At 36.6% G+C, this 72,089-nt stretch overlaps 1 protein-coding gene and 1 long non-coding RNA gene across 2 annotated transcripts; one reads left to right on the top strand and one right to left on the bottom strand.

The window, feature by feature from the left end:
* The first annotated feature begins 26,380 nt into the window (after positions 1-26,380).
* Positions 26,381-58,938, top strand: LOC110350769 (uncharacterized). Its single transcript, XR_002397624.2, has 4 exons — positions 26,381-26,456; positions 26,985-27,042; positions 47,741-47,821; positions 56,818-58,938. It is a non-coding gene; the product is annotated as an uncharacterized LOC110350769 (long non-coding RNA).
* A 96-nt stretch (positions 58,939-59,034) lies between these two features.
* On the bottom strand, positions 59,035-67,257 carry LOC147826718 (uncharacterized). Its single transcript, XM_087217009.1, has 2 exons — positions 66,840-67,257; positions 59,035-60,953 (listed from the first exon to the last, which is right to left on the bottom strand). Exon 2 carries the CDS (start codon positions 60,910-60,912, stop codon positions 59,701-59,703), a length of 1,212 nt encoding a protein of 403 aa, XP_087073135.1. The 5' UTR covers positions 60,913-60,953; positions 66,840-67,257; the 3' UTR covers positions 59,035-59,700.
* Between the last annotated feature and the right edge of the window lie 4,832 nt (positions 67,258-72,089).

The following is a 72,089-nucleotide window of genomic DNA, read 5'->3' as shown; positions in this document are numbered from 1 at the left end:
AAATTTTCACAAAAAAAAAATAGCATAATTGTTATGGTCTGAATATTTTCATCTCTTCAAAGTCCTCTGCTGATACCTGAACCACTGAAGTGATCATATTAGAATATATGGTTTGGGGGACATGAGCATGTCACAGTGGCTAAGCCCACATGAATGACATGGTGCTGCCATAAAAGAGGCCTTTTCTCTCCTGCCACATATGGATACATGAAAAAGAGCCATCTCTGAACCAGAAAGTAGGTTCTCACCGGGCACTGAACCTGGCAATGTCTTCACTTTACATAGTCCAGTCTCTGAAACTGTAAGAAATACATTTCTGTTATTTACAAACCTATCTTCTGTGTTATTTTGTTGCTGCCTAATTTGAATAGGACAATAGCACAATGAAAGTTCCTGTGTCAAACATAGAGCTTCAAAATGTATCAGTATTTCACAGATCCAGTTTTACTCATTCTCCTGTATTTCTTTTTCTAGAGCTTTTCAAACAAAATCATTTTCATGTCATTTCATTTATAACTACATCGATAATTTATTGTAATAAATAAAAGCAAACGTAACATCACTCATAAGGAAATTTTTATAGCAAATAAGATATATCAATAATCCATTAATACTAATCCATGTTCCACTGTACTTAATTATTTTAATGATTGCTTTTATAGTTTTGTTCATTGAACTGGCACCTGTCTTATTCTATTTTCTTCTGCTGTAACAGAATATCACAGACAGGCTAAAATATAAATGATAGAAATTCACTTAGTTAATGGTTGTAGAGGCTAGGCTGTCCGAGAGTAGAGTGCCAGCTTCTGGCTTGGGCCTCTGTGGTGCCTTATATGTAGCAAAAGGTCAAGCAAGTACATGAAACACAAGGAAAAAGAGCTGGCTGAATTGACCCTTTTAAGCAGGAACACACTCTCACCATAACTAACCCATGAACCCTGAAAATCTAACTGCCTCTCACTTCTGAATATGTTTAGTGGCAATTAAATTTCAACATGTGAATTGACATTTAACCTACAGAATAATATAAACAAAAACTCTATATTGCATTTAGTCATTAAGCCTTGTCTTAGTCACTTTATTCATTGTTGAGCAAAATACATTACACTCAAAGTTAAAGGGGAAAGTTTCTTTGGCTTACAATTCACAGAGGTATCAGACCATAGATGGCTGGCTCCAAGGCAGAGTGGCACATGGCAGAGGGGCATCATAGAGGAGAAACAGTTCCTTGCAAGCAGAACACAGCAAAAGCAAGCCACCTACTTAAGGCAGGTAGTACTCAGACCCTTAATCTAATGCCCTTGATCCTAGCATTATACCATGAAGCAATTCCACCATCACACATTCTAGATTCAGCCACTTCCAAAAAATGTCCCACCTATGACCACATGAGGCTTTGGGGAAAATCTAGACACAAACCATAACAAGACTTTTCAATCTTCTTATTCTTTAGCAACCCAATCCTTCTCTCTTTTTTTTAATGTCATGGATCTACTGCAGAAATCCAGTCATCTGCCTTGTAGAATGCCACACAATTGGAAGTTATCTGATTCCATCTTTGCAGTGTTGATAATGTTTTCCTTTGATTACTTTCATTTTTCTTTTTGGAAGTGTACAGACTAACCTTCCGATCTTGATATAGTGTCCCATGTGCAGAAACCAATGTGTTTGTGTTACACCATCAACAAATACACATGAGAACCCAGTTAACACTTGGAAAAAATAAAAGATCACATTCAGAAACATTCATTCAGTGAACAGTAGTAAGGTCCAAAGGATCTATTTGATGCAATAATAACTGTATTACTATATATCTAAATCTAATTACACAAAATGCTTAAAAATTAATGGACTTTTAACTTACTATTTTTAAGACAATGAACTCTTTTCCAATTAACTATGATTTCTAAGCCTTAAATCAATCTTCTCTATGCACTCTGAAAAGTTTCATTTGCAGCACAAATCTCTTATAGAGCAAAGCTTCTCATTTGTGAACCACTTAAAGTGTCTTCACTGCATGCATATGATATCCACTTTAAATAAATTGAGAAGCAGGATTAACACAAGCTTTTATATAGTAAAATTAATAAACATGTTTTAATTAATAGTATTGACTTTTGTGTCAATGTGATGTATAATATTATTTCAAAAATTTCACTTATTTATATTAGGCCTAATTAATAATGAATATTGTAAGTTATAGTCAGGTCCTATATCCAGTTTATTACTTCATTTACTCTTTATTACTACCAAATCATAAATTCTTATGTAACAAATTTAAGTCATCTTAAATGACCTTAAGTGTTTTGTTTTTCTGCCTTATAGTTCTGGATATTTAAATCAAACAGGAACCTAGAAAATATTAGGAGATTTCATATTAAATGCTATAACAGTGTGCTAAAAGCTGTTAAAACGATTAATGAAACACACTGAAAACCATTAAAATGACCAGGTAAAGACACTCTGGTGAACAGTTTTCCGATTTTCTATATTTAGTTATGAGAAGTATTTCCTCATGTTTGTTGCAGCATTTAATGTTTTCAATCTCTTAAAGAATGTGTCATTCATTTATTTATTTGACAAGTGAAGAAGAAATTTGAGAGCTGAAAAAGAATCACATTGTTGGCATTTGAGCTGTATGCTCCAATTTGGAGTTCTTAAGGAATCTTCTTGTCTTATCAATTTTAAAATCATGCTGCCAATAAAGTAATATATTTAGACTATTCAACTCACTGAATGCATTTTTGAGATATGTCACAAAGAAAAAGTGACTTAAGTCAGAGCAGTAAACCTTACTTTTACTAAATATATTTCTTGAAATATTTCACAAAGCAAAGGTGCCTGAAATCACAAGAATAGACCTTAATCTTTTATAGGTTTTTTGAATCTTTAATAAAAACAATTTTATCCCTCATTGGAAAATCTCCCAGAAACAATATCCTCCAGAAAACTACTGTAGTTCAGAGGAAAAAGTGAATCTCATTTTCATCTCTAGCCTATATCCTTCCATAGTAATCTGAGAAGTTATATTCAATGGTCATATTACTCAGAAGTTTACAATTTACATGATCACTCAATCAAGATAGAGAATACTGTGAATTATTGGCTGAATGAAAGCAATATTTGTTTGACATTTAATTGCATACTTCTTATTTTCATATCAAGACCCTACTTGTGACAAATATGGTGGTTGTTATTTGTTATTGATCCAAACACCTTTATCCAATCATGCTTTTTTTAAATGTATTATATATTTTTTCCATATACCAACTGTAGATATGGTATAAATGGATTCACATCAGAACATTCCTTACAAGTTAAGCAAAATATTTATCTTAACCTCATATAATTGTTCTTTTAAAATGTATAATATTCATACTTGTTATAGTTTGTAGCTAAGAAGTACCAAGGAAAGCTCATGTGTTCAGAAGTGGGGCTTTTGGAAGTGATTGGATCACAGAAGCTCCACATTCATCAGAGGATTAATTTATTGATGGATTCATAATTTCATGGTACTGTTAGGAGATGATAAAGATTTGAGAAATGAGGCCTAGTTGAATGGAGTGGGCTATATATATTGGGGCTATATCTTGTCCCTGGCCCCCTCCTGTCTGTCCCTTACTTTTTATCTGGTTCCCAGGTGCCAGGAGGTGGGCAGCTTCCCTCCATCATGCCCTTGTGCCATGATTATCTCATCACAGGCCTATGAGAAATTGGACTGGCTGATTATGGACTGAAATATCTGAAACTAAGAGACAAAATAAGTCTTTCCTCCTTTAAATTGCTTATATCAGCATCTACTCACAGTGACAAAAGCTGAATAATACAAAAAATTGGTACCAAGTGGGGTCGTTGGCTATGACAATACCTGAAAATGTGGTTCAGAACCTTTTGGAAATTGTATACAGGAGGAATTTGGAAAGACTTGGAGATATAGGCTAAAGAAGCCAGAAAATGTTGCAAGCAGAATTTGATTGGCAATTCAAATGTAAACTCCAGTGACCACAAGGCTGATAGGCATGCAGACAGTAAAGATTGTGCTCAGAAGGTTTAGGATGAGAATAATCACTCTGTTGTGAATGGAATTAGAGGTCATTCATGTTACGTTCTGAAAAAGAACTTGGCTACATTTTGTCCATACCCTAAGACTTTCTGTGAGGCTGAATTTGAAGGTGATAGACTAATTAATCTGGTGGAGGAAATTTCAAGACTCCAGAGTATTCAGGTGGTAGCATGGATATTCCTGGCTACTTGTAGTCAGATTTATAGTGAGAATCGGGAGCAAACAGCAGAGCAGAAAAATTTGAAAAAGCTTGTAATTCAGCCAGGAAAAAAAAAAAACACATTTAAAGTTGAGTCAGAAAGAGGTGGTTGCTGAAGAGATTACTGCCAATAAAAAGAGGCTAATGTTTTGCCTTAGGATAATCAAAGATATGCCATATGGGAATCTCAGGAGTTGTCCAGCCACCACCCATGGCAAGCTTATGGGTATAAAAGTGTAAAATACTTTGAAACACTCTGTTTTAAAAAGAGAGACCCTGGGGCCCCTGCTCAAGCAGAAAACTTAGGGAATTGGCTTCCCATGTCTTATTTCATTGTCCTCAGACATCCAGGCACACTGAGAAGCTGACTGTAATTGTGGTTCCAGAAGGCCAGATTATTGTTCAAGTTAGTGGCATTCCTTGGCATTCTCTAAGTGATGCTGCTGGTTTTGTGTGCATGCAGAATACAAGTTGTGGGGTCATGGAGGTTTGTGTTAAGATTTCAAAGGAATGTCTGGGAAACTAGGTGGTATGTGCCAGGGCTGAGTTCCCTGCAGGCAGCACTTCAGAAAGCAATGCACAAAGTTGTGAGAGTAAAGCTGACGCTGCCTTTATTGTAGGAATTTACAGATGTAAGAAATAGAGAATGCCTTCTCATAAGGAAAGCTGTAAGCAGCAAGTATAGCCAGTTCAAGAGAGAGGCCATGTTGTCTGCAAACAACAAGGCCATTGATGTAGGGAAGTCCAAGTCCTTTTGAACTCATGTTTACCCAGAACCTACCCAAGATGCCAGGCATGGAGGTACACAACGTAAGTCTACCCTGCTCTGTTCTGGTCTTGCTTGGTCTCATTCCTCTTTTCTATACTCTCATGTTCCCTTTTAGAATGGAATTTTTTATTCTCTGCCATTGTATCTTCTGGCTATTTTTTAACAGGGGCTCCCAGATTGCCTTGAATCTCTAAGGAGCCTTTATACTTGGACTTCTATGCAATGCTGGAATTATTGAGACTTTGGGGAATCTTGGAGACAGACTAGATGCATTTTAATACTTACATAGACATGACCATTGAAGGCCAGAAACACAGAATGTTATAGGCTGGGGATTTAGCTCAGTGGCACAATGACTTCCTGCCAAGTGCAAGATCCTGAATTCTCTTCCAGTAACCAAACAAAACAAAACAAAACAAACACATAAACAAACAAAACAGAATGTTAAAATTTAGATCTATGACATTCCCCCCAAAATTCATATGTACAGAAGTGTGACTTATACAAGTCATTGGATCATGAGGATTCTAACTTCATTAATCAATCAATGAATTCATAATTTAATGAAATTATTGGGAGATAATGAAAACTTGGAAGGTGGGGTCTTAGCTGAAGACAGAAGATCATGGGCATGTTACTTTGAGAACTACATCTCGTCCTGGACCATTCTTCTCTGACTCTTTCCCTTTCTGTCTGTTTTCTGGGTACTGAGATGAGCAGCTTTCCTTTGTGATACCCCTCTGCTGTGGTGTTTCTGGCTTGCCACAGGCAAGCAATGGAGCTGGTCCATCAGAGACTGAAAGCACTAAAACTGTGAGCCAAAGCAAAGCCTTCTCCTTCAACTTGTTTATGTCAGGTATTTAGTCACATAGATGAAAAACTAACTAACAATATGTATCTGATGCTTTCTTCTCCTTCCACTGTTCCCCTTACATATTATGCTCCAGTCATACAAGTCTTATGAGTCATATGAATCTTTTACACAAAAAGGCCCAGGAACTTTACACAAGCTTGTCCTTCTTTCCCAACAAGAACAGGTGGTGCCACCTTACTTTATATGGCTGCTTCTTTCTCATCATTAAGATCTCACTTAAAAGCTTCTCAGTGAAATCTGTCCTGACTTCCCAACCTCTACTACTGTACTCATAGTGACTGACCATCTCATCCAGAATGGATATTAGAAATAATTTAATAATCTTTAAATCATGAGCATCCATCAGAAGGGAGATAGTTTGTATAGCACAAGCATAGATCTCCTCGCACATAGTTGCTGAGCATCTACCATGACATTAAGCCCTTCTCTCTTTAGAGTATTTAACACTATGTGAAATTAATCTTTACATGGTTATATATTGCTCTTCCTAGTAAAATATATGCTCCATGAAGCTGAGCTTTCTTCATCACTCTAACTTTGGTGCCTACATCTTTTGGCACATAAGAAATATGAAGTGTAGAAAGTGATATGTGCTAGTTTTGCTCAGAAGAGTACAACTTTCAATAATGTCCTACAGTTTTAGACTCATATGGGCCATTAGTAATAGCATGCAAGTATCTTACAAAGGAAAACATGTTGTTCCCATCCAAGAAAAGATCAATGAGTTTTCCAGGTAGATCACTTAATTTTATCTTAAAATGGAGGGTTCAAAATCATCAGTGGCACCCTGCCATTGCTTGACAGACAGCATGTGACACATTGCTAAATTCTGACTGGTCCATAAATGCCACGTATACCCACCATAGATTGCCAGTGGGCCATGTACCACGTGTTAATAAATACTTTTGGAGAATAAACTATAACTTCAAGTCAATAAATGTCTAAGTTCTGTCAATGTAAAATTAAAGGCTTTAAAGCTAAATTTTGTATTATTTCTCTCACATAAAAGATAAACAACATTTAGGTAAGTGATATTATCTCTTGAAACAATATGGAAAAGACAAATATTAACCAGAGGATTTGGAAATTTTTCTAGAAATTTTTATAATGATTATGACAGTTTAAACTCAAACTACACATAAAAAATGTACTCACAAAATTTAGTAGGCATCTAAAAATGTTAAATAATTTTCTGAATTTTCTTCATCTGAGAAACAAGGATAATTATACTTATTCTAGAGGTTATTGGTTTTTTGTTGTTTTTTTATTCAATTCTTTTATTGGTACATTGTAGGTATACAACACAACTACATTCTCATTGGGAATTGTACCTTTACATAATGCATCGTGGTTCTTATTTTTTCCCCATTGCTAGCCCTCCCTTCACGTCCTCCACCCTTCCCTATTTACAAAGACTTTATTTCCATTTTTTCCATTTCTCAGCATTTTTCCTTTCCCTTCTTTCCTTTCCCCTGCCCCTCCCATTACCCCTACCCCTTTGGACCTTTCCTTCCTATTTTACATTATCGATTATTCATTCTAATCATTGGTACATTTTAGGTATACAATATAATGACATTCATCATTGGAAATTTGCAACTTTAGGTAGTCTCTATTGGTTCTTATTTTTCACCCTGGCCCAGCCCTCCCTTCAACCCCTCCAGTCCACCCTATTTACAAAGATTTTGTTCCGACTTTTCCATTTTCTCATATTAAACGCACTTCCTTCTATCCTTTCCCCTAGCCCTCCCACTTCCTTCCCCTTTGCCCCTTTTCTTCCTATTTCACATTACCTACTATACATTTAGTCCTTATTTACACTTTCAGTTTCTCACACCAGAGAAACTATTCAGTATTTACACATGTGTGTCCTATTTATTTCACTTAAGAGTATGGCCTCAATGTGCATCCACTTAGCTATAAATGTCTCTAATTTCTCATTTTTTATGGCTGAGTAGTACTCCATTTTATTAAAAAAACCCACATTTTCTTTATCCAGTCTCCAGTTGATGGGCACTTGGGCTCTTTCCAAGTTTTAGCTATTACAAACTGTGCTGCTATGAACATGGGTGCACATATATCACTGTGGTATGATTCTTTTAATCTTTGGGGAAGATCCCCAGCAGTGGAATAGCAGGGTCCAATGGGACTTCCAGTCCTAGTCCTTTGAGGTATCTCCATACTGATTTTCACAGTGGTGGCAACAGTCTACACTTCCACCAGCAGTGGAGCAGGCTTCCTCTTTCCCCACAGCCCTGCCAGCATTTGTTATTGGATTTCATGATAGCAGCCATTCTTTTTGGAGTGAAGTGGAATCTCAGTGTTGTTTTCATTTGCATCTCTCGAATAACCAGAGATGTTGAACATTTTTTCATATATTTATTTGCTATTTCTACTTCTTGGTCTGAGAAATGTCTGTTCATTGCAGATGCCCATGTTTGGATTGACTCTTTAAATTTGGGAGGTCTGAACTTTTTAAGTTCTTTATACATTCGAGATAGTTGACCTTTGTCTGAGGAAAAGCAGATGAAGATTTTTTCTCACATTGTGGGTAGTCTGTTCACACTGCTGGTGGTTTCTCTTGCTGTGCAGAAACTTTTTAATAAGAAGAGATCCCATTTGTTGATTGTGCTATTGCATGGGCAACTGAGGTTTTGTTCATAAAATCTTTTCCTACACCGATGTCTTCAAGGGTTCTACCTAACCTCTGTTCCAACTGGTTCAGAGTTTCTATTTTAATATTAAGATCTTTAATTCATTTTGATTTTAGTTTAGTGCACAGAAAGAGATATAGGTCTAGTTTTAATCTTTGGCAAGTTGAAGCCCAATTTTTCCAGCACCATTTATTAAAGAGGCTATCTTTCCTCCAGTGAGAGTGTTTGGCTCCTTTGTCATAAATGAGATGGATGAGTGTGTCTGGTGTTGTTTCTGCATCTTCTAATCTGTTCCACTGGTCCTCAAGCCTGTTTCTTTGCCAGTACTGTGCTGTTTTTATCACAGTAGCTTTGTAGTATAGTTGCAGGTTGGAGACTGTGATACCCCTTGCCATGTCTCTGTTACCTAGAATTGCTTTTGCTATTCTGGGTCTCTTCTTGTTCCAAATGAATTTTTGGATTGTTTTCTCAAGGTCTATGAAGTATGCTGCTGGGATCTCAAGTGGAATTGCATTAAATCTATATAGCAGTTTTGGAAGTATGGCCATTTTCACCATGTTATCTCTCCTAATGAGGAGTAGGGGATGTTTTTCCATTTTCTGATATCATCTTCAGTCTCTCTTTTCAAAGTGCTATAGTTTTCATTAAGAGGTCTTTAAATTCTGTCATTATGTTGATTTTTGCATCTATGTTCATCAGTGAGATTAGTCTATAGTTCTCTTTTTCAGTTGGGTCTTTCTCTGCTTTGGGATCAAGGTGATGCTTGCTTCCAGGAATAAATTTGGGAGTATTGCTTCCCTTTCAATTTCATTGAAGAGTTTAAACAGTAGTGGCAGCAGTTCCTCTCTAAATGTCTTGTAGAATTCAGCAGTGAAGCCATCAGGGCCCGGGATTTTCTTAGTTGATAAGTTTTTAATTACATTTTCAATTTCATTGGTTGATATGGGGTTATTCAGAATTTTTAGGTCTTCTTCATTCAACTTTGGTAATTCATATGTATCTAGGAATCTGTCCATTTCTTCTGGGTTGTCCATCTTATTGGCATATAGGTTCTGGAAGTAGGTATTGATGATCCTCTGGATTTCTGCTGGGTCTGTTGTAGTTTCACCCTTTTCATTCCTAATTGCATGGATTTGGGCCTTTTCTTTCCTTTTTCTGACAAGGTTGGCTAAGGGTTTGTCAATTTTGTTGATTCTTTCGAAGAACCAACTCTTGGCTTCATTCATTTTTTGTATCATTCTCTTAGTCTCCATTGCATTGATTTCTCCTCTGATCTTTATAATTTCTTCCCTTGTATGAGCTTTGGGGTTGTCCTGCTCTTCTTTTTCTAGAAGCTTGAGGTTCAGCATCAGGTTCATTAATTGGGTTCGTTCTGTTTTCCTAATATGCGTATTCACTGCTATGTATTTCCCTCATAAGACTGCTTTCATTGTGTCCCATAGATTCCAATATGTTGTATTGTCATTGTCATTTAATTGAAGGAACTGTCTGATTTCTTCTTTAATTTCCTCTGTGACCCATTGGTTATTCAGAAGTGTGTTGTTCAATTTCCACGTGTTTATGAAATTTTTTGAGTTTCTTTTGCTATGGATCTCCAATTTCATCGCACTATGGTCTGATAATATACAGGGGATAACTTCAATTCCTTTGCACTTACTTAAACATGTTCTATGTGTGAGTATGTGGTCTATTTTGGAGAATGACCCATGTGCAGCTGAGAAGAATGTGTATTCTGATTTTGTGGGGTGGAAGACTCTGTAAACATCTGTTAAGTTCATTTGTTCAAGAGTTCGATTGAGTTCTAGTTTTTCATTACTTATTTTTAGTCTAGTTGATCTATCTATTTGTGACAGTGGGGTGTTGAGGTCCCCCGTTACAATTGTATTGGTGCATATATGACTTTTCATGTCCGTTAGTATTTGTTTTATATAGTTGGGTGCACTAGTGTTTGGTGCATAGATATTTATGATTGTCATCTCTTCCTCTTGGATTCTTCCCTTGACAAGGATGTAGTGTCCTTCTCCGTCTCTCTTAATCAGTGTTGGTTTGAAATCTACTTGATCTGCCAAGAGGATAGCTACTCCTGCTTTTTTGGGGGGTCCTGTCAAATGAAGTATTGTTTTCCACCCTTTAACTTTCAGTCTATGAGTTTCCTTTTGAATTAAGCGTGTTTCTTGTATGCAGCATATTGTTGGATTTTGTTTCTTGACCCATTCTGCCAGTTTATTTCTTTTGATTGGTGAATTGAGACCATTAACATTGATGGTTATAACTGAAATGTATTGACTTGTCATTGCCATGACTTTTTCTTTTTGTTGGGTTCTCCCCCTTTCCCTTTAATTTCTTGTCATGCCAGATGGGTTCATTCTGCTTTGCTTCCTGAGGTTGTGATCCTCAATGTCTGTTCCTAGGCTATTGTGTAAAATTCTTTGGAGTGCTGGTTTGGTATTCACAAGGTTCCTAAGGTGCTCTTTGTCATGAAAGTATCTTATTTCTCCATCCATTTTGAAAGATAGTTTTGCAGGGTACATCAATCTGGGTTGGAGGCTGTTTTCTTTTCGGGCTTGGAATATGTCACTCCAAGCTCTTCTTGCCTTGATGGTTTGTGTTGAGAAGTCTGCTGTGATTCTGATGGGCTTTCCTTTGTATGTGATTTGTTTCTTTTCTCTGACTGCTTGGAGAACTTTGTTCTTCTGTTGTGTTTCTGGAATCTTAACAATTATATGCCTATGTGAAGATTTTTTTTTGATCAAAGCTATTTGGAGTCCTATATGCCTCACTTATCTGTGTGTCAAGCTCTTTTCCCCTGCTTGGGAAGTTTTCTGCCATTATTTCTGTGAAGAGATTTTTTTATGCCATCTCCACTCTCTCCTGTTTCTTCATTGAGCCCAATAAGTCTTATTTTATTCTTCTTTGCATCATCTAGCAGTTGCTGTATTGATTTCTCATGTTCCCTTATAATTTTGAAGCAATTTTTCTTTCCCTGGTCACTAATTGCAATCTTATCTTCTATATCTGAAATTCGGTCCTCACATTAGCTCATTCAGCTGTGTAGACTTTCAATGGAGCTTTTCATGTCCTGGATATCTATTTGCATCTGTTTTATGGATTCCATTTGTTTCTTGTGTTGGGATTCCATCATGTTCCTCAGCTCCTCTCTAGATTTATTAATTATGTCTTGCACTAGGGACACAATTTCTCCTGTTATCTAAGAAATTATTTCTGATTTCATTTTTTCCAGATCCCCTTTTGTTGCCAGTTCGGTGGGTCCAGGTGGTTGAGTATCAGAGTGTTCCATCTCATTTCCTTTTGGGGTTGCTGTAGGTGGTCTGGAAGTCTGGTTTTAAGACTTATTTACATATTTTCTCATTTTGACTGGGGCGGGGGGCTGTTAGCACCGGCACGGTTTACCTCCTCTGAGCTGGGTGAGGTGGGACAGGGGCTAGGAGCAGCAGTAGGGATGGTGCCCCAAATGCCCTTTCCTGTGTGCTGGGAGTAGCGGGAGGGATGGTGACTGGGAAGACCCTTCCTCTGGACCAGGAGCGGTGGGACGGCAGCTCAGAAGCCCCTCCCTCTGGGCTGAGAGTGGTGGGAGGTATGGTGGCCCAGAAGCCCTTTCCTCTGGGCCAGGAGCAATGGGACAGATGGTGGCCCAAAAGCCCTTTCCTCTGGGCTGGGAGCAGCGGGAGGGATGGTGACTGGGAAGCCCCTTCCTCTGGACCAGGAGCAGTGGGATGGCAGCTCAGAAGCCCCTACCTCTGGGCTGGGAACAGCGGGACTCAGTACCTTGGTCTGGTGGTCTGGTGTCCTCTGCTTCTTTGTAGTGTGGAACCAGGTGGCTGCCTGTCTGCAGCAGGGTGATTCAGTATCTTCTGTGTGACTCAGGACCTCAGTAGGGTGTGCACAGACCTGCCTGTCTGCAGCAGGGTGATTCAGAGTCTTCTGTGGGACTCAGGACCTTGGTAGAGCATCTTAACAATATAATGATATTATTGTCATTTGTTATACTAGGCACTGTATTAAATTCTTCATATGTATCTTATTTGTTACAATAACCTCTAGAGTCCCTCCCGCTGCTCCCAGCCCAGAGGAAAGGGCTTTTGGGCCACCATCTGTGCTGCTGCTCCTGGCCCAGAGGAAAGGGCTTCTGGGCCACCATCCCTCCCACCGCTCCCAGCCCAGAGGGAGGGGCTTCTGAGCCACCATCCCACTGCTCCTGGTACAGAGAAAGGGGCTTCCCAGCCACCATACTTCCCACGGCTCTCAGCCCACAGGAAAGGGCTTTTGGGTCACCATGCCTACAGCTGCTCCAGGCCCCTGTCCCACCTCTCCCAGATCAGAGGAGGTAATCCATGCAGGCACTAACAACCCTCTGCCCCAGTCGAAATGAGAAAACACATAAATAAGTCTGAAAACCAGACTTCCAGATCACCTACAGCAACCTCAAAGGGAAATAAGATGGAACACTCTGATACTCAACCACCTGGACCCACCGAACTGGCAACAAAAGGGGATCTGGAAAAGATGAAATCAGAAATAATTTCTCAGATAACAGGAGAAACTGTGCCCCTAGTGCAAGACATGATTAATAAATCTAGAGAGGAGCTGAGGAACATGATGGAATCCCAACATAAGAAACAAATGGAATCCATAAAACAGATGCAAATAGATTTGCAGGACATGAAAAACTCCATTGAAAGTCTACACAGAAGAATGAGCTAATGTGAGGACAGAATTTCAGATATAGAAGATAAGATTGCAATTAGTGACCAGGGAAAGAAAAATTGCTTCAAAATTATAAGGGAACATGAGAAATCAATACAGCAACTGCTAGATGATGCAAAGAAGAATAAAATAAGACTTATTGGGCTCAATGAAGAAACAGGAGAGAGTGGAGATGGCATAAAAAAATCTCTTCACAGAAATAATGGCAGAAAACTTCCCAAGGAGGGGAAAAGAGCTTGACATACAGATAAGTGAGGCATATAGGACTCTAAATAGCCTTGATCAAATAAAAATCTACACATAGGCATGTAATTGTTAAGATTCCAGAAACACAACAGAAGAACAAAGTTCTCCAAGCAGTCAGAGAAAAGAAACAAATCACATACAAAGGAAAGCCCATCAGAATCACAGCAGACTTCTCAACACAAACCATCAAGGCAAGAAGAGCTTGGAGTGACATATTCCAAGCCCGAAAAGAAAACAGCCTCCAACCCAGATTGATGTACCCTGCAAAACTATCTTTCAAAATGGATGGAGAAATAAGATACTTTCATGACAAAGAGCACCTTAGGAACCTTGTGAATACCAAACCAGCACTCCAAAGAATTTTACACAATAGCCTAGGAACAGACATTGAGGATCACAACCCCAGGAAGCAAAGCAGAATGAACCCATCTGGCATGACAAGAAATTAAAGGGAAAGGGGGAGAACCCAACAAAAAGAAAAAGTCATGGCAATGACAAGTCAATACATTTCAGTTATAACCATCAATGTTAATGGTCTCAATTCACCAATCGAAAGAAATAAACTGGCAGAATGGGTCAAGAAGCAAAATCCAACAATATGCTGCATACAAGAAACATGCTTAATTCAAAAGGAAACTCATAGACTGAAAGTTAAAGGGTGGAAAACAATACTCCATTTGACAGGACCCCCCAAAAAAGCAGGAGTAGCTATCCTCTTGGCAGATCAAGTAGATTTCAAACCAACACTGATTAAGAGAGGCGGAGAAGGACACTACATCCTTGTCAAGGGAAGAATCCAAGAGGAAGAGATGACAATCATAAATATCTATGCACCAAACACTAGTGCAAACAACTATATAAAACAAATACTAATGGACATGAAAAGTCATATATGCACCAATACAATTGTAACGGGGGACCTCAACACCCCACTGTCACAAATAGATAGATCAACTAGACTAAAAATAAGTAATGAAAAACTAGAACTCAATCGAACTCTTGAACAAATGAACTTAACAGATGTTTACAGAGTCTTCCACCCCACAAAATCAGAATACACATTCTTCTCAGCTGCACATGGGTCATTCTCCAAAATAGACCACATACTCACACATAGAACATGTTTAAGTAAGTGCAAAGGAATTGAAGTTATCCCCTGTATATTATCAGACCATAGTGCGATGAAATTGGAGATCCATAGCAAAAGAAACTCAAAAAATTTCATAAACACGTGGAAATTGAACAACACACTTCTGAATAACCAATGGGTCACAGAGGAAATTAAAGAAGAAATCAGACAGTTCCTTCAATTAAATGACAATGACAATACAACATATTGGAATCTATGGGACACAATGAAAGCAGTCTTATGAGGGAAATACATAGCAGTGAATACGCATATTAGGAAAACAGAACGAACCCAATTAATGAACCTGATGCTGAACCTCAAGCTTCTAGAAAAAGAAGAGCAGGACAACCCCAAAGCTCATACAAGGGAAGAAATTATAAAGATCAGAGGAGAAATCAATGCAATGGAGACTAAGAGAATGACACAAAAAATGAATGAAGCCAAGAGTTGGTTCTTCAAAAGAATCAACAAAATTGACAAAGCTTTAGCCAACCTTGTCAGAAAAAGGAAAGAAAAGGCCCAAATCCATGCAATTAGGAATGAAAAGGGTGAAACTACAACAGACCCAGCAGAAATCCAGAGGATCATCAATACCTACTTCCAGAACCTATATGCCAATAAGATGGACAACCCAGAAGAAATGGACAGATTCCTGGATACATATGAATTACCAAAGTTGAACGAAGAAGACCTAAAAATTCTGAACAACCCCATATCAACCAATGAAATTGAAAATGTAATTAAAAACTTATCAACTAAGAAAATCCCGGGCCCTGATGGCTTCACTGCTGAATTCTACAAGACATTTAGAGAGGAACTGCTGCCACTACTGTTTAAACTCTTCAATGAAATTGAAAGGAAAGCAATACTCCCAAATTCATTCCTGGAAACAAGCATCATCTTGATCCCAAAGCAGAGAAAGACCCAACTGAAAAAGAGAACTATAGGCCAATCTCACTAATGAACATAGATGCAAAAATCCTTAATAAGATACTGGCAAATAGAATGCAGAAGATCACCAAGAAGACCATACACCGTGATCAAGTGAGATTCATCCCAGGGATGCAGGGATGGTTCAATACATGAAAATCAATCAATGTAATACACTATATCAATAGAGCCAAGGACAAAAGCCATATGATTATCTCCATAAATGCAGAAAAAGCATTTGACAAAATCCAACATGCATTTATGATAAAAACCCTACCAAAAATTGGAATAGATGGTCTCTACCTCAAACTGATAGAAGCCAGCTATGAAAAACCAACAGCCAATATCATGCGAAATGGTCAAAAACTGAAATCCTTCACACTAAAATCAGGAGCAAGACAAGGATGTCCACTATCACTACTCTTGTTCAATATAGTTTTGGAAACATTAGCCATGACAATTAGACAAGAGAAAGAAATAAAAGGAATAAAGATAGGAAATGAAGAAGTCAAATTGTCATTCTTTGCAGATGACATGATACTCTATATAGAAGACCCCAAGAACTCCACCAAAAGTCTTCTAGACTTAATGACCAAATTCAGTCAAGTAGCTAGTTATAAGGTCAACACACAAAAATCAATAGCTTTCCTCTACACAAATGACAGACTCACTGAGAGAGAAAGAGGGCAAATAATTCCTTTCACAATAGCATTCAAAAAACTGAAATACCTAGGAATTATCCTAATGAAAGAAATCAAAGACCTCTACTCTGAAAACTATGGCACTCTGAAAAGAGTGATTGAAGATGATATCAGAAAATGGACAGACATCCACTGCTCCTGGGTAGGAAGGATTAATATAGGGAAAATGGTCATACTTCCAAAACTGATATATAAATTTAATGCAATTCCAATTGAGATCCCAGAAGCATACTTCATAGGCCTTGAGAAAACAATCCAAAAATTCATTTGGAACAAGAAGAGACCCAGAATAGCAAAAGCAATTCTAGGTAACAGAGACATGGCAAGTGGTATCACAGTCTCCAACCTGCAACTACACTACAAAGCTACTGTGATAAAAAAAAAAAGCATGGTACTGGCAATGAAACAGACCTGAGGACCAGTGGAACAGATTAGAAGAGCAGAAACAACGCCAGACTCACTCAGCCATCTCATCTTTGATAAAGGAGCCAAACACCCTCACTGGAGGAAAAATAGCCTCTTTAATAAATGGTGCTGGAAAAATTGGGCTTCAACTTGCCAAAGATTAAAACTAGACCTATATCTCTCACCATGCACTAAACTAAAATCAAAATGGATTAAAGATCTAAATATTAAAATAGAAACTCTGAACCAGTTGGAACAGAGGTTAGGTAGAACCCTGAAGACATCGGTGTAGGAAAAGATTTTATGAACAAAACCTCAGTTGCCCGTGAACAAGCACAAACAATCAACAAATGGGATCTCTTCTTATTAAAAGGCTTCTGCACAGCAAGAGAAACCACCAGCAATGTGAAGAGACAAAATACAATGTGGGAAAAAATCTTCACCTGCTCTTCCTCAGACAAAGGTCTACTATCTCGAATCTATAAAGAATTTAAAAAGATCAGACCCCCCAAATTTAAAGACCCAATCAAAAAATGGGCATCTGCAATGAACAGATATTTCTCACACAAAGAAGTAGAAATAGCAAATAAATGCCTGAAGAAATGTTCAACATCACTGGTCATTCGAGAGATGCAAATGAAAACAACACTGAGATTCCACTTCACTCCAAAAAGAATGGCTGCTATCATGAAATCCACCAATAACAAATGCTGCCAGGGCTGTGGGGAAAGAGGAAGCCTGCTCCACTGCTGGTAGGAGTGTAGACTGGTGCAAGCACTGTGGAAACCAGTATGGAGATACCTCAAAGAACTAGGACTGGAAGTCCCATTGGACCCTGCTATTCCACTGCTGGGGATCTTCCCCAAAGAATTAAAAGAATCATACCACAGTGATATATGTGCACCCATGTTCATAGCAGCACAGTTTGTAAGAGCTAAAACTTGGAAACACCCCAAAGCCCATCAACTGGAGACTGGATAAAGAAAATGTAGTTTTTTTATAAAATGGAGCACTACTCAGCCATAAAAAAATGAGAAATTAGAGACATTTAGAGCTAAGTGGATGCACATTGAGGCCACACTCTTAAATGAAATAAATAGGACACACATGTGTAAATACTGAATAGTTTCTCTGGTGTGAGAAACTGAAAGTGTAAATAAGGACTAAATGTATAATAGGTAATGTGAAATAGGAAGAAAAGGGGCAAAGGGGAAGGAAGTGGAAGGGCTAAGGGAAAGGATAGAAGGGAATGGGTTTAATATGAGAAAATGGAAAATTAGGAACAAAATCTTTGTAAATAGGGAGGACTGGAGGATTTGAAGGGAGAGCTTGGCAAGGGTGAAAAATAAGAACCAATAGAGACTACCTAAAGTTGCAAATTTCCAATGATGAATGTCATTATATTGTATACCTAAAATGTACCAATGATTAGAATGAATAATCGATAATGTAAATAGGAAGAAAAGGTCCAAAGGGGTAGGGGTAGTGGGAGGGGCAGGGGAAAGGAAAGAAGGGAAAGGAAAAATGCTGAGAAATGGAAAAAATGGAAATAAAGTCTTTGTAAATAGGGAATGGTGGAGGGCATGAAGAGAGGGCTATGAATGGGGAAAAAAATAAGAACCAAGATGCATTATGCAAAAGTACAATTCTCAATGAGAAATGTAATTGTGTTATATACCTACAATGTACCAATAAAAGAATTTAATACAAAAAAATCATTATATTGTTATTAAAAACCATTTCAATAATCAAAAACATATGAAAGGCAATCAGATCTAGAAATTTGTGATACCATTATTCCAAGAGTGCCCTATAAATATCTTCTTACTCAAAAAATTGCATAGGAAATGTAGATGTAGCACCTTGTAATTAAGCATCAATTCTCTCCATTTTTCAATATCCTTTAAATTACAATCATCCATCTGTATTCCTGGGTAATTGATTTCAGCATCAAAAGTCAGTAAATATTCAAGCTCCTTATATAATATGGTCTAGATACACAAAGCCTGTGTACATACTCTTGCATAATTAAATTATCTCTAATTATTTATAATACCTAATGTAAGGTAAATGTTATGTATATATACATTACACTGTATACTATATTTAAGAAATAATGACAAGAAAAATTTCTATTTAAGGTTAGTATAGATGCCATTGTTTCTAACACTTTCAATCTACAGTTAGTTGGGCCAACTCTAATAACTTAGGAAAAATCTTTTATGAATGTTATAGCTAGTGGGAAGGTAAAGTAACACAACCATTATGTAAAACTGTATGGAGGGATCCCTCAAAAAACTAAAAATAGAAATTCCATTTGACTCAGCTATTCCTCTTTTAGACATCTTCCTGAAAGAGTTAAAGACATAATATTACAGTTACATTTATACCTATGTTTATAGCAGTGTTGCTAAATTATGTAATCAGCTTATATGTCTATCAACAGATGAATGGCTAAAAAAGTGTAGTATTAATATGAAATGGAACACTACACTGTCATAAAGAAAGATAAACTTGAGTCATTTGCTTGAAAGTGGATGTGCCTTGAGACCATAACATTAAGTGAAATCGACCAGGTACAAGCTTAAATATTGCATATGAGAAATCAAAATATAAATAAACAAGGTAAAAGATAGATAATAGGAGAAAGAGAGATAGATCTTTCATAAAAGGGAAGAAAACCAAGAAATGGAGAAAGAGGAAATGGGAGGGAGAGTGGGAGAGGAGAGGGGAAAAAAAGGATGAAAAAATTAAGATGTGTTATGTATATGTACCAACTCCACAAGGAATATAATCATGTACTACAAACATTTACTAATGCAAAAATAAAAATCAATTTTAAATTTCTTATGGGTGACTAGAATCTTCTAAACTCAAAACAAAACCCAAAATTCAAAAAATAAATTTTAAAAAATTTAAGGTAATAAAGCAAATAAAGGAGCATCACAGTGAAACTTAGCATTTCAGATAAATGAGGAAAGTGCACCTCAGAAGTTAAGGCATTAGCCAAAACTCATGCAGCTACTTTAAGTTTATCCAATGATATTTATTGAGCATTACTATGTGGATGGTACTTTATCTATTACTTCATTATTACAAGAAATAAAACAAAAGCATTAGTTCTGCCTCTACATAGATCATAATCATGGAGAAAACACCAATAACAAGAAATAATACAAATAATAAAAAATATTGCCAAAAAAGGAGAATACAGGTTGATAAAAGATATTGCTTCTGCTTGGATACAAAACAAAACAGTTAAGGATTTTTTAAATAAACCTGTAATTGAGATTTGAATATTAGATTCGTTTTCACCATGTTAAAATGAAAGAAAGGCTATTTTTCTAAGTAGACAGATCAATAGAAAGAAAGATGGAAGGAGGAAATTTTTGGCTATTCAGGGGCCAGAGAGTCTTTCAATGTGATTAGCACATTTGGTACAAAAATGATAAAACTCAGTATGAGTCTGTAAATGAAGTTTTGCCCTGTGGCCAGCCTTGAACAGCTTCAAGAAGAATTCAAATTCAATTCTGAAAGCAGCGGAGATACTGCAGGATCCTTATCAGGAGAATGACTTTCTATAAACTGTGGTTTGGGAAGAGAGATCTGTACATGCCATGAGGTATGATTTACATCAAGGAGAAACAAGAACCGGTTAGATGATTTCATTTTGTTATACAATAGGTCAGAAATACATACTTTAGCACATTGGAAATAGTCTTGGGTAGAAGAGGAAAGAAACAAAAGATACAGTGCTGTAAAGTTTACTGTGCCTCCCAAAATATTGAATTTAGAATTTAAAATGTAGAGAAATTTAAAGACAAAGGAAAAGGGTAGAGCTCTTAATAGAAGTAGAGAAAATCAAAAGCAACAAGGAAGTCCATCTGGCAGAAAATATTACAGGTTTAAATTTTAGCTTTACCCCAATGCATTGACAATGGAATTCACTAATATATGAATTTATACAGTATGAGATACTGAAATCAGAGAACTTGTGAAAGAGACTGAGGCTAAAAAGCTATATTTGGAGTGATCCACATGGAGAAAAAATAATTCTTTGGAGTAGAACCCTCCCACTCCCCACCAAAGATGGGGCAAAAGGAAGCTGATATCTGGACATTACATGTCAAAGAGTCTTTCCTTTATAATCTTTTAATAGTAAAAAGACAAGCTGTCAGAAAAGGAAAGATATGGTTTGTTTGGAGAAGCAGAAATAGATAATCTCTGGAATACAAGAGAAAGATCATTCTGAGGAGTAACTGGTAATACTTTGCTCTTCTCTTCCTCTCCATATAGTTGTTTCTTTCCCCCAGAACTGTATTCATGTACCCAGGGCTCAGACATTTTGTGAAGAGCATTAGAACAGTATACAAAGAACCAGAGAATGGGGAAGAAAAACATAAGTGAGACACCAAATAACTGGGATTGGAAAGGGTTTCCTGGTGTGGAAAAGGGCATGCTCTTGCAGACTATGAAGTGATGATTTGGAGGTAGCAGACAGAACTTGAGGTTACAGTCACTTCAAGGAGCATAATTAGAGATCAGAATTTCTTTTTCATTATTGTATTGTTCATTCTATGCAGGTTTGTGCAACAGGCCATCCAGAGTCTGATACTCATTCTTATGGCTTGTGCCTAAATGCTTCCCTTAAAGCTTCATGCAATCATAGGTGGGGCTTTTCAGAAGTGGTGGGATCTAGAGTGTGTGATACTGGTATTAAGGGTGTGTGATTACTAAATTAGTCCACTGATTGCTTTGGCATAGTTCTGGGTGTGGATAATGGGAAGGTACACCATGGCTATGAGTGCTACTTGTTCTAAGGTTGTGTAGCCTGGATAGAATATAAGAGACAGAAAGAGGGGTTCTCTCTTCACCTGGTGCTTGCTGCTTCACTACTTCTCATCTTGCTGCCTTATGGACTTCTGCCTACCATGAACTGTTTCTCCTATGGTTTGCTCCTCTGACATTCCATCTTGCCTTGAAGCCTGCCAACTATAAACTGAAACCTCTACAAACTGTGAACTACAATAAAGCTTTCCTCCTTTAACTTTGGATGTTAGGTATTTTGTTTCAGCAACCAGAAAAGTAACTAAGAAACTAAGAAACTCATTATTATTATTATTATTATTATTATTATTATTATAGTCCTTAATGACAGTAAATTTTCTTGATTCCAAATACAGTAGACACTTCACATTCAGATCATATAGAATCCTTAAAATAAGCCTGTGAAGTAAGCATTTCTATGTCAATTTCGTACATATGCAGCATGAAACAAGATCAAGGATAATGACAGAGGAACGCCAAATAAACCACTTAACAGTATACTTCAAGTTTCACTGGGGCTGTGTGTTTATTTGTTTACTATCCTGAGTATCATTCAGGCAGGTGTCATTTCAACAAATCAATTCTTGTATTGAATAACTGTGATAAAATTATCATTTTTATATTTCCTGTTAAATTATCTTATAAAAATTAAAGAAAAACATGCAACTTTCTGTCATCCTGTATTTAAATAATTGGATTGCTATGTCATTAATTTGCTCAGGAGACTGTTTCTGTCTATCTATGCAAGAGAAGTTTCAAAACAGCAGTGAGGACGGAAGAAAGATTACAAGGGTCTAAGCTCTCAAGGAAGTAAACAAGTGGAGGCAATAAAAGTAGTCAAATAATATACCTTGCCTGACAGGCAAAGCTGGGGCATATAATCATTGAAGACCACCAACTGTGGAATCAAACAGATGGGTACACATCACGATGCTGTTACTGGCTGTTGTCTCCATTTCAGTTTCTTTTAACATCAGTTTTTGCATGTGTACAGTGGGATCTTACTCAGTTCAGGCTGCTGTAACAAAAACAGTGGGTAGGTTTCTTGGGGGGATTGTTTTTATAGGAAGAATTTATTTTTTAATGAATTAATTTTATTAGTACAATTTAGATATACATAATGATTACATTCATCATAGGAAATTTGTATGTGTACATGATGTATCTTGATTCCTCTTTTTTTCCATTTCCCTCTTCCTCTCTTCCCCTCCTGATTCACAAGAGCTTTGTTTCCATTTTTTGCTTTTTTTCTCTTTTTTTCTATACCCTTCCTTCCTTCCTTTCCCCCTCCCCTCTCCCTGATTCCTCATTCTCATTTGAACATTTTCTTCTTATTTCACAATATCTATTATACTTTTTGGTCCTTATTTACACTTTTGGTTTATCACACCAGAGAATCCCTGGAATATTTGAATATGTATGTCCAATTTTGTTCACTTAAGAATATGGTCTCAAGGTACAGTGCATGTTTTGCAAATGACAGAACTATATTTCTCATAGTTCTGAATGCTGGAAGTCCAAGATTCAGGTAAAAACAGAATTAGCTGCAGTGAAGCTCTTCCTCACCAGATCACCATCTTGTTTCAGATTGCCATCTTCCTGTGACGTTTTCACATGGGGTAAGAGAGCCAGGGAGCTGTCTGGTCCTTTTCATAAGGGACTAATCCCATTATGATGGCACTGTCCTCATTACCTTGTGTATACTTTATTGCCTCCCAAAGTCCCCTCCTCCTAATACCATCACATTGGGGGTTTGAATTTTAACATATGAATTTTAAGGAAGCACGAGCACTCAGTCAATAACAAACAAAAACAAAAATAGTAACTATCTTATCAATGAATGTAGGTTTAAATACATAAACATATGTAGGATATTTGGCACAAAGCTTCAGGTAAAGGAGCTCAACAAATTTTAGTTATTACTAATAATAAGATAAAGCATTTATACAAAGCCCAGAATTGAATATCCATTCAACATTATTAAAAGTTTAAAACTATATACCAATCTCACAGCATTTTTATGAATCAATATGCAGTAGACAAAGTCGTTTGAAAACTGAATGACACATGCTTATTAAATGCTAGATGAAAAATGTTATAAACTATCTTGAGGTGAGGATATCAAAATAATTTTATAGCATTAGATATATCAAATAACATTGAGAAAGAGTAGTAGAAAATATTTGTAAAATGTTACTTAAGGATGCAGTGTTAGAGTGTGAGGATATCTTTTCAGAAAAATATTTCTCTTTTCTATTCCAGCCCCACACCTTGCCTTGAGCAGAGTGAGGAAGTAAAATATTCCATTCCAACTCTATTTCTTTGCCATATTTCAGGTTGGTCATTCAGAGAAATCAAAGACTTACCCAGACACAGAAATGGCTCTGAAAAGCTGTTCTATTGTAAAAAGAAATTTACATCTCTCTGCATATCTACCAGTGAATTCAGGCAAAGCTTATGGGTCTGATGTCTTCCTTTCTGACTAGGAAAGATCTTTTTATGGGAATAGATAAGGGGTCTAACACTCTGGCCCAGCCAAGATTTGTACAGGTGATAGGCTTCATCTGCCATAACAAAACAATTCTTGCTGGCTGTGCACCTCAACCCCTTCACCACTTTCCATAGTCTGTGCCATTTCTTTTTCCCTACAGAAATGGAAGACCCTTGTGTTTGTTTGGCTCTCTTTAAGGCTCAGCCATCTCCTCCTGGAGTCTCACAGATGGTTTCTGTGCTTATACACATGAATAAATTTGAATGATTTTTCTCTGTTAATCTTTATTTTGTCAGTTCATTTCATACACCAAAACTATTGAAACTTTTGAGGGAAAAGAGTAAATCTACAACTGCCCTATACCAAGAAATATAGAGGTGATGGTAAGTATGCTTCGACATAAGGCTTATACAAAATCAGAAATCATTAGTTTTTGCCTATGCAAATAAAGTAGAAAAATATTCTAATTTCTGTTATAGCCAAATCTTGCCTATAGGTAAAATAAAAGTAAAGTATTAGGATAATGTTGTGATTTGTATCTAGGTGTCCTGCCAAAGCTTCATGCCATCATGAGTGGAGCTTTTTGGAGGTGGTTTGATCTAGTGTGTAATACTGGGATCAAGGATGTGATGCTGGGATTGATTCATAGTGTGATGCTAGGATTAAGGGTGTGAGTGCCACCCCACTCCGGCCGGGTAGCCTGGATAAGGATATAAGGAACAGAAAGACTGCTGTTTTTATCTGTCACTTGTGGCTTACTGATTGCTACATGTTGCCTTCTACCTGCCCTGCTTTGCCATGGTCTGTTTCTCCTCTCCCATGTCCCTCCGGCTTTCCACCCTCCCTTGGAGCCAGCCAAATATGGACTGAAACCTCTACAAACTGTGAGCCAAAATAAAATGTTCCTCCTTTAACTTTAGGTGTCAGGTATTTTGTCTCAGCAACAAGGGAAAAGTAACTAAGACAGTAACAAGTTTAAGAAGATAAATAAATCAAATCCAATCTCCATTTCACATTTCTCCTTAGCAAAAGAAATATCAATACAAAACTAGTCTTGCTCTAAAAGGGGTTAACAAAAGGAAGAAGCAAGAATGCAGAATGGCAAGGCAAGGAGTGAAGTGTGTGTGTGTGTGTGTGTGTGTGTGTTTGTCTATATCAGGGTATCTGTGTTCTATGTCTCCCATATACAAGCCAGAAGACCAGCAGCATGGTATGAGTCCAAAATGACTATTATATCTGCCACTACCATTTATTAATTTAATGAGAGCAAACTTGCACACTTTACTATTTTTTGTTTCCCTTTCTGTTCACCCTCAAGAAAGACATCTATTTTCCACAGAAGATGTAAATAAAGGATAATTTATGATATCAATGTTCTTTAAAATGTAGAAGTAAAATCAAAAAGATTTATTCTGGGGGGAGGCACTATGTTTTCACTTTCTCCTTAGACTCAAGTGACAAACCTTTCAATTCTAGTTAAAATTTAGTAAGTGCCTGTTACCCTATGTTCTGTGCACTGAAATTACAGATACAAATGAGAGAAGACATGTTTCCTTCCCTGGAGGAACTCATAATTTAGTAGAAGGAGGACTACATTCAATTAAGCACATGAAAATAATCACTTTACCAGACTCCACTGTCGTAGACCTCTGAACTGAGTGCTAAAGGATCAGAGATGATTGAGTCATCAATGACACCTTAGAAACAGAGGAAATGATTATGGAAACAAGGATATGACTAAACATGGATATGATTGGGACTAAAATAAAAACTAGGACTCTAACCAGAGAGCAACAGAAGAGGATTGATTCTGGGGTGACTTCAAAAGACCAGATTCCATTACTTCTGTGTGCAACCAATTAAAGAGAAACAAGCAGTGGTGAACCAAGAAAGAAATGTACTCAACATGGCCACAGTGGAAAAAAACAAGGATAAGAGCATCCTAAGCCCTTATTTCAGGGTACTGCCAGGAGATTCGGGATTATATAGGACAAGGACAAAAGCAGAGACCAAGAAGTCTGCATGTCAAGCAGTCTTGGTCAAACGGTGGTCATTATGTCTTTATCTCAGATGTGATTCTGTGATATTCTACTGGCTCCAGGGAAACCATTTGGTTTGAGGAAGCAACTCACTTTCTACCATGAGATCACTGCTTATACTTAAGATACAGTCTTGGTTCCATTGTGAGGTGACTTGCCTTTAAAACCTGATGTTCCTGAATTCTTGAAAATATATTAGTTACTTTTGTCTTGCTATCTTCAGTCTTGAGGCAGGCCATGAGAGGTTATGTAAATTTAAAACTAATCAGTCTTGCATTGCCAGGTTTTAGACAGACACTCCTTCAATGTTTAACATGTCTATGTGCAGAGTCGAGCAGTCACCTGAGCACAGGCAATAGCTACAGGCCCCAGTGAAGCATTAGCACAGTGAACAAAAGCAGCATGTAAGTTCTTGTTACAGAACATTGCTGAGTGGATGAATTGTTTAAGATTCTGAAAATAAGAGCAAAGTCACAGAGAAACAAAAAGAAAGAGGGACAGAGGGACAGAGGGACAGAGGGAGGGAGGGTGAGAGAAACAGGGAGGAGGAGGAGGGGGAGGAAAAAAGGAGTAGAATTAGAAGATGGTGAAGAAGGGAAGGGCAAAAGGAAGAAGGGAAAGAAGAAAGGAAAAAGGGAAGGATGGAAGGAAGGAAGAAAAGAAAGAAGGAAGGAGGGAAGGAAGGAAGGGAGGGAGGAGGGAGAAATGGTGTGACTACTGTGAAAGTTAATCTTGATTGTCAACTTCATTGGCTCAAGATATGCTTCCTAGGAGATTAGTAAAGGACACTTATGGGTGTTCATGGGTGAGTCATAAGGACATGATTATGGTGACTCTATCTGGTCCCTGGCCCCTTGTTTGGCTTTTTTCTGTTCTCTGTTTTCTGGCTGTTATGAATTGAGCAGCTTTCCTTTGTCATGCCCTTCTGCAAGATATTTCTTCCTGGGAACCAGTGGCCATGTACTGAAACCTCTGAAACTGTGAGACAAAGTAAGTATTTTTTCCTTTAAGTTACAATTTTGTCCCCATCATGAAAGCTGACCAACACTGGCAAAAAAAGGGAAGGAAGATGGTTGAAGGCTTGTACTCTAAAGCTTGTGTTCTCAGCAAAGAGGCAAATTTATATGAGAGATAGTCAGATTAAGGGAGTCTTGAAATGTGGGGTTTTTGGGGAATGGTAAGAGGTTAATAAGATATCAATATGAGATATGTGACTGGTAGTAAGGAGGTTAGACCTCATGAATTTGAAGAGAGATATAAAACATGGTGACATATTTCTTGCAGTTATCTCTGCCTAAAAATTAATTAAAACCACATCTCTTGACTTCTAGTGAATGTTTTCTCTATTAAAATATAAAATTTGCTAGAGAAACAATACTGCACGAGACATCAAATTTTTTCTGTGTCCTGGTAGATGTTGCAGTGCATAGAGATAATCTTAAGAGGCACTTGAGATAAAAATGGCCAGAGAATTGTTCTGCAATAAACTTTCCTTACAAAATAATTAGCTACAGTTTGAAATAATGAGACTGGGAAATTTTAAGCAAAGTGTCCTGCTGGAGCAAAACTTCATGTTGCAATAGTTACTTTTGTTACCATCATCCAGAATCACTGAAGTATAGAAGTATAGGGGCCAAAAAATCAAACAACTGAAGTTACCTAGTTTCCCCTCTCCCCTACACACACAGGCACTTGTGTACACACACACATACACACACATGTGTGCTCTAATACTTGCTAATAAGCTCTCCAATATATCTTTAAAATTTTAGTATAGAAAAGTGTTTTACTTTTTATGTTTGTATATTTTTATTAGTAAATGTGAATCTATGAGACAGAATAAAGGATACAGAAAGTTTTCAACATCTACAAAGTTAAGAGTGGTAACATAAGTACCCATATACCCATTACCTGGCCTTAATAATTGTAATATCATGACTAGTCTAGGCTGATACATATTAAGTATCTTTCACATTTTAAATGGGCTCAACTGAGGATGAAATCAGTAGTACGGGACTTACTTACCAGCAAGAGGCCATAGGTTCAATCCTGAGAACCAAAAAGTGAGGGCCTGAGGGAACTGAACAATATTATAAAAATATGACAAAAATATTCAAGAGAATGAAAGTTATTTTGTGCCTACACATCATACCTGTCTGCTTACCTATCCCAACCAAAGTTTCCAAAAGCCTCTTTCAAATATATTCATAGAATTAACCATAAAAAGAAAATGAAACATTTACCTGACATCCCCACAATAGACTTATAAAGTTATAGGAGTTTGAAAATGTCCCCAAGAGAGTCTAGATAAGCCCCAAATAACGTTTGACTTGCAGTATAATTTAACATTGAAATGATATTCTATGGAAATCTACTAATTTCCATGTGGGGTGGTCATTAAAAATATCATCAATATCAGGCCGGGGATTTAGCTCAGTGGTGCCGACACCTGCCTCACAAGCACAAGGTGCCAAGTTTGATCCCCAGTACCAAAAAAAAAAAAAAAAAAAAACAAAAAACATATATATATATATATATATATATATATATATACATACATACATACATACACACACACACACACACATATTCAACATTACATTCATTTATCTTTGGGGCACAGAGCTGACATATAAGTATCTTTCTATTTTATTCATTTATAGTGGACCCTGGAGTTACTACTGGGCTGACATATGAACAACTTGGGTTGTGACCAGAATTTTAGTTCTAATTTATGACCAAAGTCTTGAGTTACCACCAAAATACAAGCCGCTTGTGCTTCCAGATGATCTCAGATACAGATTTAACTCTTAAAGAGTTCTGAAAGGAACATTACAACTTCCTTTCCTGTGTGGTTGAGAAATCCTAGGCCAATGTCTTTCTAAGGACACTGAGATATGCCTGTATGTAGGAGAGAGACTTTGAAGGGTGTGTAGAGGAGCCTGACCCTTCAATTGATCAACTTGAGTTACAACCAGCCCTCACAAACAAATTGAGTTCATAAGTCAAGGGTCCACTGTATTTGTGTTTTAAGTCAAATTGCACTATGTAGAATTCTAGCAATTATACTGAATTCTAAATTATTTGATCACCTTTGTAATGAAGAAATATATATTTTTAATTTGATGTTCATCAGTTGTTAAGGTTTAGATGTAATTTGGAGTTATATTTTACCAGTTAAAAACACAAGTAATTTTGTTTATCTTTTTTTTTTTTGGTACCGGGGATTGAACTTGGGTCTTTGCACTTGCACAGCAGGCAGCGAAACCACTGAGCTAAATCCCCAGCCCTTATTTAGCATTTTTAATTTAACCAGGTTATGATATACACACACATAGCTAGCAATCCGATTGTTAAAACCATCTTTATAACTAGTTCATTTCCTTTGTTTCTGTACAAATGAAGGATAGATTATTCACTACTTTCTTTCCTAACTCCTCAGTGCCCTCCAGCTCTGCACAAAACTGAGATGCATATTAACTGGCCCAGGAGAATGACCTGATACCTTGACTCAGTATCACTTACCCATCTTCAAGAAACTTTCTTTAATTATCAATCACTCTCAGATTATCAAATGCCACTTTGTAGCAATTATACTAATACACATTGCGATAAATCTTTTCCTTCCACTTCTAAGTACTGTCCAATGACTTGAAAACGTTTGTTCCTTCCTTCTCTTCAGACATTTTGTAAATTAAAGGAATGAATTTTCCTCAGTTATGATTCATTGGGCTGGGGATTTAGCTCAGTGGTTCTGCCACCTGCCTTGCAAGCACAAGGACCCAAATTCGATCCCCGGTACCAAAAAAAAAAAAATATATATATATATATATATATATATATATGGTTCATAAATTTTACTGGAGTGGTGAATATCTAACTGTAATAAAGAAAAGGAAAGTCTTGAGTTTATAAACAAAATTATATCTGGCAATAAGAAGATACGTCAATCTCCAAAACCTTAACACTCTCCTGATGTTCACTTTAAAGTTACTTTGAAGTTATTTTCATCTTTCTTGACATTCTTTAATGATTAATCTATTATGCCTCAAGTGCTGGCATGTAAGACAGAATTGTAACTATTTATTCAAATAAGAAGGAACAGAGCTAGACTAGGGTTATGCAATGCAGAACAAAATCAGACATGACCCCTGACCTTATGGAGCTTAAAACTAATTCAGAAAAGATGTTAACCAAATAGTCCCACTAATGAATTCATAAGAAGAACTTAAAATGAATGTTATCAAGAAATAGAATAGGGATCTAAGAAACAATATAACCAAAGATACCTGACCTGAACTTCGGGAGGGGTCACATAAGTAAAGCTTATCATGAGATTGAGGAATAAGTAACTATTAACCAAGAAAAGAGAAGGTAGTAGGAAGAGAGAACAAAATGGACAAGCATAATGAAAAAAGAAGGCCAGGATGGCTGAAGTAAAAAGAGACTACCTAGAATCCTGCGGAAGTTGGTACCCAGCCATACAGGGAATTTAGGATATGGTAAGATTTTGATTTTAAACTTTAAAGCAATGAATATCCAACAAAGAGATTAAACTGTGAATATGTGTGAGTGTGTATGTGTGTGTGTGTGTGTGTGTGAGATATGTGTGTATAGGGGAGTGACATGATCTAATCTGCATGGCCAAAGCATCACGATGGTTGTAAGTGGAGAAATCTAAAACACAATTTATATTTGTACGTATCATCTCTATGTATCATCTCTATCATTACAACATATTCTTATTGCCAGTATGAAATTTTTGTCAATAGTAGTTGAAAAATTAGTTATTTGGACTTGTCTAAAAATTAAATAAATATTTGCACCATTATTTGCAAGACAGAGTATCATCCATGCACCAAATATCTTATAAAAGATTAGGAAAATCATTAATCTTGTAAGTGCAATTGTTGTTTTCTTAGGCTATTTTGTAGGCATTTGAATATTTCTCATTTTTCAGTCTCTTTAATGGGATGATTTGACTCCTGCATACAAAAGTATAAGCATTTGTTACTTTTTGAGAATCAGTATTTAATTGGTCCAAATAAAACTCTTCTAAAATGTACGAATAAAAAAAAACTTTTCCAAGGAGCTCATTCTAAGATTAAGACCAAAAAAGTAAGCATCTCACTAATTATATGTGAGAAAAAAATCAATTCTTGTTAATTACAACTAGTTATGGATATTCTGAGTACACAAATGAATATACAGTTAATTATTTTCTCTGATTATTAAAATTTCAAAGTCGTTTACATAGAAACTTGAAAACTTGGCATTGTAAACTCCTAGCAGAAAAGGATTCCATTTTATTTGTCTTACCATTTTAGTCTAACAAAGTGTTTAGAACACAGTCAAGTTTTAATTGACAGTTGTTGTTTTACTACAATAGTGTTTTTCAAAAGCTCATTTTAGTTACAACTTCAAATTTAATTGTTAAGTACAAAAAACAAGATTTTTCATTGAAAAGTTATTTGTTAAAAATTATTTGAAATAAATTTGATGGCTGCCAAATCAAATATTTTAAATTAACATACATTTAATATTCTTATTTATTTTTAAACAATCACATCTATTCAATTGCAATGAAGTAGGAAGCTTTAAATAATTTAATTACCTCATTTCAGAAATACTAATTATCCCAGCTTGCCTAGATCTGAGGCATTTCCAAGGAGGTTAAACTGTCATTGCTGAAACTGGGAGGGCCCAGGCAAAGTAGGATATCATTTACTAAAATATTACCATACATAACAGTTTACTGTCCACTGTTGGGAAAAAAATTAGGTAATAAACACAATTTAAAGGAGAAAAGTTTTATTTTGGCTCAGAATTTCAGATGTTTCAGTTCATGATCAGCTGATTTCAAGGCAGAAACATCATGGCAGAAGGGGGTGACCTATCAATAAAGCTACTAAGCTCATGGCAGACAAGAGGCAGAGTTCAGGGGAAGAACAAGAGTAAGGGGCCAGGGACCATATATAGTTCCCAAGGTCATGTGCCCATGACCCACACGGCACACCCAGAGTGTGCTTTACTAATCTCCTAGGTGTATGTCAAGCCAATCAAGTTGACATCAAGATTAATCATCACAAACATGTAAAGATCAATTGCCCTTTAGTTTTGAGATTCTTTGGTTGTCTTTTTTGTAATTATCTGTTTATTTAATTGTGAACTTCCTGAATAAAAGTGAAAAATTAGTACTGAATTTATGGCCTGTGGAATGGGAGCACTCATTCTTCGACATTACTATTTATTCAAACTGCAATTTGATACCAAGTTTTGCTTTTATCACCTGAATTATTCTTATTTTCTTCCCTGCTGTTTTCTTATAGTCATTGAAACAGTTGGAGAACTTGGAAATATGTATATTTGTACTCATCAAACAGATTTTAACAGAATGCAGTTAATAATTTACTGCTTAATGTGCTAGACACGTTTGCAATTTGATGTGGATCCATGGCTGAGTAGTTGTTGACACAAAGATATCTTATCAAGAAGCAAGCTAAGAATATGAAATTTTCACATCTTCTTAAACCACTTAAGAACAATGCATAAATGGAAAATATTAGTGATAAATGTGACTCTTAGAAGTACAATGGTCACTCAATGAAAAAGGTAGTAATAACAGGAATGCACTGAAATAAAACAGAAAAAGTGAACATATTTTCTAATCATTTTACTAAAATTAAGAAATGGAAATTTTTTAGCTTGTTTCAACAAAAGGTTGAAGCTTTGTATAAGCAGAGAAAAACATGTAATTAGAGGGAGAGAAAGGTTAAATGCATTTGGTCTCTTTAACAACTTTTTTTATAGAGCAATTTTATGGCCTTATAATTAAACAAGCAGTTGCAATACACTGAGGCAGCATTGGGTAAAGACTACTTAGACTTAAGTCATGAATGTCTTTTTGTTAAAGCAACATTTAGAGTATATTCCCATTTTATACAGATTCATTGAACATAATTAAAACAAATTGACTACTATATTTTCCAGGAACAATGAACATATAAAATAGATTAATTTATCTTTTCCTTTCTTGGATGAAAATTAACTGGAACAATTCAGATGCTCTCAAAGTAGTAGAAAGTTCAGGAACCTCTTACCTATGACAGCCATAGACAGTGGCAACAACAGTCACAAGGTAGACAGTCTCCTTTATGTCACTTTGTATATGTTATGTGAAGGAGTGTAGTGTCTACATTTATCATATTTAAATGCCAGATTGGTGTTGTCAAATGTGACTCAACTTTTCAACAAACCAGAGGGATACTGAGGAATTTAGAAAGCTCCAAATACGTGACTACAGAAGCTAATTATAAATAATACAATCTGTTTATGAAATACCAAAGAAACTTGTGTTAAATTAAAACACTGGCAACTTTAAAAGTTTATTTGTGTTTCTTAAACATTTTGTCCCACTGACATACTCCACAGGAATCTATTAAGCTTACATGAGGACATACTGATATTCAAAATGTCCCTTCAGAGAATTTAAACTATTAAAATGCTATCTGTTGATCCAAATAGATGCTCATTGGTATATAAAAGTTACATTTGCCAAAAACCATATAGTCTAGAAACCACAATGTATAACAATTTAAATTTTCAAGTTCATCTTCCAAATGTAAAAACTTATTCAATCAGTTCAATTAAAATAATAATTAAATTATAATTAAAGAAATGTAATTAAGATATTTTAATAAATACACCAGCATGGATATAATTCACTCAATATTCTAGAGGCAAAAATTTAAATAACATTTCAGGATATTTTTGATAATAGATAAAAAAATCAATACAAATAAAGTGTATAAAAAATCAAAAGGGCTGAGGAGGAGGCTTCCAGGCTGCCGTACCACCGCCCCAAGTGCTGAGGAGCAGAGCCCCCCAGTGCCTAAGAGGTGAGCCACATGGGTGCCAGTGGCACACACCCCTTCCCCCACCCCACCCCAACCGCTGAAATGAGAAGACATGTAAACAAGTCTCAAAACCAGACTTCCAGATTACCTAAAGCAACCTAAAGGGAAATGAGATGGAACAATCTGATACTCAACCACCTGGACTTCCTGAACTGGCAACAAAAGAGGATCTGGAAAAAATGAAATCAGAAATAATTTCTCAGATAACAGCAGAGATTGTGCCCATAGTGCAAGACATGATTAATAAATCTAGAAAGGACACAGATTAAAAATAAATGGAGGAGCTGAGGAACATGATGGAATCCCAACATAGGAAACAAATGGAATCCATAAAATGGATGCAAACATTTCCAGGAGATTCAAAACTCCACTGAAAGTCTAGGCAGCAGAATGAGCCAAAGTGAGAACAGAATTTCAGATATAGAAAATAAGATTGCAATTAGTGACCAGGAAAAGAAAAATTTCTTTAAAATTGTAAGGGATCATGAAAAAATCAATCCAGTAGCTGCTAGACAATGCAAAGAAGAACAACATAAGACTGATCAGAGTCAATGAAGAAACAGGAGAGAGTGCAGATGACATAAAAAATCTATTCACAGAAATGATGGCAGAAAACTTCCCAAGCAGGGAAAAAGAATTTGACATACAGACAAGTGATGCATATAGGACTCCAACTAGCTTGATCAAAAAAAATCTACACATAGAAACATAATAGTTAAGATTCTAGAAACCTAACAGAAGAACAAAATTCTAGAAACAAATCATATACAAAGGAAAGCCCATCAGAATCACAGCAGACTTCTAAACTCAAAACCTCAAGGCAAGAAGAGCTTGCAGTGACGTATTTCAAGCCCTAAAGGAAAACAGCCTCCAACCCAGATTGATGTACTCTGCAAAACTGTCTTTCAAAATTGATGGAGAAATAAGATACTTTCATGACAAAGAGCACCTTAGGAACTTCATGAATACCAAACCAGCACTCCAAAAAGTTTTAGACAATATCCTAGGAAAAGACAATGAGGATCACAACCCCAGGAAGCCCAGCAAAATGATTTTTAGTTATATTTAGAAGAAAGAATAAGTATACACAATTCTATCTTTCCAGAAATAGAAATCTTCACTTTATTACCTTTTCATTTATTAATTTTGTTTTTCCTTGTGTTAAAACAGTTTGCTTTCATATAAGAAGGGGGAAGAGTATAATATCATTATTGAATTTTAAATTTTGAATCTTTATTATTACCACATCCAGCTAACAGAAAGTGAGTACTTTTTCACAATATCTTATACATAAATTTCATAGCATTTTTTGTGGCTTAGCAGTTCAGAACAATTTTAGGAAGTAAGTGCTATGTTCAATGATTCTTTCTGCATAGTCTTTTTCTATTCTGCAGCCTTTTGCAAAAATGTTACATGAGTTCTTCTCTATTTTCCATAAAATTTGAGTGGTTGTAAAACCATTATATGTTATATAATCAGCTTTCTTCTTAGAAAATGGAATACCCTTTCTGCCCTCTTTCTTGCATGGGAAAAAAAAACCTGACAATTCAAAATTGAAGTCATATATGCTATGAAAATTCACCTCAAAAATGTATCCAGAGGTCACAAACTGCTTGTGGCATAAATGACAATATAAAGAGTGCAATTTAATAGATCTGAGCCACAGAAATCCTTCTTCAAAAGGAAATCCAAAACATTATAGGAGAGAGCCCAGACTTAATTGACAAGTGCTTAAGGGCTGCTCTGTGAGATACTCCATCCTTCAGATCAGATAAGAAATGGAAGTGTCTGTAAGAAACCTCTTTGAAAAATAAGGTGTTAATATTAGGAAGCAAAACTATTGAACAATTTTCCTTTGTCATACATTGCTAGCTCATACAAGGATGAAAGAGCGAATTTAAAAAACAGGTGACCTGACAGAATATTTCCAAGAGTGGGATCAGGGCACAGCAAGAAAGTATACTTCCCCCCCAAAAGGATGGGGCCCAGTAATTGAAGCGAATAAGAGCTTCATAGGCTGGAATAGTTCTCAGAGTGAGTTTATACTAGCAAAAAGAGACATTTAAGGTGGCTTTGGGGCTCATTTTTACTTTTAAAGATGAAAAGGAGATAGATATATATACACACACATATGGCTTCTAAAGAGGGGAATTCTTAGTTTGAAGACAGTCTTGATCCTTTTAAGCAGAATTGGAGTCCACCTTTATAAAAACAAATTAAAGCCAGTACACACTAAAACCTTGCCAATAGCTGCTTAAATAGCTCCTCTAGAAGCCAGTTAAAAATAGATTAAATAAACATTGAAAAGGGGACTTACTGATACGTGCAAGATTAAGGCAGAATTCATATCTATAGTTCAAATCACTGCCTTTTCATGTATTAATCTTGCTTTTTCCTGTGTTAAACAGATTGATGATATTTCATATGTGAAGGGGGAAGTGTATAAAATTGTTATTAGATTTTAAACTTTATTATCACTAGAAAATAAAATGGAATCATAGACAATGAGGTAAGGACATGAGCAACTTTTTAAAAAGATGCTAAGTTAGAATGAGAGAACAGGAGAAAAGTAGCAATATTTCCATCTCAGGGAAAAAATACATGTTGTATTAACTAAAACAAAAAATAAAACAGAAGTGCATCAATCATGCAAGACTGAAAAATTTGGAATTTTAAGAACAAAGGAAGAGAAATAAAGAGAGTATACTGTACATCATAATAATCAGTTGAACATGAAATGATCTTGATTATTTTCATAAAAGATTTTATTAATAAGTTCTACCACAATTGTTCAGATTGAGTAATGAAATTTTTTAATAACTTGGTACTATTGAGTCAATGGAAATTATGTTTTAAAATTTAAGAATAATAAATAATATCAATTCCTAAGCATAATGAACAATAAGTTGGTTTCTTCTTTCATTCTTGAATTAAAATACACTAGCAAAAAACATAGGCAGTGTAGAACAAGAATGAGAAACAGGCTGCATGCTATAAAAATGGGAGGATGTGCAGCTTCTCAAAGATCACCCATCACTGTGAGGGAACATTTTGTGAGCTAATATGTGTGGGAGATAATTTAGTACTGGTTTCAGGTTCTCCTGATCCTAGTTCAGTAGTTGTGAAGCCAACTGCCAAGAGGTGGATACAGCATGGGCCTTGGAAGGGTTCAGACCTGCGTGATTTCACCTCCACAACCCACTGGTTATATGAAGATAGGCTTATATTGTATCTTCTCTGAAGAAACATCGAGTTTCCTAATCTTTAAACTGAGACCAAGCTTGCAAAAGCATTGCTTTACTGTGTTAGGCTGTTTTCCTCCAGATACACACCAGATTATTATGAGAACCAGATACCAGCTCTGGATTCTGAGGACCTCTCATCACATGGTGGGGATGTGAGAGTCACAGCTCATGCAAGAGAGATCATGTGGAGAGAGGGGAAGCAAGAAGGCAAACTGAGAAAACACAAACTTGCTTTGTAATGATCTACTGTCACAATAATGAGGCTAGTTTCACAAGACCTAATTCGTTCCTGTGAGATGGACATTAATCCTTTCTGTTGGTGGTGCCACAATTTTGTAATCACCTTCCACTAAGACTCATCTTTTAAGATTCCACAACCTTTAAATACCATTACACTGGGGACTAGGTGTCCAATCCAGTAAGCTTTTGGAGGACAACTCATAACCAAATGATAGCACGTCCTCACAGAAACACCTAGAATAATTTTTGAGCAAATATCTGAGCATCTGATAGCCCAGTCAGGTTGACAAATAAAATAACTCATCACAGGGCTGGAAGATGTAGCTTGGTGGTAGAGAACTAACCTATCGCACATGAGGAAGTTCAAAAGTGAAGCATTAATAGGACCATGCTTCTTCTCATGTCTTCAGTGAAGAATCTTGGGTATTCCCTGGCATGTGAGAGCAAACCTGCAGCTTCCAAACCTCCAACTTCACATAGGTGTCTTATCTCTGTCAGTGTCTATGTTTCTGTTTCTGTTTATTAGAAAACCTGAAGCAAATTTAGGATCCACCAAATCCAGGTTGATCTCATTTGATCCAAAATTAACATCTCTTAAATCTATTTTGAGATTACATTTTGATGTTTTGAATGAATATAAATTTAAAGTGATACTATTTAATTTCTGTGTAATAGGAAGGGGACCAAGACATGGATGGAAGGGAGAGGGAGGAAGAGGAAGGGGGTAAAAAAAGTATGACGTGCTATATGTATGTTCAAACTCCCCATAATGAATGTAATCATTATGTATGGTAAGATGTACTAATAAAAAGTAAAACTGGGAAAAAAACTTTCATCTTACTACAGAGACACCATTGCATAGAATATTTCTGATGGCTAAAATATGTGGGGATTTGTCCTTCCCAAACCAAGCATTTCTTCAGCAAATACCAACTGGCTGCCTTACAGTTTAATTGATGCTATCTACCTGCAGTTACAACAGATCCCATAGAATAAGTTCTCAGCCAGGCAAGATAGTCCCCCATTTAAGATGCCGCTTACTTCTTACTAAAGGGTCATAAACTGAGTTTCCCACAATCCCTTTCTTAGATTAAATTAATTTGCTAGAGCAATGCACAGAACTGAGGGGAACACTTGACTCACTATTGCTGATTTATTTCATGAAATATTTAAAGACTGTAAATGAACAGCCACATGAAGGAGCACATAGGGCAGGGAATGTGGGAAGGGATATGGAGATGCCACGACCACTCCTGCTGTGCCACTGTTTAGGTGCCTCCACATGTTGAGCAATCCACAAGCTCTCCAAATCCTATTTCTTTGTACATATATACAAGATATAACTTTCTGCATTTTATGTAGGTTCACTACATATATGTGATTTATAAATCATTGGCTGTTAGTATTCAGCATCTCTTCCCCACCCAATCTGAGGTCAGGTAATGGGGCTGAAAGCTCCAAAGTGCTGACCACTTTGTTGGAAATCTGGCAAACAGCCCCTATTCTGAGGGTGTCCGGGATCTCTAACCACCAGTAACCTCATTAGACACCCATCATTTTGGAAATTCTAAAGGCTTTAGGACTTCTACAAAAAGAAACAGAAACTAAGACAACATGTATATTTATTATTATAAATCATAGTATCACAATCCCCTATTTGAGTTAAACAAATCTAGCCATAACATTAAAACTGAATAAATCTTTTAGCATAATTATTTTTTACTGAAATCCAATTAAAGATTTATTGATCTTTATGTGTGAAAAAATCCAAATTAGGAGCCACTAGTAGTATCCAACGAATTTTATAGTGAAGATTTCAGCAAAGACTTTGAGAAAGGCTGAATTATGATTCTGACATGCCGATTAGAAGGTAGACTGAGTAGAAATCAGAAATAAGAAAAGGTCAGAATAAAAATGAAGGTAGTATTGAGAAAGCTAAAGTAGATGAGAAATAACAAAAATTGATATGAGTAAACTGGCCAGAGGTAGAAACGAAGTGTGGGTCAGGCTCCTCTGGCCCCAAAATATGGCCTAGAAAGGACTCAAGTGGATTATCAGGGAGCACAGAGGATGCCCCAAGACATATATTCCATGACCAAAAAATGCCTTTGCAAAGAATCCTGTGCATTCTAGCATAGCCTCAAGGAAAACTTTCCTTTTCTTTGATCTTAAAAATAAGAACTAAAGTTTCTGGGTAGTAAAATCAAATGCTCCTTTTCGTAAATTAAAGGGGGATATATCAAGTGGGGTACCAGACTACCAGACATAACTCAGTAGTAACATGTGAGAGAAATAAGAAAAAAAAACCATAGAATTTCTGAATAGTAATGTCTATGATAAGAGAAAATGAATGAAAATTATTTCACCTGAAGTAACATAAATAAAGATCAAGTCATTGCTGTCTTTCCTAAGCACAATTGGGATGAAACAAGGTTGAGAAAAAACATTAGCCTGGAACTAACTCCCCAGCAGAGTTCAGAAAGCCTCCATCACTTACATCAATTAAAAGTGACAGCATCTATTGGAAAGAGCAGGAAAGAATAAAGTATAATTGATTGCCCTTCATTACCATGGGAATGTATTAGTCACATCCAGTGATGCTTTCTGCTTTTCTGTCCTGATTTAATGTGGCAGACATGATCACAGAATAAAGGTCTTCTCTCTTCCCCAGCATCATCTTTTAAATACTCATGTATAGAGGTTAGAGTAGCTGCCATATCTAGTTATTTTAAAGACTCGTTTTTAAATCTACCAATTGCATGGATAATTTAGAGAAGTTACCTAAACTAGTTGCTATACAATGTCTACTAATTCAAAAAAGGAAAGATGGGAGAAAATAACTACCAAGACACTGCAGCTCTGATCATTCTCTCCTCTTCAGTGACAATTAGGATACCAGCAGTCCTAGGACTTTGACTCCAAGAGGTTTCACTTAAATTATTTTTGCTCTGGCAATGAGTTATCAGCAAGGTTCATTGCATGTGGGGCACTGAGCCTTTTTTTATAAATTGAGCAGATTTTAAACAGTTACAAAGGACAGCTCAGGTAGAGCAGCTCATTATCAGTTCATAATATAATTTCACGAGCTCATTTGATGAGTTTGTCTCTTGTCATGGCCTTATCTAGAAAGAATGCTTACTTCAATTTGATAATTATATTAGACATTCCATACCCACTGATAAATATGTATTCCACCATTTGACATTTATATGGAAACAGATCATGCCTGCTTATTTCTCAAATTAACATAAACTAGGGAAATTTTAGATGAAAGCTAGTTTATGCATCAGAGTCCATAAAATAGGATACAGAAATCTATTATCTTTTGAAGAAAAAGGTACTACTAGAAATTAAGACATCATATCTTAATAGTTTTCCTATATTCACATACTGTGCTTCCTTAAATGTTTTTGCTATGGTTTGTGTCTAGTTGCCACTCCTAAGCCTCATGCAGTCATAGGTGGGGCTTTTTCAGAGGTGGCTGGATCTGGAGTGTATGATGCTGGTATTAAGGATGTGTGATGACTGAATCAGTCCCCTGATTGGTTTGGCACCACCCTAATCACAGTAGCCTAGGTAGAATATAAAAGGCACAGAAAAAAGCTGGTAAGGTCACTTGCTTGCTCTCATCTGCCTGCTTGGCATGGACTGTTTCTCCTCTGTGATGCTCCTCTGCCATGCGTTGGAGCCAGCCAACTATGAACTGAACCTCTACAAACTATAAGCCAAATAAACTTTTCCTCCTTTAACTTTCGGTGTCAGGTATTTTGTCTCAGCAATGAGAAAAGCAACTAACACTGTGTCCAAGGATCAGATTACTGTGCATATGAATTAAAAACATACGCCTAAACCCACAGAATATTTTCAGCCCTATGTTTGAGAATATTGAAGACTTCTCCCCATTATGTCTTTAACCACTTAATTAGATTCAGTACTGTGGGTGTTCAAGTGCCCTGCTCATGGAGTAGTAAGTAATCATATATCTATATAGCAGATAAGAGGTTTCAAATACATAAAAAAACTTTCAATGTGATTGATCCAGTGAAGTAGAGAGAGCCAGTATTACCATTACTCTTAATTCAACTGCACGTCCAATTTCCTTATTTGCAAAATGAGGATTTTAGTGTGGTGTCTACTTCATATGGTTACAGTGAAGCTATAAGGGATAATTCATTTAAAGCACATAACGTTAAGTCCCAGAATATAGTAAGTGTTCAATAAATGCCAGTGTGGTTATCATTATTACTAACAAGGTTTCCATTAATCCTTTGATTCCACCAGGATGTATAATCATGTTTTTCACTTTAAGTCTTTCCTCATTGGCATAGTACACCTCCGTACCTAGTGTAAATTTCATGAACAATCATCACAATCATATTCTTTTGTTTTGTTTTGTTTTTATGAAAAAAACCATAACCAAATAATGAGACAACAATAATAGTTATTCCACTGTGTATTATTATCTTCAAAGTAGTTATTGAGAATACAAGACATAAACCAAAAAGATTCTTACCAAAAAATCAAATAGACAATAACACAAACTTTATTTTCAATGAGCTAAGATAAACTAGTAGCATAAATGAAACAAATCAGTATATATATATATATATATATATAGAAATATTTTTTAAACAATGGAATATGTAATTTGGAGAAGTATTTGAAATTCTCCCTATTTATTTATCTTTTTATTTTGCTCTTTATTTGTGTGTGTACAGTGTTTCACAAACAAGAGAAACCATGTAATATTCAAGCATTAATAATATTTTAACATTCTACTTTAAAAAATGAACAAGAAACTGAAAAATCATGCAGAAAGATCCTGCTTTCTCAGTAATTAGGAGAGATTGGACTTAAGGCTAACGAAGGATAGAGAGAGAATGAGTTTCTCTCATTCAGAAGGATTTCGAATAATAATCACCAGCCAGCAGGTTAAGTTATGAGAAAAACTAATACTAACCAATTAATCTATGCCTTAGAAATAAATTATAACTCCATTAGGTAAACTATAAAGTTGTTCTCCTGGTATTGGGACTTGGAGAGGCAAAGGAAAATTAATTCAAAAGCCTGGATTTTCAACAAGTTAGAACCAAGAAGAGCAAATGTGAGAAGCTTGGATCTGAGTTTTTCTTTCAGATATCCTCTTAAAGGACTCAGCAGCAATAAAACAGAGAAAGACTGTAAGTATCTTTATAAAGATTAAATCATGGAAATGAGATGAAACAAAATCTCTAAAGGCCCTTAGAGTCAGCTGTGACAGTTGTTAGCTCTGTAAATAAACAATTACTTTGGGTTAATATTTTTCCTTATAAAATAGAAGGGCTCATAAATTTAGGCAGAGGTAATCAGGCAAGATAGATAGGGTATTATAAGAATCAAGCAGAACAAATGGGAAACATGTGTCTATAAAAATAAAAATTTCATTTTTAAAAAAGAAACCTGATTATAAGAATCCCTTTACCAATGAGAGGGGCCATTGTCTGTGGAATGACATTATAAGCATGGTGCTGCTGATTGAGAATTCTTGATTTGTATTGGTATAACAGTTATAAATTTCATTTCCCAATATACTGTATGTTGAGGCAGCATCATTTGTGAGACCCAGTGATCTGAATCATTACTTGATACTGTTTTTCAGTTTCTAGTGACCCATGAAATGATTAAAGGTCTTAAGTAAAGAGAAAACCTTAAAAATTCTAAGTAATAACATATTTAATAATGCACTCTTATAATACAGATAAATAAATGATAAAGATACAAAAAAGAATCTAGGCACAGTTGCTTTTAACTTCTTTTTAAATTAATTTCTTTTAAAATTTCCTAGATTCTTATTTTGGAAATTGTTTGAAAATCTCAAGCCTCTGTTTTCTGCCTAAAGACTCTAATCAAGATAAACTAAAGCCGGGGATTTAGCTCAGTGATTTTGTCACCTGCTGAGCAAGCGGGAGGACCTGAGTTCAATCCCTGGTACCAAAAAAAGAAAAGATAAACTATATGACCCTTAGAAAAATGCTAAAGCTGCTGCGGATGTTGTGGCTTCCCACAAACTCCTAACACTGACAATGCGTCCTGTAACTACCTGTAACAACTGCACTGTGTTCATTTTACAAAAGTAGAGACAAGTTTCATAAGTGCTCTAAAGAACATTTATATATCTACAAAAAGAATGATTTGGGGGAAAACAATTAAAACAGGTTCTTGCACAAGAAGACTATCATATTGTTGGATAAACTAGAAAAAAATTAACTGTTGTATCACACAACATTTTTTGTTGTAGAACACAAAACCTAGTCTAGTTAGCTGATAAGGAAGAAAAATTTCCTACATGAAATCACTTGGCTCAAGCTACCAGCGAACCAGGCTGGAGTTCTCTGATGCAGGGACAATACAGCCGATCCACAGAGCTGCTGTGTGGGAGCTTGCCTGCCTCCTCCGCCCAGGAGCATTTGGAATTTAGACTCTCCACTCCCATCATCCCCAACACTATGTCTACACTCAGAAGACCACATGTCCCACACTCAGCAGATCACATGTCCCACACTCAGCTCCCTACTCTTATTTCCCAACTCCAAGTCCAAATTTTCTTCTTATTGATGGAACCTAAATCACATGTCTGAGATGATAATACACTTTAGGTAAAACATAAAAAAGAAACTACTACTTATTTCTAAGTTTCTCTCTAGATTTTAAAATATCACAAGCTACCACATTATGGGTTTGATAAATATTGACAACAAATTCAAACTACGGAATATCAAATTAACTACTTTTTTCACTATAATGAATTTTTAGCAAAACTTTATCTCTTCTAGTCAAAATCATCTTAACAAATTAAAATATTACATCATATTATTATAAAATTACCTTTCAACAAGGGAATGGAATTAATGTGAGAAAATGAAACAAAGTCTTTGTAAACGGGGAGGGATGGAGGGGTTGAAGGGAGGGCAGGAGAATGGGGAAAAAATAAGAACCAAGTTATATTATGTAAAGGTACGAATTTCCAATGATGAATGTCATTATATTGTACAACTAAAATATATCAATAAAATTAATTTTAAAAAATAAAATAAAATTAGCTTTCAAATGTGTATGTCACATAAATAAACTTTTTAAAAATTAAACAACAGAGAGAATACTGCTATTCTCTCTGCTCATCAACCACCATCTTAATCTCTTTTTCCTCATTTCTATGGAAATGATTTTCTATCTGTTGTGTTTCCTTCTACATGGTTTTCATTAACAATTTCTCTTGACATCTGAGAAATGGATTTAGTAATTTTATGGCTGAATCAGACACATATTGACTTTTCATAATAAGCATTTTACAGCATGAAAAAGACAGGTGTTCTAAAAATAAATATTAACTGGTGAGTATTGCATTTATCAAGTCATGGAGTTTTAAAAGGTGCAATGTTTCATGAACTCATTCTGGTAAAAGAAAAAAATTACAAGATAAGGATCTTCTGAAACTCAAAAGTAAAATCACTTCACTTGTAAAATAGTTTAATTTATCATTGTGTTTATAAATCAAGTATGTACTTTCAGGTAAGTCATCCACATAATAAACTTGTAAATAAAAAGCATTGATACATAACATATTACTAATTTAGGATCTTTATAGACCATTTTAAAGGTACTTTTATAAAGTGATCTGCAGTAAATCACATCTACAGAAAGCATTTTTTATTACAGAATATTAGTGGGAAATACCACAGGTTTTATTCTCATTGTGTGTCACAGTCCATGGGCTAGTACCAAAACCCTTGATCAAAAGAATTCCAAAGTATTAATTGTAGCACCTTTTTAAAAGTCATTCAATAATGTATGTTTATGTGTTTTCTGTGTAAGACTGAAAAAGCTTAGTGAATCTGTAGTCCAACTGGTGAGCTGAAACCCCAGTCTCAATATTTAATAGTGGCAAGAGCATTGGCAGTTCACTTAATAGATCTCTTTTCAGTTCTTATTATTTTTAAAACATCAAAATGTTCATAAATGAGTCAAGGAGCTTCTATGAAAATTAAATAAATTGATCAAGAGCTCAATAAATGTCATTCATCATCATCATCATCATCAACACTCTACTACACTCCTATTATCATTTGGTTTCTGTAATTGAAAAGATTATTTTCACAAACCAATGTATTAAGAAGCAAAACTCTGAATTGAATTTCTATAATTTAGTACAGTATAGTTTAAGAAATTTAATATCCAAAAGTTTCAATGATACTTCCTAAACTTTTTCTGATATGTGATTATACCTTTTTAACCAGGGATGACTGCAATTCAAGCAGTGCATGTTATTTTCTAAAACTCTTATCACACTCTTCTTTGGTTTAAACTCCTATCCAAACCTCCAGGGGAAAAACACTTTTCTTTTAAGCATGCTGGGCGCAATCCATTAAAGTGAAAATAGCAAGAGAAAGAAAATTCAATAGCATGTTCTATAATTGAGACATTATTATAATATAATCATTCCAAAAAGTGTCTTAGTGTCTCAAAAGTCCTCAAGAACTATCTCAGAATGTTAGTACTAACCCCATGGGATGAATGTTTTCCTGTGAGAATTTCTGATTGATCCAGTTCTATTTCACAGGGATGGTATCTTTCTTACCCACCACATTATACTCAAAGCTCTATTTAATTCCTGCAATTCCAAGTTCAATATCGATTTTTAATAAATAAGAGAGAGCTCTCACTGCTGTAATTGTTCACTGCTTTCTGCTTATAGCTTGTTCTTTTACCTTTTAAACAGAATTTGCTAACGAGGGTACTTGAAAAAGACAGACCCAATATCCAACTCTACCTTCTAACTCTGGCAACTGTTGAATAAAACCAGACAGAAAACTTAATCAAGTCTGACTCATCTAAGCCAAAACTTAAAACAGACTCTCTGTTTTAAGAAAAGTAATTCCATAGTTGTCTGTGCCACATTTAAGATCATATTGATCTTTCCTAGAGTTTCTAGTCATTTAATTCCATTTACTTAGAACTATTATGTCTATTTCCAAGTAAAATTTCCTTTTCCTATTTACCCATTTCCTGTTTCTTTTTATTCCTCTTTGCTGTGTGCTTTCCAAGTTTTTCACACTTCCAGTAAATCACCTACAATTGAACACCTAGTGAAATGAACACATTCTGCCTCTTGAAAAATTTCTTTTTGTTGAGTTTCCTTCCTTCTCATTAGAGTTCTTTTTGATATATTATTTTCAGAAGACTTTCTGCCAAGGAAGGACTTAACTGATCCATGCTGAGAACAAGGTTTTCACCTTTCTGTTATTTATAAACTCCAATACTTTGTTGATCAATATTTGATATTTGATCACTTTCTGCCTCATTTCTCCAAAAAGTAATTTTACTGACTATATACTTCTTCAATTTACATTATTATATTTATAAGTCGAATTCACCAAATTAGTCACTAACTTTACAGTATTTTTATATGAACATAACAGATACTGTCTCATTTAAGTCTTTAATAGAACAAATAAGAAAATGTCACTACAAAAAAAGCTTACTGATTTTAGCTACTCCCTTGTACTTAATTTAGAAAAGTCTTTTACATTTTGTTTTCCTGTCACTAATTTTTGCTTTAACTTCAGAATTCTTAGTCCTAAACCATATTTCTACAGTGTTTAGATAAACATTCTGTAAGATAAAACCTTGAAATTCAATAAGATGAAATCATATTACCTTTTGTACCTTGTCCCTTGTCTTGTGGAGAATCAAATTCATATTAAAGCCAGTATAGGACAGACCTTGTTGGCTTGGACAAATTATCACAATACTCTGTAATATATTGCCAAGATTTGAGGATTGTTTTTTACTATTGCCTAGCCTCTTTTTTCATTGGACAATCCTACATTTGCCTTTTTTCAGTCAGTAAGAATGACCCTCATTGTTAGCAAACTCTCAGAATTAAGGGATGGTGTACTTCAGTGACCACATACTATTCTGTGAGTGTGCCAAGACATTACAGCCTATAAGTTAGAATGTCACTAATTATTTCTGGGTGTCGCCTTCAGTCAGCCCCACCTAATAACAGTGGCTACTGGGTCACCCATGCTAAGCACAAGCTTTCATACCTGGCATAATATAGGTAAACTTTCAAATGAAACTAAATCTGTAAATTAATTTTTTAAGGAGTTTTTTCCAAGTTAACAGGAAAGAAATTCCCTTTTCTAATATTCTTTTTTAGTTTATCTTTGTTGTTAAAGATTTTTATATATTCTTTTATTCCTTATATACTGTAAGCAGCTTCTTGCTTTGTTTCATGTGCATATGCAGCTGTTCAAGGGATTCCATTAAACCTCTGAGAGCCGAAGATGTCAAATTCCTCTCATAAATAATGGTGAAGAAGAAACCAAGGTATTTAAATGTTACACATCACCTGCTTTTCCAGATGTTAACTCTGCTTACCTCCAATAAATCTCTGTTTACTATGGGAAAATATTACATGCTATAAAAGGTACACTCACCTTGAGTGTATATTTGAATTGTACATTTTTTTAAATCATAGAATTAAAAATTTCTTAATTATCCCAGTTAGTTAATGTCTCTGCCTCCAAATTGTCAGAGATTCAAATTGTTGTAGATATACAAGAGATTTCTTTCTTAGAGATTTAGGAGAAAAAAAAAAAACAGTATCACTTGCAAAATCATGTAAGGAATCATTATTTTTTAATTTAAGAAGCTCTTCCTAACATACAACCAAGTGCTACAAAAGCCCATTTTAAATGTTTCCAAAATAGATCCTTTAGAAAATGTTTATTTTTTAAATAAATACAATGTACAAGATAATGACAAAAGGGAATATATTATTGAAGAATGATGTCAAAGCTCTTTTGATTTCAAAGTATTATAGTGACAAATAGCCTGTGACAAAGCAAAGACATAAAATTTATCTTGTAACTGTTCCTTTGCCCATTTCCTTGGCTAAACATAGGTTGAATCAAAAATTTAAAAAAAATTTTGATTTAATTCAAATCTTTACACATTTAAAGATGAATTCTAATAATAAGGGAGACTACTGGGCCTATATTTAAAGCAGAAAATTTCTACTTCATTTTTATTTTTTCTGCATAAACTTATATATAATTTTCTATTTAATCTATAACTTTACACCACCAGCTGGATTAGTAATATTGACAACACACTATTTACATATGCAATGAATAATTCATTAAAAATATATAGGATGTCTCTGTTTCATTGCTCCATAAATTTGGATACCTACTAAATATGTCTAAACAAAGACATTATAAAAGTACTTTTAAATTCATTTTCTCATATTTTATTCTGGAAGCTTTAGACATTTATGAGTGGAATATTCCAGAATTCAGAGCAAATCTAAGTATACCTCATGTATGTGTAAGACAATGATTCTGGTTAAGGGTTTTATTCTCTGTAGCAGCTAAGATACTTTCTTCCAAAATCAATATTGAGAATGAAGTGGTAGGAAACTTAATTATAATGACAAGTATAAGATATTATTTAACTCAACTTTAATGTTAGTAAAGCTGATACTGAAATAGTAGTCTTTGATCCTTACATCTATTTCTCAATTGTTCCTAAGTAAAAAGAAGTAATGAGATATAATTAATTAGTAGCCTCAAATCCTACTCATTCATTTAGTTTACATTATTTGGAGATATAATAAAACTAAAGTAAAACCAGACACAATTAAAATAAATTCACTTATAGAACCAGATATATTGGGTAAGAAAGAGGAAGGAGGTGAAAAAGGTAAATTTTATTTTATGCCATTCTGTTCCATTCAATAGTTTTAGCATTCATTTTTAACCTAAATAATGTTAAAACCATGATTATACCATAAATATATACATCCAATAACATGAAAATACAAAACACAAAGTTGTTATTGAGACATTCTTTATAGTTTCATGATATTGGAAATCGCTTGCCTAAATAAAAGGAAAGTGATTAAACAAATTATGGTACAGCTGCAAAATATAATGCCAATGTGTGAAAGAATTAAAGAATTCTTAGGAATTCATGTAGAATGATTTTTGGATAAATGGTTAGGTAAAAAAAGTAAGTGCAAAAAAATGTATCGTATGTAAAGTTTTGGATAAGAAAATTTGAAAAATCAGAAAATATACATATCCACCCACTTGGGCACAAACAACAGAGGGTAAAAATCAGAAAATCAGTTACCTTTTGGGATGAGTGGAACAGAGTAGAAAGAATGGAAGGAATTTATGACAAATAACATCACTCTGATTACAGATTTCTGTACAGTTCTAACTTCAAGAACCATTTGAGTTTCATATTTAAAGATTAGTAAAATTAGAAGAGTGAGATTATAAAATACAAACACATAAACTGAAACAGTATTTGGATTACTAATATCACCACTCTCAGGGAAACAGTAGAGAAGGAAAGAGGCGACCTTGGCAGCTTTTGAACATAAGTATTTAAATTATCTCTACTCAAGAGAAACATGACTCTAAACAAATTTTTCACAGTAGTATGGACTAGCAACCAAAATTATTTTTGTGTATTCTAGTCTTAGAAGTTTCAATAAATTGTGGATAATAAGTAGATTACTCTCTACTGAAGAAGTAAGTGGTAAATATGGATAAATGGACAGGTAAAATAAACTTGTTGAACTGGAATGAGAGGTCTTAATCTGAGCCCAGAATTTTTAAGAAGGGTGGAATGATATAGAAATAAGTTATAGATATACACAGATGCAAGTAAATATATCCTAGTTGTGTCAATTAAGAAATTTTAAGAGCAATGACATTCCAGTAGCATATCTTGATTTCTAAAAAGCCCTCTCCACTAAATGTCATTGGAGAAATACCTAATTCCGGGGCTGGGTTTAGGAAAGTATGAAATAAACCTGGAATACCTTCTTGTGCTATGAACTAAGGAAGTATCAAAAGAATTCAGAAGTCATATGGATTTGAGGGTCTTATTAGCCAAATATGAATAATATTATGAATAAAATAAGAATCTTTGAGTACAAATTTATATTAATTCATAAATGGCAGACTGGAGAAAGTGATTCCTTATAGCAAAAAAAACCCCCACCAATTAGGAATAATAAAAATACATATTATAATGAAATTTGATTCAGAAAAGAATTCACAAAGGTAGCCGAAATTGTAGGAAAAAAATTCAAGGAAGAGGAGGATATTTTTATAGTTTCAAAGTATCTCTCCTTAAGCTATTATTCAATGTCATTCAATGGCAATTTTGCTTAAAATCTATAATCTGAATTTAATCGTGAAATAATATTTACATAGCAAAATTCAGTGATTTTTATGAAATATCCTGCCTATTTTCATGAAAAATATAAACACCACTAAACATAAAAAATGTATAAACAATTTTCCCCCTACTTATGACATTGAAAAGATGACACCATTAAATGCAATGCATGATCTGGCTGGGTTTTTTTTGCTATGAAAGTCATTATTGGGACAATGGACAAAATCTAAATAAGATCTCTAGATTGGGTAATACACTTTATGAATGTTAACATCTGAATTTTGTAAGTACAGTATACTGAGGTTATATAAGAGAAGGTCCTTATTTTAGGAAATACATACAAACAAGTAAAGAGCATCGTTTCCGCAACCTAGTACCAAATGTTCAGAAAAATATTGTGCATATGTGCTCACACATGCATATATGTGTACATTTGGGGGCAGAGTAGACTAAGGTGTTAAATTAGTATTTAGGAATCTGGATGGAAATTCTTTGTCCTATTCTTGCAGCTCTCTGTAAAATTTCTTTCAAATAAACAGTTAAAAGGTAAAAATGCAAGGGATGGAATCATTATGTGCTGCAAACATTTAATCAAGTAAAAACTGAAAAGAAAAAAAATAAAAATTACTAAGTATTGTAGGATGTAAGTAATATGAAAACATTTCAATCTTTTCTTCAGTGCTTTCTTTAAATTTATACATTAGATTTAGTACTTTCTGTCCCTGCATGAAAACAGATAGGTTTAAAACTTTTTAGATAACTCCTAATACTATATTTTAAAATCACTAAACCCAGAATAAGTTCAGAAATCAGTAAGCAGTCCAAGACAATAATAAAGCTTCTGATCTTAATCAGATACAATTACTCTCCTGGAAATTACTCTCTTGCAAGAGTGTGTTTTCACCAGAATACCACTATGATGAGACAGGGTATAGTCGATTCTTCTTTCCCACTCATTTCCCACACCTTTCCCACACTTACTGTCTTATCTTTTTGTCCCATTCAGAGTTGGAGCAGAGGAAGATGGTTAGGAATAAGAAAATTTTTACTTCCCTGGAATAGCTTTGTGTTCGCTCAAGCTGGCAGACTTCCTATACATTTTCATGGATTCTTTGAAGCTCTGATCCATTACTGGAAGTTCTTTACTTGAAGTTTTCTTCAACAGTACATCTGTTGGTTTTTAAAATTTTTTTTCTGCAGATCTGCAACATCTAATGATATGCTTCCATTTTTTATCTGTTGTGTTTTCATGGGCCATTTAACTGGATATACTGAAAATGACTTATGACTCCTACCATGTACCTTATGTGTAGCACACATTTAAGCACAAGCAACACCACTGCATCCTTTGTTCTGACCAATTCTGGAAAAATAAGATGATCCCAAAGCAGTCACTTTCATTTTAGTCTCATTATACGGGGATGCTATCCAGCCTTTTCTCTTACTTTGCATGCTTCTCAGTCAGGAACCATGCACTAATTCATTGCAACCCCTCAGCTCCTGATGATACACAGAAAGCTTTACAAGTTCTACTATTGGAGTGCATTTCTGTTAAGCTCCATCCTTCTTCCATGTAAGAGATAACAAGAACATCCTAAAAAAGAAAAATCACTTCCAGAACTTCCTAAAATCCACTCTCAAACCATTTGTATCACAATGAAAGGGATTTGAGTATCATATAACAAGTTCTTCAAAATTACAATAAAAGAGCTTAGCTTTTCTTGGTAGGTGATATCTATTGTATCTCAGTTCTTCAAGTAAACTCTCCCATTTATGACTCCACAGCACACACACATACACATAATTAGATGCAGAGCATTTGTATTTTTAATGTATTGTGGACTTATTTGTTTTGTAAATGAAGCAAAAATGTGATGACAAACAAAGTCAATACTTAAGATATTGGTGTGATTTTAACAATTTAACAACTTGGTATCACCTAATCTTTCCTGGAACTTTCCCAGCCCTGCCAGCAAAAAATTCCCAGAAAGACCAAACTTTTAAGCCACTGTTGCTCTTCTTATTTTAAGATCTCTACACATGTTGTGCTGATTTCTTCTGCAGATTTCATAGGCACAATCATGGTCATGCAATTATTTCAGTACAAGATCTTTTTGACATGAAGTTCTATTGGCCACTCTGCAAAGATACTCTAGGACCTTTTTATTACAGACCATCTCATGCACAAATATATATTTTTTGTATTGGGGATCGAACTTGGGACCTTGTGGTTGTGAGGCAGGCGGCAGAACCACTGAGCTAAATCCCCGGCCCAAAACATTTTTAAATATAACGCCAATACAGACTGACTCTTAGATGAAGTAAGAAGCAGATTTAAGGTAGTCTTTGAGTCCTAATAATAGTGAAATAAAATTGACAGCAGAATATATGAAGATTGGAGTTTAGGTAAAATAGTCTGTCTGTATATTAGTAATCTCAGATAGGTAAATGAAATATTATAGTAATATACTATTTATCTTTTCTATAGTTTTAAATAAAACAATTTACCTTTTCTATTGGTAAATAAAAATCCAAATAGCTTCTATATTAGACAATTCAATCTACAGTTAAATATATAATAATATAGAAGATATCATTTATAAATTTCAAATTATAACTTCCTCAACCATTATCATTTTATTTCTTATTTTCAAGACTTTAGGAACAAAGAGAAATCTAAGAAGGATCAAATTATCTATACCCCTTTGTATCCGTAAGAAGCCAGAATTCAATTTATTGCTCTGAAATCACTATCACTGTTGCTTCAAAAACAAAAACGAAAAAGGAGATGAAGAAAAATGGAGGGTATGAAGAAATACAGAGCTTCATAATATTATTTTTTCTTCAATAAGCTATCTCCATTATTTTTCTTTAAACTGAAACCTTTCCTTCCATATTACTAGCCTTATCTTCTTTTTGCATTCAGTGTCACTTTAATTATTAGTTAATGAATAGAAAGATCATTTAGAGCTTATGAGGTATTGCTCAGGAAACAACATCTTGAAAAAGTCCTGGTAACTAAATAGAATGGAAATAAAATTCAAACATATAAAATAGCAGTATTAAAGCAAACACTTCCAATTGATTCATCCTAATTTTAAAAAATATCCAAACACTATCACATGTAATCCAGGGTACTTAGAATATTGTTGACAGTTTTCCTATTATTTGCTTATCAAAAGGGTTTTCCAGGCCGGGGATTTAGCTCAGTGGTTTCGCTGTCTGTTGCGCAAGTGCAAGGACCTGAGTTCGATCCTTGGTACCAAATTAAAAAAAGGTTTTCTTTCCCCTCTTATTGTACTTATAAAACTTCCTTTGCAAGTCCTATTGCAGTTTTGATGCCCAAAATACATAATACTTCTCTTGAGAAAGAAACATGCCTGAAAAACTCCTACAGATGAAAGGATTTGATTATATATAGTGGCCTAGAGAAACATATTTATGAAATTGAAAAAGGTTAAATTTTAAAAGCATCTGGAATATTATGTTGAGATCACTCAAAGCTAGTAAAATGATTCAAAGTCATTCAGGTTTTAATATACATAACAAAAGGATAGAAAACCATGCTGTTTTGCTGTAACAATGCACTATCTCTATGACAAAGAGCTTTAATTAGAGGCAGAACATTAAAAATATTCAAGGCCAATATTCGTTGTAAGGTATGACATGTTTATTTTGAAAAGTTACAACAAAAACAATTGAAAATGAGTGTATCAAATATCATGTTAATGCATATCTATAAATTTATTTATCATGTATAGATTTATTAAATTTGGTTTTTAAAAGATAAAATGCATGAAGAAAAGGTGGTATTTATACACAATGGAGCAGTACTCTGCATTAAGAATAAATGAGTCATTCATAGGAAAATGGATGCAAACTAAGACAATCATGTTAAGTGAAATAAATCAAATGCACAAGTTTAAATACTGCCTGGTTTCTCCTATATGAGAAAACCAAAATTAAAAAAAGAAAAAAAGAAAAGATAAATGATAGAAAAAAGGAAATTAGATCTTTTTCAAATGGGGAAAGGGACAAAAAGATGAAGCAGAGGGGAAGAGAAAAGGGGAAAGGGATGAAAAAAGAAATAAAATGTGTTATGTACATGTACCAACTCTGCATGAGTAATGTAATCTTTAGGTACTGTAAAGATGCACTATTAAAAATTGGAAAAAAAATATATATAATGATTAGAAAGTAGCCAATTGATTAATGTGTTAGAAGATTTATCAAAAAGGTAACAAATTAAACAAGTAATACATTAGGTAAAATTAATGATTTCTTAAATGCCCCAATCCTATTTCCTAACTTGTTCATATAAGTCACACAATATGATTCAGAATTATATGCTCCCTCATCATTTAGGATGCTTTGATTCTAATGTCCCAAAGAAAAACAGGTCCATACACTAAGAAGTTTAGAAATAAGTTGTTGTGTTAATTCTAACACCACTTTAAGAAAAGCATTTTAGAGACACAGCAGACTTTTCTATTTAGTGGTTAAAAGTACTTCAATATTACGCCTAAGATGTAATACCATATTTCGCAAAGCAGTTTTTCTAAGGCATTGGTCTAAAGCAGGAAAGTATATGGACAATGTCACTTTCATTTGATATTGAAGATCTTTAAGATTTATCTGGGAATTATGTTCCCATATAAAGGCAACAACCTTTCTAAACTGGTGTGCCTTTCTCTTAAAAGTGATATCAAAAATAGGTCATGCCTTTCTTCAATATCTAGCCTATCTTGAATCCATTTTTTAATTTCTTTTCCCATAACAACACTACCCTAAAACTTTAATTGAATTTTTCAACTGTGGCCTCTAAAGTACTTATCAAAATGTAGATATTAAAGTGCAAATACACCAGGTAGAGCAAGTAAGAAAATACGTAGTTCACTTCTTCAACATTCAGGTTTTTTTTTTATCTAGAAATCAAGGCAAATAGAGTTCCTTGTCTCATTTCATGATTTTACATATATAGCTTTTTAGAGTGTCCAAAATATTTTTTCTACACACACTCACTATGGACTGTCTTCTATAAAATCAGTATAGTGCTTTTGGAACCGTGTAAGTTCAAAACCTACAGCTCCTGTCACTTACATACTTATCTGAACAATATCTTTATTACAGAGATTTTAGAATTGTTGTGTTAACCAAACCATGTTGATCAATCTTTTAACAAATACTGACAACTGCTCCAGTATGAAGAAAGCCAGAGACATCAGTGAATAGTCAAGGTCTTCAACGACCTTTCTTCCACATTTTTTCCCATTTCCTCCTGCGCTAACATTTTACTTGCAGGCAATTTTACACTTATTTTAAATTAAATTCTACTGAAAAGGATATACCATCTATGTTTTAAATTAATTAGTTTTCCTTTTCTTTTCATCTTTTTTTAATGCTGAGAAATTATTGAGATTAATGATGTGACCAGCAATCTGTGAATGCAGTACTGGAAGGGTCTTACAGGCTGGCAGATGAGCAGTTATTAGTGATGCCTCCATTATGCAAGAAGTCCAACAATTCACTTATATATATGAGTCAGGATCTCCATGAACTGAACAGAATTTATTCCCTCAGGCTCAAAGTTAAGTTTACTCTACATTCTAATTTTTTTGATTGATTCTCATCCCTCTGACATTAAGTTTTGAAAGTGGTTTAGGGAAAAATTAAAGGCAGTTCCTGTAGTTATGGACAAGATGATCAAGTCATTCTTTTTTCTACTACATGTTCACTTCTTTGGGGCATTAATTCTTCTTTGATCACTGCCACAAATGATGGGGATGATCATGGAAATATTTTATAGTTATTCTAGGAAAATTTACAAATACAGTATGTGTGTGTGTGTGTGTGTGTGTGTGTTAGATAGAATAGTGGGTCCTAGATGACATGTTTACATCATAACCCTGGGAATCTGTGAACAAGAATTTATCTTTACAGGGGCCAGGGATTCAGCTTACTGGCACCATGCCTGCCTCACAAGTGCAAGGTCCCAAGTTCCCTGGTACCAAGGGAAAAAAAAAAAATGAAATTGTCTTTATAGACATGTGATTTAAGGATCTCAAGACGTTATCTTCCTGGATTATCAGAGCAAGGTTTCAACCTAATTATTGTGGTCTCTCCAGGAAACAGCAGAGAAGACGCCAACGAGGGATATGAAAATATAAGCAGAGATGAGGTTCATGCAGCCACAAACCAGGTAAAGTGGAGAGCTGGCAGAAACCAAAAGAGATGAGGAAGAACTGACTTCCAGGGCTTTTGGACAGAGTGCAGCCTTGTAAACACCTTGATTTGGACTTCTGCACTCCATAACTCTGAAATAATAAAATTCTGTGTTTTAAGTCACCAAGTTTGCAGCAGTTGCGGCAGGTGTGGAAAATTAATACAATGTATTGCAATTGTCAGTGATGAAAGCGTGGAATTATACCACAAAATAAATGTTTGAATCTTCATGGTATCCTTCTTATGGAATGGGAGGAGATGAATATTTTAGGTCGTGTGCATGTGTGTGTGTGTGTGTTTCTACACACATGCATGAACTTGTGTATATGTGTTTAAGATGATCCTTCCACAACATAAAAATAATCTTTTTCTCCAAAGTATGTCTTGATTTTATTGTGTAATTACTATAACAATCAGGATTTGATCTTTTTAAGTATCATCAAAGTGGCTCAAGTGTAAGAGATTTTTCAATTAAATTAAGGTCCATTAAATGTAACACAGTTATCTTTAGAAATCTATTGAACACAAATAAAATCATTAAGGCTTTCTGATTATATGAATACATATTAGACACATTTTTATTTTTTAAGAAAATATCTTCAATTATATGTTTCTGTTTGAACTGTTCTTACAAGTGAAAAATTTAGCTTAATCTAACCTTGCATCAAAATTTCTGAAAAAAAGACTAACATAAGTATCCCTCAGAGAGAGTTGTTGAGATGTAGATGCCTAGTCTGAGCTGCAGAGATTATTACTCAATAAATCTAGGTTAGGCTTACATCATAACTTTTAACAAATATTCCAGATTATTTGATTGGAGGTAGTCATTGGGCAAAGTTCATTTAAAGTCCCAAAGTTGTAAATCAGTGCCCAATTACTCATTATCTTAGGTTATCTGTGGCTGACAAAGGAAGAAATCAACTTACTCAGAAATGTGTAGATCAGAAGAACTTTGAAATATAGACCAAGTAGTAGAGATGTTGTTCAAAATGAAATTAAAATAATTGCAGTGAGATGAAACTCTGTTTCTATCCAAGCAATTCTCTTATATTCAGGTACCACACACAAAGCTGGCTTTTCCCAAAGGGAACAGCTATTCTGCAGCCTTTAAACAAAGGCACAAAATTGTGGGCTTTGGGGAATTTTTAAATGATTAACCAGTGTTTTCCTATCCTGAACTAACTGACCCATGCTGCAGATTAGATAAAAATTTTGCAAAAGCACCCTGTGCCTTGCCCTCTACTTCCCAAGATTAATAACTAGGGTTGGCAGTAAGAAAAAACCCATTTAAATTTGAAAAATTGAAAGTAGAAGACAGCAGTTGGTGGTTTTGCTGAAATTCCTTGATTATTTCCCACAGTATGAGAGCTGGGTGGGGACAAGAGAAATAAATGATAATTGATCAGAGAGAGGGCCTGTGGCTGCCAACCTGTGTGTTCTCACAGCTCCGGGAGCCAAGAAAGGGCAAACAACTTCTTTCCCTGTTCCTTAAGAAAGATGAGAGGAAAAGAGAGAGAAATGGAAGAGAAAGTGGGACCTATCTAGTGGCCTTGCCACAAAGAAAAGTATCACTGACTATGCAGACCAAAAACTTGGGAAAGACAGAGGCCTCAGCTTAGCCAAAAGAGATGACCACATTCAAGGGCCAGATGAACTAGAATACCTACCAGAGTCTCAGGGAAGACTAACAGGAATGTTTCTTACACACTGCTTCTCTAAGTGAGTTTTCTGGCATCAGACGGAAGGAGAGTTTGATGAAATCTAAACCTAAGTAACTAAGTTTTGCTTGTACTTTGGGAATTTATGATTTGAAAATTTTGAATCTACTCCAAAATAAAAATGTTTATGTTATCATAGTCCATTATATATTGTTATCATAGATATATACATAGATAGATAGATAGAGATATATAGAGAGAGAGATACATGGTCAACACCACTAAGACAGAGTTCTCCTTTCTTCATTTTTATGTTGTTTGTCAAGAAATATATTGTCCCATTATCAGTGGGCTAGTACAACAGAAATATGTGTCCCGGCCCGCGGGTAAGTCAACGGAGACCCTAGAGGGGGAGCGAGGATGAGAGGGGACAGGGGACACGAGAGATGGAGACAAGACAGGTTTCTGATCAAGTCTCGTTTATTGCAGAAGCTGTTACAACATATATACCGTAGGGCTAGAGGGGAGGAGCAAGAGGAGGGTACTGGGGCTACTTCCTTGTTGCCGGGTAGATTTGTAGCAGGCCCGGATATGTCCATAAAAGGCACTCAAGATTTCCAGCGGGGGGGGGGGCAGGGCCCCCTACAGGTCCTCCCTTTTAAAATTATTTTTTAGAAAAGCGTCAGGAGAATCAAGCCTGCGGGGGCTGAGCCTGTCTTGGGTCAGAGCAACATACGTGTCTGCACCGTGCACCTTACCCGTCATCGGTTAACCAGAGAATCAAGGCTCTGGCACCTGTCTTAGGCGGCACACGAGGGCTCTCTCATTGCATGGCACGCTTGCTCAGTTGCCCGTCATTGGCTTGCCAGCCCGCTCACCAGGTGGGGCGAGAATTTTACGCCGTGGCAGAGATGGAATCGGCCCATGTAGCGTATGTCCAGCCAACATCCTGACAGTAATTTACCGCTGATTTTGACGTACATCTTTGTCTCCACTATAGCTCCAGGGGAAATCACAACCTTACAAAATCAGAACTATCCGAGGACATTTTAGTTACTAAGATTAACATAGGTTAAAATACAAAGGGGAATACAAGGCTTTTAAATCATATCAGCCTGAACCTTTTATCTAAAAATCAAAGCGATTTCTACGTATAAGCATTGGTATCCATTGTATGCAGCAGCATGACAATAACAGACAAACACATACAATTGCAATGGCAAGAAACAATTGTTTTACCCATTGTAGGTTGGGTAGCCATGAGGTCAACCATTTAAATAGGTCTCTGCCATCCTCATTGTGCACCTTATTAGCCAGGTCTTTCAATTGTTTTATTGTATCATCGATTTTTTCTCCATTGTCAGTCAAATTAAAACAACACATATTTTTTATTTTTTCACAGCCCTGGTGATGAAAAAGCAACAAATAATCTATTGCTGCTCGATTATCCAAAATAGCTTGTCTTTGTTCCTGTAATTCTTGATTAATCAACGCCAGGGCGGTGGAGGTGGCATTCAATCCTTTTACCACTTTACAGGCTAATCTTCGTACTGCCGCTTCCGCGTGCACCCCGATGGACGGCAGAGCAACAAAAGACCCTATCATGACTAACACTTCTGCATCAGTCAATAGACCCACATCATCATTACATCCCGGGGCGGTATACGGTGACCACCGTCTAATTCGATTAGGTACAATCAAATCAGTTCTGTCTGGTAATATCACAGCCAACCGACTCAAGCAACAACGAGTGTCACTCAAGTTGGCCGGAATGTAATTAAAAGTTTCCCTTTCACAAGTGTAAAACCAACCCATTGGCAAAGAGACATGGCAATTACTATACATAATTTCTTGTTCAACACGGCAGGACATGTTTTCCAAACGTTTAACTTGCAGACATTTAGTTGTACAATTTCTGTATACAGCACATTCGGTCTTATTAGACATAATTACCTTAGGTGAATATAATTTGACAGCATTCTTGGGCCTGCGACAAGTAGCAGATCCCCAATTGTAACTATCTGCATATGTGAGATTTTTTCCTGGGATATCTTTAAACAGAGTATAAGGCCGCAATGATTCCAATGGGGTACATACAGGAACGAGGCAACTTCCCAACATATAATGAAAGTTTACATCAGCACTTAGACAAAACTCAGACAAGTTGAGCGAGCCTGCCAACTGAATCCATATATTTTTCATGTGGTCTAACCCTTCTGAAGGCGACACCACCCATACCCTGGTCAGCAACATCAGGGGAACTAGGCATTTCCAGCTCATCCTATTCTTGTTTTCGGATCGTTCATTCAGCCAGATGTCCTTCATGAGTTCCCTCTTCATTGTGCGCCGGAGGTCCAAACTTTAAATGATGACGATGTTCCCTAAGATCACATGATATAAATTTCACTAAGGAGTCCCTTTGAGGAATTAAGACCAGAACAATATTTTCTGGGTGGCCACTTCTATATTCATCAAAGGGAGTTCCCATCTAAAAATCACTTTAATCTAATAAATTCCAGTGATACCTTGATCCAAGAGAAAAGCATATCTTTAACAAAATAACATCATCAATGTAACAATGGGTGAATATCCCTTAAAGAGAAACGAACATTTTGAGCTCAATTACATGACCACAAACAACAAACACTAGACAAACATGTAAGACAGTGTAGAACATCAGGGTGCACCCAAACATTACTAGATAAGCTGAATTATATCCTTGCTCATTTTAAATTGAAATTGTGGGCGCCATTGTTAACTGATCAGGATTGGACAACGTCAGGTCATCGGCATCATCAGCACGCCCATCAACTTGTTTTACTAGGCGTTCTGGGAGCCATCTGGCTGACTTCATTTCCTTGGAATAAATACACACCGATCCTCGGCCCCAGATAAGTACAGGATCGGGCCCGTGCCATGAGTGGTCCAGGGGGTCTTTCCACATCACCGAAGCAAATTGTCGTTGCGTCTCTGGTTGCCAGAAACGATTGGCTGCAGATGAACCTTTGGCATCCAAATTTAAGAAGTTAAGAATAAATAGTGCATGTGATATCAGGTTTCTAGGAGACCCCTTGGTAGGGTACCATTCCCCCTTTTTTATTTTGTCTAAAGTAATTTTGAGTGTGAGATTAGCCCTTTCTATAATGCCTTGTCCTTGAGGATTATATGGGATTCCCGTTATATGTGTTATTTCAAATTGTTTGCAAAAGTTGGAGAAGCCAGAGCTGGTATAGCCGGGACCATTGTCTGTTTTAATTTGTTGTGGACATCCAAGTACTGAGAAGGCAATGAGGAGATGAGCGATGACATGTTTAGTAGCTTCCCCGGACTGCAGGGTGGCAAATATGAATCCACTATAGGTATCAATGTTGACATGTATATATTTAAGATTTCCAAATTCAGGGTAATGCGTGATGTCCATTTGCCAGAGGGCATTTGGAATCAAGCCACGAGGATTAACTCCCAGATGAGGTGTAGGAAGGTGTAGAGTGCACGTAGGGCAGGCCTTAACAATTTGTCTAGCTTGTTCTCTAGTAAGCTTATACATAAGGCGAAGCGTGTGAGCATTAAGATGATGCAGTTGGTGTGCCTTTTGTGCCTGGTCAATTGGAATGGGGGCATCAGTATTTATTGAACAGGCCAAAACTTGAGGTCTTGTAGCTAGGTCTGCTAAGCGGTTGCCCTGTGTGAGTGGGCCAGGTAAGTTAGAGTGGGCACGAAGGTGTCCAATGAAAAAGGATTCGGATCTCTTTCTGATTAAATCTTGTAATTGGAGGAAGAGACCACCAGTCTGAGAAGCAAGTTTGATCAATCCACATGTTTCCAATAAGGGGACAGATTGAGCAATATAAGCACTGTCAGTAAAAAGATTAAAAGCTCGGGCAGGGAATGTAGAAAAGACCGCTATAACCGCTTGCAGCTCGGTTAATTGGGCCGAAGAGTGGGCGGTTTGGAACTGGGCAATGTTATCGTCCCACACATAGGCAGCCATCCCAGTGGAAGAACCATCTGTAAAAACGGATAGGGCTTCTGGCAGAGGAGAACAAGAAGTGACCTTTGGGAAAATGAAGTCATGTCTGTTAGCAAAGTCAATGAGTTTGTTGGGAGGATAGTGATTGTCCAATGATCCTGAATAAGAAGCGAGAGCAATTGGCCAGGAATCGGTAGTCTGCATAAGCCAATCGATTTGATCTTTAAGGTAGGGTTGGATAATGACATCAGGTTCCTTTCCAAAGTACATCTTTCCATGGTCTCTACCTAGAACAATCAGGTCTGCAACTGCAACATAATAAGGGTAAAAGGCCCGCTTAGGGGAAACTGGGAGATGAACCCATAAAAGGGGAGCGGTTTGCCAAAAGACAGTGGTGGGGGAGAGAGAGGTTCTGCAAACGATATATTGTAAAGGAGAGTTATAATCTACAAAGGTAATTGTCTGATTTTGAATGGCTTGTTCTACCGTGCTAATGGCTTTGCGCCCCTCAGCAGTGAGCTCCCGAGGCGAAGTGGGGTGGCTATCACCTTGCAGGGTATCATAGAGAGGCTTCAGGTCATGTTTAGTGAGCTTTAAATAGGGCATAAGCCAATTAATATCTCCGAGCAGTTTTTGGAAGTCATTCAGAGTTTTAAGACCATCCAGCCGCAAGGTGAGCTTCTGGGAGGAAATATGACGTCCCTTCATCTGAAATCCGAGGTAACTGTAAGGGTCTTTTAGTTGAACCTTATCAGGGGCAATCTGGAGGCCACAAGATTCAAGGGCCCGCCGAAGGTCAGCATAACAAGCCAAAACCTCACTTCCCAATTGTCCCGCCACGAGAATATCATCCATGTAATGGATAATATACATTTGAGGCCAATTGTCTCGGGTGGATTGAAGTGCTGTGGCTACAAATGACTGGCACAGGGTGGGACTATTGGCCATGCCTTGGGGTAGCACTAGCCATTGAAAGCGCTGCATTGGGGCGCAGAAATTGGTCGCCGGGAGGCTAAAAGCGAAGCGTTTTTGATCTGCAGGATGTAAGGGAATGGTGAAAAAACAATCCTTTAAATCAATAATAACCTTATAATATCCAAGGGGGATGGCTACCGGTGAGGGAAGACCGGGTTGTAAAGCTCCCATGAGTACCATAGTTTTATTAACTGCTCTGAGATCTTGCAAGAGCCTCCATTTTCCCGACCGTTTTTTAATGACAAAAATGGGAGTATTCCAAGGGGAGTGGCTAGGAATGATATGGCCAGCATGAAGCTGCTCCTGCACCAGCTGTTGAGCTGCTAACAACTTCTCCTTGGAGAGGGGCCACTGATCGACCCACACTGGATCATCCGAGAGCCAGGTGATCTTTTCAGCATGGACCGCAGGAGTGTCAGCGACCCCTATGGAAAATGGCCCAACCCTGCTCGAGGGGGCCGAGGGACAGGCTCAATGGGGTGAGTAAGGCTAGTAGGGTGTTTTCCCAGCCCTGTTCCTGGAATGTACCCATTTTTAAACATCTGCATAGTGACAATTTCATTGGGGCTGGAAATAATTATCCCCATTTGTGATAATAGGTCTCTCCCCCATAAATTAATGGGTAACCCTGAAATGATATAAGGTTGAATGGTGCCCTGATTACCATCTTGGTCCCTCCAGGTCAGATCTTTGGCACTTTGTTTAGGATTTTGACTCTGCCCTATACCCTTGAGATGGGTGAGGGTGTCCTTCAATGGCCACGCCTGAGGCCAATCCTCTCCCTTTATGATAGTTACATCGGCACCAGTGTCGACCAACCCAGAAAACTGTCTCCCATCTAACCACAAGGTCATGAGAGGCTTTTGTGCTGAAAGTACCTCCGACCAGTAGACATCAGATGAGCCGAAACCCTGGCTGCCTCGGGCGTTTTTAAGAGCCTTATTAGAGGTGGAGAGAAGGGGAAGGAGTAACAATTGGGCAAACCTTTGGTCTGATTGAATGGTATTAATAACTTTGGGGGAAGAAACCATAACTTTAATTTCCCCAGAGTAGTCACTATCAATCACTCCTGGGTAAACCAGCAGTCCATTCATGGTACTGCTGCTTCGGCCTATTACGAGGCCAAAGGTCTCCTTAGGTAAGGGTCCAAAGACTCCCGTAGCAAGGGCCTGAACTCCCATTTCTGGGGTTAATACTGTGTGGGTGGTGGCACTGAGGTCCAATCCGGCACTTCCTTTTGTGGCTCTGACGAGGTCTGAAATGGATTGCTGTTTATTGGAGCAAAATTGAGCGCCCCGTAAATTTGTTTGGAATTGGGGGCCCGGGGCTGGCCCCCTTTCCCGTTTCCCGAATTCAAACCCTGGAGAGGGGGGAGGGGTCGACCCTGGGCATCAGTCTTGGATCGGCACTCACTCGCCCAATGCCTCCCCCGATTGCATCGGGGGCAGGGCCCTGGGGGCGGAGCGTCGGGGCCCTGCATTTTAGCGGTCGGGCATTCTCTAGCAAAATGGCCGATGGCCCCACACCGGAAGCATTTATTGCCGACGTGACGTTGTAAGAATTGTTTGACTGTGAAGCCTTGCATGGCGGCCGCCATGGCAAGGCCCTGTTGGTAGGCGGCCCCAATCTCAGAACAAAGGCGAATGTAGCCGGAAAGGTCAGTTTTCTTTTTATAGGGGCGGATAGCGGCCTGACAGGCGGCATTGGCGTTCTCAAAAGCAAGCTGTTTAACAAAATCTGTCCCTGTCTCCGCGCTCCCAAAAATCCGGCCTGCCGCCGTGAGAAGGCGGTGGACAAAGTCCGCAAACGGCTCGTCCGGTCCCTGCCGGATATTAGTGAGGGAGGCACTCACGTCTCCTTTGGAAGGGAGTTTCCTCCAGGCCCTAGTGGCTGCGGTCTGAATCTGGGCATACAACCCCACGTCAAATTGCATTTGCTGGTCGTTAGCGGCGTAGGCCCCCTCCCCAAGAAGCATGTCAAGCACCCAACCATTCCCCGCCTGAGCATTGCGTCTAGCGGTCTCTCGACAATTCTCAACATACTCAGATTTCCATAATAAGTAGTCACCTCCTGCAAGGGTGGCACGGGCCAGAGTCTGCCAATCAATTGGGGTGAGCCAATTTTCTGCCACCGATTCTAGAATAGCCATGGTGTAAGGTGCAGTGGCCCCGTACTGAGCCGCAGCCGTTTTAAGCTCTTTAATAACCTTAAAATCAAAGCCGCCATGGTGTCTCCATGCCTGACCCTGTGCGTCAACAGTCTCAGTGACAGGGAAGGCTTCCACGGGCTCAAGTTCTAGGGGTACCTTTGACCCGGACGGCACCCTGGGGGTCGCCCCTCTAATGGGGGGTCGTGGCTTATGGGTGTCCTCTCTAGGGACATTTCCATGAGCCTTGCCTGTTCTTAAGCCCTCAAGCTGGGTAATAAGTTCTTGATGTTCCTTTTCTAACCTTATCTGTTCTTTTAGAAAGTCTATTTTGTCCCGGAGTTCCTTTTGGGGATCAACAACAGGATAGGCCAAAGCGGGAGTGCTGAGGCCTGGACGGATATAAGGAGGGGGGCACCCAGAGCCGCCCCGCAATGCTTCCCCCGCAGACTCGTCAGTTCCGGAGTCCTTTTGGGGTGGATCTGGGGGCGGAGGCAAGCAGCGATAGGCTTGAAGGGAGGGATATAGGGGCGGAACCTCCCGCGAGGGTGGGGTTGCCTTAGAGGCAGTGATGGAGGAAGAGGAAGCGGGGGTCCGGCAAGGCTTTGCCTTATAGGGCTTGGCAGGGATCGCGGCCGTTTGGGATTGGTCCGAGGGAACGTTATGTCCGTCGGGGGCGGGATCATCATCACTGTCAAAGGACATCAAGTCCTCTTCCTCGTCTGGCGAGGAAGGCGTGGCCTTAACTGGCCTGGGTCCCGGCGCCATATTGGCGTCCCGGGGAACTGCGTCAGTGTCACCAGCGGGTGTCAGCTCCTCACCACTACGGAGGGCTACCTCCCCAACCTGTATAGCCTGAGCTACCAGTGGATCCCTTGCTTTTTGGGAAATAATATCATTAATCAAATTCCAATATGAGAACGCCGCAATCGGGACCTTCCCGGGTCCGCAAGTGGCATAATAATCCTGGAGAGCCTCCCCCACCTTTTTCCATCTCTCTTCGTCAATGGTTCCCTCAGCAGGGAACCAGGGACAGAGATGTTTAATAAAATCAAAAAATTTCAGCAATTGTTTGACTGTAACCTTTACCCCTCGTGCCTGTAATGTCTTCTTGAGACCTTGCACAAACAGTTCGTGCTGACTAATGCCCTGTCCCATAATCGCTGCTCAACTTACCGAGGTGCAAAAAGACGGCAGGTCCACGTCAATCGCAAGCCTCTTCTATGTCGAGTATGCTCTTTGTTCCTCAATCTTAATCTTAGGGCCCCTGAGCAGCGTCCTTCACTGGATCCCCCGTTCTCTGGCCCCACGTTGGGCGCCACTTGTCCCGGCCCGCGGGTAAGTCAACGGAGACCCTAGAGGGGGAGCGAGGATGAGAGGGGACAGGGGACACGAGAGATGGAGACAAGACAGGTTTCTGATCAAGTCTCGTTTATTGCAGAAGCTGTTACAACATATATACCGTAGGGCTAGAGGGGAGGAGCAAGAGGAGGGTACTGGGGCTACTTCCTTGTTGCCGGGTAGATTTGTAGCAGGCCCGGATATGTCCATAAAAGGCACTCAAGATTTCCAGCGGGGGGGGGCAGGGCCCCCTACAAATATGTACTACTATCCATGTGCACACAGTATTTGTGTCTGACTGCAAAGGCTCATTGTGTTGTTTATGATGTTCTTTTGCCAGTAGGAAAAGCAATGATGACCACCCTAAAATGCAGAATTAAGTTCTTTTCCTACAAAGTTTGTATCAAGTTATTTTGGGAGAGCACTATAAGTTGTCTAAGTGTTAATTTTCTCATCTTTAAAAGAGACCAAATATATCCACTGTGAAGTTTTGGTTTTGGTTTGGAAGACAATAATATATCCACTGTGGAGTTTTTGTTCTAGTTTGGAAGAGAATAAGTCTCAATCCCCTTTTGCTATATGTTCTTTGTCAAACTCTAGCCAAAAATACATTGTACTTTTTTAGTAGCATATGCAGAATGATAGAGAATAAATATCAACATCAGTAGCCTAGTACAATTGCTCTTTTTAATCAACTTTAAGCATGTTTATAACTTCTTCTGTTTCATTCATGAATTTCTTTCACAAGGCCTTTTGCTCAAATGGTAGGGAATATTTTCATTCTTTATCTGAGTTCCAAATGCAAGCTCTATTTCTAGATCAGAGTGATGAATATGCCTTTTATTGCCTGATCCTCTCTGGCACATCTCCTCAGGAACATTCTCAAACGCCACTCACTCTAGCACACAGAACCTTAAGTCACATTCTCCCTGGGGCTGAAATAATAGAAATGTAAAGCTGAAAGGATGGTGCCTAGTTTATCTTTTGTGCCTTCTGAAACTTGACATTTTTCCATCATTCTCAATCTCTATCTTCTTGGTAAATTTTCAGCCACAGCTTCTGACGAACACAATCTAATTTTCAACTGCTCACACATGCTCTATTCCTTCAATCAAATTCTGCTGTTTTCTGAACACTAAGCTTTTATTTCAGTGTCTAGCCTCTATTTCTGGCTTGGTCCAATTATGCAAATGGCTAGTCCTCTTGTTAATCGACTTTAACTTATACCAAAAATAAAACAAACAGTGTTTCTAAGCTTCTATTTTTTATCTGATACCTTTAGTCTAGGATACAGAATAAGGATTTAGAATAATATTTACAACATATAAGAAATAGTGGTTAACTCTTCACACTAATTAATGTGAAATTTAAACCTCTCAAAACTCTGTATTTTTTAGTCAGTAAAAGAAAAAGCCCTGTCTTCTCTCCCCAACTTCATTCTGGAGAGGTGTTCAGTATCTTCATTTCAAATCCTAATTCATAAGTCAAGAGTAAAAATAATATAACCAAGAAAAGGAAGGAAAGATGAAAAAGTACACTGGTAGTATAATCTTCAATACCTAGAACTAAGCCAAATAAAATGAGCTGTCTTTTTTTTAAAAGACACAGTATATAAGATTAAGTAAGCCATATCAGCAAGCCAATTTTTCCCTATGTTACTTCTTTTGCTCCAACACCAATCATCAGCATACCTACTTTACAGGACAGAAAACTGACATGCAATGTGGTTAACAAAAAATGTCTAACATCATCACACATAACAAAAACCAATCTAGAGCTGCTATAGACTGAATGATGTCCCCTCAAAATTCAACTCTTGAAACCTTAACTTCCCAAGTGACTGCATTTGTATATAAGGCCTAGAAGAAGGTATTTAATATTAGTGAGGTAATAATGTTAGGACTATAGCCCACTAGGATTAATGTTCTTATAAGAAGAAATACCATAGAGTTTATTCTCATCTTTTTTCTCTACACACACGCCCTGAGAAAAGGCACTGTGGGAACACAGAGAGAAAACAGCCACATGCAAGCAGAAAGACAGATTTTATTAGTAACGGAATCCCCTGAAATCATGAACTTGGACTTTTAGCATTTAGAATTATGAGAAAATAAATTTCCATTGCTTAAAGCCCTTGGTCTACAGTATTTTGGTATGGTAGCCCAAGAAGACTAATGCAGAAACCAAAGGCAAATTTTTGAATTCTTTTTAATCACCTTTGTAACAATTATTCCTGTGTACCTTTATTCTAATTTTCTGTCAAGAGTATATAAGAGCTTCCCTCCCCCCAACACACTCATTTTAGATGCAGAATCTTAGAAGGAAAATAGAAGAGTGACTCAGTAATATATAAGGCACAATCTATAGATTTCCTTCCTTGTAAACAGAAGCACAATCTTGTGAGGTCATCTATGACCACAGAAAATCTGTAGTTCTACATCTTCAAGGTCAACTCTGAGCGGCTTCAGCTGTTCTCAGATACCCTATTCTTTGCTAGTAATTGCTCTGAAAGGAGGCAGGAGCCTCATTTGGGATATAACTAGTAAAATACAAACACCACAACCATTTAAAACAAAGAAAATTCAGTGCAGGGAATTTTTCACATAAGTAATGAAAGAGTTGAAAATTTCCAAGTCACAACCCACACCTGTCCTGGAAAGGCAAAAGAAAACAAGAAGATAATCTGTTTGAGCTGCTATATCAGAATTCCATAGATCAACTGAATATTTATTTTTCATAGCAAGAAACTAGGAAGTCCAAGCTCAGGGCACTGACAGATTCAGTGCCTGTTAATGGCCAATTTCCCAGAGAGCAATTGCTTCACATGGTAAAAAGAACCTTAAATGTACCAATAAAATTAATTTTTAAAAAATAGAATAGAGTCTTTCTGGGCCCCTTTTACATTGGTGCTAATGCCTTTTATTAGGCCTCTGCTCCCATGGTGGAGTAGCCTCCATCAGGACCCATTTACTACTTCCATCACCAATCTTGGAAGATAGAATTTCAATATAAATTTTAATATGAATTCAGATTTCAGCACCCCATTATCTGCAGAACCTGTACTCACTGCCCACACATAAGACATGTAAAAGAGAGGAGGAAAAAGAGAAATGCCCTGGTTCCTCTGTTCTGCCTACTAATTGACCCCCCACATTGGCTCCTTTTGAGCAAACACATCCAGAAACCAGATTTTCCAAGACCCTAAAAAACAGCCCTCTAGAGATAGAGTCAAACCCTATGGGACATAGAGTAGATGATCTCTTAGGGAGCTTCCAGGTCTTCAAGCTTGGGTTTCTGCTGCATCCTTGATCTCTCTTGGTCTGCAGCTTCCATCTTCTTGAACTGAGCTGGATTCGCAGATGATCATGTGCATTCTCCCACCTCTGATCCTGTAAGCCTACCTAATAAATCTCTTTGCACAATTATTCATGCTTTTTATGGATTCTGTTCCTCTAGAGAATCCTAAATAATACAACTCCTTAATCTATTCTACTGTAACAGTTTCTGTTTATGGATTATGTTAATTCTTTTTTATTTAAACCATGTACATCTGGGTTTTTATTTATTTGTTTGTCTCCTAATACCACAGGAATCCTCAATGATACAGTCAGGCCTCTAGGATTCCCTATAGAAATTCTTGCCAAATGCTGTAAGCAGAATTTTTACAGTATTCTAATAATTAAATCAGTTAAAAGGAGCAAAACTTGAAGCAAAATATCAAAATCAAAGGAAATACATAGTGTAAGCCAGAATATAAGATCTGATACAATGGAAAAATGTGTTAAATCTGCAGAAAACATAAGTTCATAGACTGAATATACCAAAAGACTAATTTAAGTAGATGTTAAAACTAGCTCCTTTGCATATATAATTGTGTGAAAATAGCTTGTCTTTTTCTATCATACTAATCTTTACTTTCATTGTTAACTAAAATGCCAGGTGCTTTGAACATCACCACAGGGATTGATTTGATACAAGCAGAATTCCCCTTTGGTCAGGTATAGATGACCAGTATGAAAACAATAGAACTTGAATTTGTAGTTTAATCTATTTTAATCTATTTTCATTCGCCTGGGTTGAGTTGTGTTCTCCAAGATAGTAACTTTGGAGAGGCATTTATTTTGCTGAATCAAAGACTTAGATTTTGTCTTTTTTTTTTTTTGCTTAAATTCTTTTATTGGTACATTTTAGGTATACAATACATTTACATTTATCATTGGGTGCTTGTACCTGTACATGATGTATCTTGGTTCTTATTTTTTCCCCATTACCTGTGTGCCCTTCACCTCCTCCACCCTTCCCTATTTACATAGACTTTGTTTCCATTTTTTTCTTTTCTCATAATTTTTCCTTTCCCTTCTTTCTTTTCCCCTTCCCCTCCCACTTCCCCTACCACTTTGGACCTTTACTTCCTATTTCAAATTATCAGTTATTCATTTTAATCATTTCTATCCTTATTTACACTTTCAGTTTCAACTGAAAACTGGATAAAGAAGATGTGGTTTTTTATGGAGTATTACTCAGCCATAAAGAATGACAAGCTAGAGAGAATTATAGCTAATTGGATGCATATTGAGGACATACTCTTAAGTGAAATAATTAGGACAACGTGTGTAAATACCGAATAGTTTCTCTAGCGTGAGATACATTTTATCTTTTAAAAGTATTTTATTCACATTATGCCACAAGCCTGTGAGTCTTATATATGAGACAGCAGTTATAATAAAATACCCACCAGAACTGCTATGAAGAAAAAAAGAACCAACTATATTTTCAAGATTTATTAAACACAATTCCTTCAACATGAGCAGGTTTAAAAAAAAGTGGTTAAAGGCACTGAAGTAAGTCAATTTAAACTCATAATCTAAATTTGTCCTGAATGGGTTCTGTGATTTGGGGTAAATTACTTAATTTCTGCAAGTGTCAATTTTCTCACTGCAAATTTTGCTGGCTTCTACTAGCTATGCTTAAGATTTGAAATGTTCTCCAGGAGTTTCATATGTTCAGAGGAGGACATTTTGGAAGGTAACTGGATCCTGGGGTCGCTAAACTGACCAGTGGATAATACAGTGATGAGTTCATAGC

Source organism: Heterocephalus glaber, unplaced genomic scaffold (assembly GCF_053883595.1).
Source record: "Heterocephalus glaber isolate CG9 unplaced genomic scaffold, H.glaber_assembly_v1.0 deba00001461, whole genome shotgun sequence".
NCBI lineage: Eukaryota > Metazoa > Chordata > Mammalia > Rodentia > Bathyergidae > Heterocephalus > Heterocephalus glaber.
The sequence above is the reverse complement of the archived record's forward strand: the minus strand, read 5'-3'. Positions and strand labels throughout refer to the sequence as shown.

Coding starts and splice junctions, on each gene's coding strand:
- LOC147826718 (XM_087217009.1), bottom strand. CDS start 60,912: ATGAAGAGGGAACTCATGAAGGACATCTGGCTGAATGAACGATCCGAA.